The sequence below is a fragment of the Euprymna scolopes genome, chromosome 20 (genome assembly GCF_053919585.1).
Source record: "Euprymna scolopes isolate OS-2025 chromosome 20, ASM5391958v1, whole genome shotgun sequence".
Classification (NCBI taxonomy): Eukaryota; Metazoa; Mollusca; class Cephalopoda; order Sepiida; family Sepiolidae; genus Euprymna; species Euprymna scolopes.
In genome coordinates, this window is record NC_136501.1 from 84506643 (window position 1) to 84578731 (window position 72089).

General features: G+C 33.8%; 2 protein-coding genes across 2 annotated transcripts in view; one reads left to right on the plus strand and one right to left on the minus strand.

Moving 5' to 3' along the window:
* Positions 1 to 10034, minus strand: part of LOC145241506 (mitochondrial tRNA methylthiotransferase CDK5RAP1-like) — a 93562-nt gene extending 83528 nt beyond the window's left edge. The window contains exon 1 of the mRNA XM_080104536.1: positions 9925 to 10034. The gene's annotated coding sequence lies outside the window, so the exon portion shown is untranslated. The remainder of the gene's footprint in view (positions 1 to 9924) is intronic.
* Positions 10035 to 25271: 15237 nt separating this feature from the next.
* LOC145241505 (endothelial differentiation-related factor 1 homolog) lies at positions 25272 to 52709 on the plus strand. Its single transcript, XM_080104534.1, has 5 exons — positions 25272 to 25553; positions 38822 to 38873; positions 43224 to 43384; positions 49709 to 49802; positions 52529 to 52709. The coding sequence occupies exons 1-5, from the start codon at positions 25479 to 25481 to the stop codon at positions 52576 to 52578; spliced, it is 432 nt and encodes a 143-aa protein (XP_079960660.1). The 5' UTR covers positions 25272 to 25478; the 3' UTR covers positions 52579 to 52709.
* Positions 52710 to 72089: the final 19380 nt, after the last annotated feature.

Genomic DNA, 72089 nt, shown 5'->3' on the forward strand with positions numbered 1-72089 from the left:
GGGTTTTTTGTTGTCTAGTCTGGTGTTGTCATTTTGTGAGGGATTCCTAAAAAATGATTGTGAGGGTCGTTAGTTTCATTGATTCGGTTGGGAGGATGGTTGTGTCGTTTTGTGGGGATGTATGGGTTATGATGATACCTGGGGTATTCGGATTGGTTGTGTTTGTGTGGGGGGTATTTTTGGGGTCGGTTTTGTACTGTGGGGTACTGGGGGTGGGTGTTGTAAAGATTGTTTTGTGTTGGGTGGTATCTATAGGGGTGGTTTAGTTCCATTGGGTTGTTACGGTGGGGGTTGTTAAGTAGGGGGATTTTTTGGTGGTTTGTGTGGGTGGGGTGGGGTAAGAAATAGTGGGTTCTTAGCTGAGTTGGGTGACGTGGTTGGTAGTAACTATTTTCGTATTGTTGTGGGAGGTTGTATCTTTTAGTGTTGTCATGTGGCAGTGGGTTGTCGGTTGTTGATATGTTGTTTTTTGGAGCATTTTGGTAGTAGTATTTGTGTTTGTATGGTGTCTGTGTTCTTGTGTGGATGTGTGGTGTTCTATATGGGAGTTTCACTTCTGAACTGAACAGAACCTAATACCATCACACAAAAACATGAAATGCAAGGTACACTCGCATGCACACCCATACACATACACATATACACACCCACACATAAATCAGAACCAACACATTAAAACACACACACGTGCGCGCATACAACCACACACAGACATAACACCCCTATCTCTAATACAACACACTGAACAATACCAACCCTACTTAACCTCGAAACCAACAACACTAGGAGACACCTAGAACCATAGTATAATATCTGTTCCAACACGTCGCTCCCTCCTCAGTCAGTGGAGGAGAACCCCCTCATGACTGAAACGACTATCATCTCTTCTATCATCCCCCTCCCATACCTATACCCCCTCCAATGCCCCCCTCTGGGGAACAAAATCTTCCCCACACTAGGAACCGATCCTGGGTCTGGCCATACCCGCATGGGGAGACAAATAAATAGAAACATTAAAAAATTCCCTATTTTAAATACACCCCTCTTTCTAAACAAACATAATATAAGGAATACCCGAAAAGACTAAAACGAAAAATCACAATACTAAAATCCAAGAATCCAGAAAATAAATATCAAAATAGAATGAAAGCAGCCCTACCCTTATTTCAGAAGAGCTAGTCCCCCCCTCCCCACACATACACATTAGTAACGACCTCGGACCACAGCCGCCTTCCTAAGGAAGCAAATAACCCCAAAATACTATAAAACAATATACACATTCCCAAACCAATAAAAGCAAACACACACACGCACACACAAGTGCACACACACACATACATAAACACACACACCCCCACACACACACACCCTACCCCACCCTAAAGGAAAAGAAAAAAACATTAGCAGAAAGAGATAGCGACTACAGCCAGGTCAACGTCTCAACAAGCCCAATAAAAGAGCAATAAAAATTCAGCATACCAATGAATAATAAACACTTACAAGCCTCCACCCCTTGGAAAAACTTCAAATTAACTACGAAAATCGCCATTTTTACATCTCCAACACATTTGAAAATAATTTCTGACGAGGACGCATCACAGACCGTCTGAAACGCGCGTAAAAACGATTTCAATGACTTAAAAACATTATTACAATGATCCAAACATAATTCTCAATGAAAAACCAAGACACGGAATAATAAAATAATGTTAAAAAATACACATTGTTGGTGACTACTCCCTTATTTAAATATACATCTTTCTTTCGTTGGAATTTCTTAACCCATTTTATATATATATATATATATATATATATATATATATATATATATATATATATATATTTATTGTGACGATATGTCCCAGTCCCGGTTGGAAAATCCCAAAAGGGGAATTTATCCCTGAAACGTGTCGTAAAATAAAATAAAATAAATGGTGTACGTGCCAGCTGTAAAATTATCACAACCCAGTAGCACTTACCAAGGTTCTGGACAGTACTTCCGTCATGGAATTTTCTTATAAGGCTCACGGTTGAAGCAATGAATAACGAAACAACACGATTATATATATATTCTATGCATGTCATTTATTGTGCGTTAAAAATTCAATAACCAAGACAAAATATTAAAAGAAAAATGATAATGAGAAAACATGGAGACAGTGTCCAACGGGTCAAAAGGGGGGGAGGAGGGGCAACACCTAAGAAAACGGTTCAAATGAGCCTCTTTTCTTTCCTTCCCTTTTCTTTTTATCTTTTCCTTTTTTTTTGTATAGAAAATGGTTAGGTTATTTTAGGCAGTAGAAATCTTTCAAAATAAAAATAAAAACAGTTCAGTTCAACAAGTCGATATTTGTGAGATGGGGGGGGGAGATATTGAATAGTACTTAACTGCATGCACATGCATTCAACCAATTATTGGATATCCGACAAAATTCAATATTCTGGTGTTATAATGTGAGGCAGTTCCATTTTGCCGACGTGCGAATCGTCGAGTCGATATCATTCAAAGTTCGCTTATTCACTCCTCTTCTATCATATTTCTTTCTTGCTTGTTTTCTCAACCACCGACGTTCGGCTGTATCTTTCCCATGTCTCGAACCAAGGTGATTTCATAGTTCTGATGAATTCCCTTTTCGGCTCCAGGGATAAAGTTCAGTTGAGAGAAACACCATTTCACCGTGAAAGTCGCGTTGCTGCTGCTCAACGCATTTTTCCACTCGAGGATATATCTCCTTCCGATGTTTTTGAGCCAAGGTATTTTTATAGTTTTTCTGTGTTCCCTTTTCAGCTCCAGCAATGAGGATTAAATCGAGTGAATTTCCAAGTTATCAAGCGAACCATATTGGCTGGTGTCTGTCGCATTTTTATTATCGACATTCGTCCGACCAGCTCCATTTCTTTTTGAAAACTGCCTTTTTGTCTACGACGTCACTCCCAACAAAAATGGATTTTCTTTTTCTCTTCTTCTTTTGCCCGCACGCTGCTTCATTTTGGAGTCGAGGTGGGGTGCCTGGATGGATTGTCGTTGTGACCTTGGCACGTGTTTTTGACGAATGACTTGGTGAGAGGATGAGGGTGAGGTTCTAACTCACTTTCTTCTATGGTTAACGTGTAGATATTTCTTTGCTGAATCACTCGATAGCAATGGGATGGGGTGGGGGTGTTTGGCCGACAGATATTCAAAATGAATTTAAAAAGAGAGGGGAGGAATGATCACCTCTGTATTATGCTTGATTTTCCCGTGACAATATATATATATATATATATATATATATATATATATATATATATATATATATATATATATATATATATATATATATATATACTAGCATTTCAGCCCGGCATTGCCTGGGTGTTTGGGTGTTTGAACAAAATTTTTTAAAAAGTGGTAGTAGGAAGGCAGGTTCGAACCCATACCGCAAAGAAAAAAACGTGATGTCTTTGCTATTACGACCACCGGCAAACTGGAAGTGATGTAGGTTTAAATTAAGACTAGACAATCGAAAAGAGGGGATGACTTTCAAAAATATTGGCAAAAAAAGCGACCCCTCTCTGTTGAAAAGTGCCCAAGGTATTTTTATAGTTTTTCTGTGTTCCCTTTTCGGCTCCAGCAATGAGGATTAAATTGAGTGAATTTCCAAGTTATCAAGCGAATCATATTGGCTAGTGTCTGTCGCATTTTTATTATCGACATTCGTCCGACGATGTGATGATGTGAAGAAATTAATGTTTTTAGCCAATTTTTCGGTATTTGTCGTCTGAAGGGTCGAGTTTCAAAACGATACTGGTCTTGTGAAAATCCGTCGCCTCTGTCGAAAGTTTTAGGCAGACATGCAAACATACATGCATACGTTTATATATTGGTAGCTCAAATTTTCGACCCAAACCAATTCAAAAGCTTGCCCTATCTCTGAATACTCTTTATGTAAAATTTCAAATGTTTAGACCAGAAATTGTTTGAGTAATTTGGTAGAGACCGCAGAGGTCAATTTTTTTAAAACTTTGACCCCTATTATGACCCCTTAACATTTATTGTTTTGGGCTCAAATTAAGTTATTAAGTTAGATCTATGTCCAAGGAACCTATATCTAAAATTTCAATTGTTTATATCGAAAATTGCCAGAGGAGTTTGGTAGAGTTCTCAAAGGTTAAATCGTGGAACTTTGACCCCTTAACAGCCAAATTTCTTGCCGAAAACGGATTACAAAGATTTTCCGAAATCTCAGTACCCTGTATATCAAATTTTGAGTCTGTAGACTGAAAATTGACAGAGTTATTGCGTAGGGAAATGTACACAGACAAACATTTTCACTTATTCTAGATGAACCATCTAGATTTGGAGGATCTACCCAGTCATAAAATCTGCTCTCATTTTTTTATTTCACTCATAGAATCTCCAATTTGTTTGTTTTTAATGAATATCTTAACTCCCTCATTATTTTGGTTTGTTTTTCAAATTGACCTCCAACTAACGTATTTAAATATTGTATTTAAAATCCATCAGCACATTCTTTACTAAACTCCAACTTCCAACTTAACGTAGATTTTGTTTTTGTCACTATTAGTATTAGGTATTCATGTCTTGCTTGTCTTCATGGTTGTTAAGAGAGGAATATTAATATTGTATATAAGTCGGGTATATCAACTAGTCATTATTTGGTTGAATTATGTTTGTAGGGTGCATTATGTTTGGATGTAAACAGGATGCATCAGAGACAAAGGTCAGCAGTATTCAGGTGGTTTGCCTTTTGAAACAATCTGCCTAGCATGGAAACTAAGCTTAATAGACATTATGTCAGATGAGAAATTTGAGAATACCAGATTCATCAATCAGCATGACAAATACATAGGTAATTGGCTGATTTTGACTAATGTCCTAAAACCCATTTTAATGAATTTTTTAGTTTAGTGTATCCTTCTTCACTGCTTCCCACTTGTTTCTTTATTGTCCAAAGATGAACAATCTTCTTCCATGTTGATTGATTAATTAACATATAAAGGTTTTCTGTTGATTTTTGGAGGACAACAAGGATGAATGATAGTTGCCAAAAGCAGTGTGACGTCATAAAGGGTGAATGGTTGTTACTAAAAGCTGTGGATGTGTATGTTTGTTTGAAAACAGCAACAGTCTAAATTGCTGATTTCTGCTTTATCACAAAATGAGCTTCTTTTTTTTTTTTTTAAATTTGCCAATAATTACCATTCATTTTTTTTTTACATTATCCATTTTTCAGGAAATTATTTTCTTGTAAAAACATGATTATCAACCAATGACATTTTACTTGAAATAATCTAACTGAATGAAATCAGAATTAATGAAAAATAACATTAATAACATTAAATTATGACAAGTGAACAATGTGAAACCTAAAAATGAAAATAAAAATAAACTGAGCAACTCTGAGAAAATAACTCAATTCTCTAGATTTATACTTTAACTAGAAAATTATGAATTTAAGTTATCGCCTTCCTTAGCTAGCCTATTTCCCAACTTCTTAATAAAGATGTCGACTATATTTTTCCAAGTGAGTTTTCATTTTGGCATTCCATATGTGGTGTAACTTGTTGTAACTTATTGGCTTTAAAGTTGTTTTCACTAAAACATGGTTTAAGTAAAAATTTAAGAATGTAAGTGTCAAAACAAAATCATATATTTCACTTGAAATAATTTAAGTGAATTAATCCCAATTTTTATTTTTAAGTTTGATTTTAATAAGGAAAATGCTGTTAAATGTAGATATTGATTTTATTGCATCCCATTTCCACTTAATACAGAAAAGAAGAAATGAAAAGGAAAGCATAAGCTAAACTAATAGAGAAGTGAGAGAAAGAGAGAGTAGGAGTAGCTTATGGAAGATGACTTTATATGTTCATTCGTATCTCTACCTCCACACAAGGTTAGACTGGGTTATATGCATACTCTGTGGAGCTTCACCACATGCTTGATAACAAAATTCTGCCATCCATTATGGTTTTGGGACAATGTCCTGTCTATGCCTTTGCATATTAACAGATTAACCTTGTGAAAGATGTGGCTCTATGGGGAAGTTCTATTTTCACCTCACATTATGTTAGGATACACGGAAACCAGTTGAAAATAGCATGCATTTTCTACTGATCTGTATACTTTTAAAATTCTGAAGCTGTTCTCAAGTTTCTTTTCAAAATCAAACTTTGTTCAAAACTCTCTTTTAAACACAAGAAACAAGATAGTTGCTTGTCGCTTTGTTGTAAGGGAGTGTGGGGGGGGGCTTCATTCCTTAAAAAATAGCAAAACAGGAACTTACCCTATCACTAAGTCTAAGTAAAAGGAGCCCTCCTCTACATTTAGTGTTAGCGATAGGGTAAATCATTTTGTTTTGATTATCTTTTAATACTAAAGTTACCCGAAGCTAAGTGACCATGTCCAAAACATTGACTGCCATTTTTTATACTTTGATAAATTAAATTAATGATAACAAATTCAGAGATAGTAAATATTACGGTCAGTTTCCATATTTAAAATTATATGGTGTGATAAAATATTAAAATTTAATGCAATTGCTAAAAGTTATTCTTGTAATTTGTTTCTTTTTTACACTTCTGCATTTTAGGTTTTTCTGTTTTTATTGTTGAAGACTTCAACTCGGAACAAGGGTAACAATCGATTTAAAAAAACAAACATTTCTTTTAATTGAAATTTCAAAATAAACTAAAATCATTAATTGGAGACATTTTTGTTAGATTTGGAAATAAATTAAAATATTTGTTGCTGTGCCAGGTTACCACTCCAAATTCGAATATGCTGTCAGCAGAGATCGTCATGCTTCAAAATACGTCACAACCATGTGTGCTAAAAATAGCAATGACTTTTTTCAACAATAAAGAAAACAAATTTATTTTAAGTAAACTAAAACAACCAAATCTAATTTCAAACCAAGATAAATGTATACACAGCTAAGAAACACTTAAGACAATTTTGATTGTAAAAAATCTGAAAATTAATTATAAGCATTCATTCTGTCTTTTAAGTCAGAGAAAGGCCATCCCTGTAACATGAAGGCCTTTTCATAAAATGAGCAACTTCTTCAGCAAAATTTGGGAGCAAGGAGTCTCTCAAGTCCTGACTTTGATGTGCTCAAGTCAAGTCGTCGAGCTCAGCAGCTGTGGGACTTAGCAGTAGTTTAAACTAATAATGTGATTACAAACTACTTGAATGCAATACACACTTCATTCTTCGCTACAGCCTAGCTTCTGAGATTTTCCTCTACAGCCAGTGACTCCTGTAACTCCACTTCACTCCGGCAGCTTTCAGCAACTTCGGCAGCCTCCTGCTCATTTCTACAGCTTATAGTTCACTCCTGCAGCCTCCAACGCTTTCAGTCACTAGCTCCAGTACCCGAAGATGAGCAGCTGCCCATTTCGGTGCCCACTAACGTCCATCTACCAGCTTCAATGTCCGTCTGCAACCAGCTACCAATTCTAATGTCCACTAATGTTCTGCTACCTGTTCTAGTGCCCACTGAAACCAGCTACCAGTTCCAGCACCCGTCAACGTCCAACACCCTATCAACGTCTAGCTCTACTCTTTCCAGTATTAGATCCCATCTACAAAACTCAGATTAACCTGAGGTACATCATTCTACCTCAAGGACACACAAATTTTAACCCTGTGACATGCCTGTTTTCGCGCCAAACGATCTTGGTTCAAAATCCCCATTGTCATACAATTTACCATTTTTTCTTGGTAAATAAAACACAATTCATATTGTCTTGTACGAGCCTTTTTCAAGTTTCACACAAAACACACATTCATATTTCAAGCTGTCATATACATACGCGCACACAAACATACGCGCCCACGTCCACACATGTACACATATTCACGTTCGCGTACATACACTCACATTCACATATATATACACACACGCTTACGTATACACATGTACTCACACACGCGAACACGAACACACACATGGACGACGTCACTTCCGCTTTCTAGGGAAATACACATGCGCAAAAGACACTCCAGAAGCGAGTATAAAACATGGAGACAAGCTGTTTCTAATCCTCTTTTTAGGACCAACTCTCAACTAGAGAGGTGGGGCGAACAAGCCGCCGCCGTTTCGGCGCGCGCGCACGTGCACCTCACACCCACTTCCTACTATGTATGGGGCACGAGCTAATGACTGTATGTACACATTCTCCCTCTTTCTCTCTCCATCTACTACTGGCCACTAAGAACACCTTCGCGTAGCTGACTACTAACTGATGACAACTCTAATATCCTCTTCCTTGCCTACACGCTGGATTCTTATTTCCACTACAACACTCACTTCAATTCCCACGCACGAACAAACAATAGTGACCCGAACTTGAGATGAAAACACATTTCCTATTCTTGCTACAACACCAGTCCTGCAACGGACATTGGTTACATACGCGCGGACATGTTATAACTAAAATGTTCATTTCTTTCAACAGCAAATAAACGACGTTTATCTTATCCATTACTTGAGTCTTTGTTTCCTTCAATTCCTATTCGTTTCATTATTCCTTTGTAACGGGATTGGGGTATTTATATATCCTAGTCTCCTACAGTCTTTAACTGTGGCTACCAAGAGTAAAGAAGGCCGATGAGCATGACAGCATGACGTCATTATCAGATCCACTTATAAGTATATGGTCTAGGCTAAAGGTCCCTGTCAGCAGCAGTTTCATCTAGTTTTCAGTTTGCTGTCCAACATGGTTTATTCTTGCATTGTTCCAAATTGCTGAGGAAATTATCCAAAAGACCCAAAAGTACATATATTTTCTTTTCCTAAAGAGGAGCAAGTCTTAATTTGGATACATGCCATTAGAAGGGAAAATTTTATTAGAACCAAATAATGTTATTTGTTAATAATTAAACGTGTATTTAATTAGAACTGTATTCAAGTACTTCCATAACGCTTGATGACATTAATATGAATTAAAGAAACAATACTATTTATTGCTAATACAGCAAATATTATGTTGATATTTTAACTGTTTATTTTTAGCCTTATAAGAAAATAAACCGTTAAAAATATCAACATAATATCTTTCTATCAGGAAAGTTGAAAATTTAATTTTGTTTTAGTTTTTAAAATTATAAACAAATAATTTTTACATGAGAATATTTGTCAAAATGTCTTTAATGATAAATAAAACATTTCATTGAGTATTTCCAAATATTTTAAAGTTCTATATTTTTTCTAAAGTCAGTTTGAAAATTATTCACCATGTGGCTATTAATAAAATTAGTGGTGACTGAATGTTATATATTAAAATTGTTTCTTTTTAGAATTATAAACAAATAATTTTTACATGAGAATATTTGTCAAAAATATTTTTTTAAATTTATTTACTTGCCTCCCCACGAGAGCACAGTTAGACACAAGGTCGGTTTTTAATGTGGGAAAATCTAGCTCCCCAAAAAGGGGTACTCTGAATAGGAACAAAAATAAAATAAAAATTGTCTGTCATGAAGGATTTCTCCTTCATTAACCGACGACAGAACAAATGAAGTGTAGCATCAGAACAGATACTACACTGTGATCCTGTACTGAAGATAAATGTTACCAAAGACAAGATAAGTTACTAATATTCCAACTGTGTTTTAACTTCCGTTTTTCTTTACTTCCAAACAAAAGTGATGTCAAGTATATTAGAATGAAAAATATTGTCTGTTTTCATTCTTAAAATTATTTATCGTTTGTTTTCACTTTTAAAATTATTCATTGTTGGTGTTCAATGGTTTTTAATTCTTTTTTTCCTAAATTCATAATTCAGTTTTATCAGTATTATATTGTATATTGCTTTAAAATTACTTAATTTTACATAGATAATATTTATATTTCATATTGAATAAAGTGTTGAAAATGAGTGGAAGTCATTTAATAAAAATGTGGGGACACATACCTCATCACCGGAGCCTGCAACATCCAGAAAGGTTTTAAAAATTACTATGAACACATTTTGTTTGACGAAATACTAAGACGCACACAATGTGTGTGTATTTTATTTACAACATGGAGAACCGAAGAGTTACAATAAAAGGGGAGAGAATCCTCACAGTAAAAGGGTTTTGGAAAGGGGCAGATAACCCTATAGCAATTGAATATATATCAACACTCCTCCTCAATTGCTGACAGTTTGCATTATAGTTTATAGAGTCCCAAAAGTTCCCTGAGCCTTACAAACTGTGTGCTTCCAAGTCCTTTAGTTAGCAGGTCGGCTACCATCTCTTTACTTGGACAGTATTCGAGCTTAACAGTTTCCCGCTCGACCAGTTCTCGAACATAGTGGAACTTTATGTCCACATGTTTGGCCCTTCCATGATACTGTTGACTCCTTGCCATACATATGGTTGACTGGTTGTCCTCATATATAAGGGTTGGTGTTACTGGAGATCCTAGCAAGGCACTTTGAAGATTCTGCATCCAAACAGCCTCCTGTGCTGTACTTGCCAATGCCATGTACTCAGCTTCGGCTGTTGATAGAGCAACACAGGTTTGCCTTTTGCTTCTCCAGCTGACTGCCGCACCACTCAGCTTAAAAACATATCCAGATGTTGATCTGCGATCATCCAAATTACCAGCCCAGTCAGCATCGGAGTACCCCAGGCTTTCTTCTTGTCATAAAGTAAACCATATCCTTGTGTACCGTTTAAGAACGGGAGGATATGTTTCACAGCCTTCCAGTGTTCCATTATAGGTTGAGAGCAGAATCTCGAAACATTTCCAACGGCATGAGCAATATCCGGTCGTGTCCTTGTCGACAGGTACAATAGGCTCCCAACTGCAGACTGATACAACTCTTTGTTGACCAGTTTACTTGTTTCCGTTGCCTTCATCAATTTTGTTCCGGGATCAATTGGAGTAGACACAGGTTTGGAATTCTCCATCTGGAACTTTCTCAAGACATCTGCTGTGTATGTAGGCTGTCCAATCCATATTTTTCCTGCTTCGGGATAAATAATCTTCACACCCAAAAAATGGTGTAGTTTTCCCAAATCTTTTATTTTGAAAATCTTTGATATCGCTTTCATGAAATCTTCAATAAGACTTGTGGATTTACATGCCACAATGATGTTATCAACATAAACAGCTGTTATGAAAATGTCTCCTCCTGAAGAGTTTATGTAGATGCAAGGATCATTTTCCAACTGTATGAAGTCCATCTTCTTCAGCTGACCATGCAGTGCATCATTCCAACATCTTGGGGACTGCTTCAAGCCATAAATACTTCGCTTCAATTTAAAGACAAGATGTTCCTTGCCTTTAACTTTGAAACCCTCTGGCTGCCTCATGTAGATTTCCTCCTTCAGCTCTCCATTCAGGAAAGCAGTGGCTATGTCCAATTGATGCAGCTTCAGATCATGCTGTGCTGCTAGTGCAATAACTGTTCGCACCGATTCAAATCTCACAACTGGGCAGAAAGTCTCGTCATAATCGATTCCTTGCTTCTGAAGAAAACCTTGAGCTACAAGTCGAGCTTTATAGTGTTCCATATTACCATCAGCATCGTATTTTCGCTTGAACACCCACTTGCTACCAATAGTTTTTTGTCCACTGGGCAATTCCGTCAGGTCCCATACTGTATTAGAATGTAAGGAAGAAATTTTGTTATTCATTGCCTTCAACCATTCATTCTTTTCAGGACCAGAAAGTGCTTCCTTCATGGTCAATGGGTCATTTAAGTTATGAGCCATGTAAACCCATTCACCATACGGATCTGGGGTTTTCTTTAGCCTTGATGATCTTCGGGGTCCTGTTAGCTCTTGTGGGTTGTCTTCATCATCGGAGCTATCTTGGTGTCCAATTTCTACCAGAGATGGATTTACAATTTCTTCTTTCTCCTCTTCAGCTATTGAACCTGATTCATTGAAGATGACATCTCTGCTATGGAACACTCTGGATTTTCTGGTATCAAAGAGTCGATACCCTTTTATACCAATCCCGTAACCAAGGAATTTGCACTTCTTTGCTTTTGAGTCCATTTTGAATCTTTCATCCTTCGGTACATGGACAAAAGCATCACATCCAAAAATGCGTAGGTGTTTCACATTAGGCTTACGTCCCTTCAGCACTTCATATGGTGTCATACCTTCTACTGCATTTGTTGGGCTCCGATTTCTAATATACGAAGCCGTTGATAATGCCTCAGCCCAAAATTTCTTAGGCCGCTTAGAATCCGATAGCATTGATCGAACCATCTCCACCAATGTTCGGTTCATCCTCTCTGCAACACCATTTTGTTCTGGCGTTTTTGGAACAGTATACTCGTGCTTAATCCTCTCCTTCTTCAGGTAGTTTTCAAATTCTTTTGAAGTATACTCTCCTCCATTGTCGGTTCGTAAAACCTTTATATTTTTACCAGTGAACTTTTCCACCATAGTTTTCCATTCACTGAATTTTTGGGGGACATCTCGTTTGTTTTTGAGCACATATATTCACACAAATCTGGATTTGTCATCAATGAACGTGACAAAATATTCGGCACCACCAAGCGATTTTGCCTCTATCCTTCCACAAACATCGCTATGCACAATTTCAAGAAGCTGAGTTGCTCGCTTTCCTCCAGATTTTGGAAACGATGAACGATGATGTTTTCCATCCAAGCAAGGCTCACAAAACTTAATTTCCTTGTTTATATTATAGTCAAGGCCAGTAACTAGTTGGTCTTTTACTAGTTTTTGCAAGTTCTTTTCTCCAAGGTGGCCAAAGCGTCTATGCCAAATCTCCTCCTTTGTGTTACCATCTAAACAGGAGTTTGCTGCATGGGTTGATTCATTTATATCAGAACAGTTTAAATAATAAAGGTTCCCAATTTTGAAACCTGTAGCCACCACCTTTTGCTTGTTGTCTAAAAATTGACAATTTAAGTCACTGAAGATACAGGTTTTTCCAGATTTAGTGGCTCTGGACACACTCAAAAGATTGTAGGACAATTTAGGAACATATAAGGTCTCATACAACTTGCATTTCTGGTGTTTCCCATCCGGTACACCCACTTTTAGCTCTATTGTTCCTGTTCCTATTGCCTCAACTGAGAATCCATCACCAAGGGTTATTTCCTCAGCTACATCCAATTTTCGAAAGTTAGAAAATTTTTCAATATCACTACACATATGACATGTGGATCCAGAGTCCACAATCCAGTCACTCCTTTTTCCATTAGACAATAATGCATGATGTGTAAAAAGTCCAATACACTCACCCTCACCAGAGTCGCTGGAGTTGTCCTGTATTTTCTTAGTAAAGAAAACTTTCTTTCTTGGAGGGTTCGACTTAACATTCTTTGTTTCAAGTAAACGGCAGTCACATTTAATATGTCCATTTTTTCCACAGTGAAAACATTTAGGTCCCCGTTTGTTGACATGATGTTTTAATGTCATGGCTTTCAATTCCGTACTGTTAATTTCCCTCTCTTTAATTTTGCTTTCTTCATGCAACAATCGTTCAGTCACTAACACCCATTTAGGAACGTCTTGACTTGCTTCAAGTGCTGTTACCAACATATTATAATCGTCTGGGAGAGTAGCCAGAAGGTGAACAACTCTATCCTCCTCGTCAATGTAATCGCCAATGAAGCCAATTCGTCAAATAATTCCATCATAGTCTTTATGTGTTCATGGACAGAGTCGCCGTCTTTTAATCTAAGGGAGTATAATTTTCTTCTCAGCGCTAGTTTATTTGCCCATGTTTTCTTTTGAAATTGGTCTGCCAATTTCTTCCACACAACTGCAGGGTCGTCAGGGTCTCCAATTAAATACAGTAGTGAGGTTTCTACTGAGAGCACAATAGTCGCTAAAGCCCGGTCTCTTCTCGATAAATATTTCACGTGGGATGCTGGCTCATTTCGTTTGTCCGGAACAATTTCTGTTTCATTAACTATATTCCATAGTCCATCCTTAATTAATGCCATTTTGCATTGGACCTTCCAGGTATTATAGTTTGAACCATTTAGTGAAACCAAGTTGCTTGGTTTTGTTTCCATTGTTATTTAACTTAAAAGAAAAAAAACAATACAAAACTTTGACGACAAGAAAAAAAAATCCAAGATGGCGAAAAATTACCACACGTGTTTGCTTCACTATTATTTTCAAGACGTTATCACGTAGACTGGGCCCATAACCAATGTTGAAAATGAGTGGAAGTCATTTAATAAAAATGTGGGGACACATACCTCATCACCGGAGCCTGCAACATCCAGAAAGGTTTTAAAAATTACTATGAACACATTTTGTTTGACGAAATACTAAGACGCACACAATGTGTGTGTATTTTATTTACAACATGGAGAACCGAAGAGTTACAATAAAAGGGGAGAGAATCCTCACAGTAAAAGGGTTTTGGAAAGGGGCAGATAACCCTATAGCAATTGAATATATATCAACATAAAGTTCAGTTTTAGTATTAATCGACTGGGTTCCTTTTTCTTTTTAAAAATGTGTCATTGCTCTTTTTCAAATTGCCTTCATAGTACTGACAGTCTGACAAATCATACCTACATTGCCTGTAGGAATTTTTCAGTTAACAAGCCTTCTTACTCTCGGTGGCCGTGTCTAACCAATCATCTATGTTTATCATCTTTTTTCTATTGTTGTTACCTTTTTGTCTTTTTTTTTTTTTGCATGAGCATCACCACTTATCAAGGCCTAAAGACCACTCGAGGGTAAGGTTAAGAGTGTACAGTAGTCAATTGAACAATATAGTAATTGTTAGTAATGGAAATTCGGTAAATTTGTTAACTTAAGTGGAACGGCTCATCATGAACTTGTTTACATTGGACTTGAAGACAATCAGATTGTAGTCAGCTGGAAAGCAGGAAAACGGAAGACAGTTTCACAGGTGTGCTGTTCTAAGAAAGAAGCTTTGTTCATGGAATCTACGTTTAGATTTAGGCACAGATAAAGAGTGGGGGGAATTATTGATAGTGTTTTCAGCTAGACGAGTGTTTCTTGTAAAAGTTTGGCGAGGGGGGAACCATAGATTGAAGCTCAGTCGAGCACTTGCCATGAAAATAATCATAAAGCAGAGACAAACTCGCAACATCTCTTCTGTGAGATAAAGGTTGCAGAGAAGAGAACAGGACATCTTCTACGAGGCTACAAAGTCTATTTTGAACTCTATCAAGGTAGGACAAGTCCTTTCTAGCAGCTCCTGCCAAAATGTGGCAACAGTACTCCATCCTTGGATGTACCTGGCTCTTATATAGATAGAGAATTGCATCAGCAGTGAGATATCTACTGGATTGGTAGAAGGATCCTACCATTTTTCCAGCGGCCTTGGCAATAGATTTAATGTACGTGTCTCATTTCAGATCAGGAGTAAAGGTCAAGCCCAGAAGCCTGTCAAAACATGAAGCCTTCCCAAGACGAGAGCGATTCATTTCAATTGATGCCAGATGGAGATCAGAGCATTGATGATGTAAAGATAGAAGCTTGGTTTTAGATGCATTAAAAGTAACCAGCTACTCTTTTCACCATTGTACCACTTGCTCAAGATCAGAGAAGATAGAATGGGAGAGAACTTGGTCGTTTACGGTCTTAGATGTGCTACCATAGATGGTAGTGTCATCAGCATAAATGTCTACGAATGATGTAAGGAAGTGATTTGGAAGATCATTAATGTAAATCAGGAAAAGAGTTGGGCCCAGGATGGACCCCTGAGGGACTCCAGCATTAATACTGTGAACTTCTGATTTCTGCCCATCAACTACTATTCTTATGAACCTATCAGAGAGAAATGATTTAATAATTGAGAAGACATTTCCAGCTATACCATAGCTGGAGATCTTGTGAAGTAAACCTTTAATCCATACCCTATCAAAGGCCTTTGATATGTTAAGAGCAATTGCTCTAGAAAGACTGCCTCCGTCGAGAGATTCGCTAATCCTATCAGATATAACTGTAAGCACATCTGTTGTAGATCTAGCAGAACGGAAACTATATTGTGTGTCACTAAGAAGGTTATTTTTGCTGAGATGGTTGATTACTTCTCTATTTAACACAGATTCCAGCAACTTATTCATAACACACAAGAGACTTATTGGCTTGTACTGAAAGGGAGATGAGCGATCACCTGAATTCTTAAATACAGGGCATACTGATGAGATTTTCCAGGGTGATGGGAAGCAATTCTCCTTAAGACAACGTTTAAACAGTTTTGTAAGTATGGGCGCTAGTTCTGGTTGAAGTTTTTTGAGTACTATAATTGGAATACCGTCAGGAACGGCTGCTTTACTGGAATCAAGGTTTTTGATTAGCTTGGCAACATCACGAACAGATATTTGTATATCACATAGCGTGTTTTCTGATACAGAAGGAAATATTGGGGGTTGGCAGCCTTGGTCGCAAAGGGTAGAATTAACTGCAAAGTTCTTGCCAAAGAGTTTGGCTTTGTGTGATGCTGATGAGATTACCTCAGGTCCATTGATGATAGTTGGGATTTGCCAAAACTGGTGGGAACCAAGCCACTGTTCAGCTACTTTGGACTTGACGGACTGAGCATACAACTCTCTTGCATTCTTTATTATGTTCTTACAATGGTTGCTGGCAGTCCTGAAAGCGGCTTTAGCCTCAATACATCTATTCCGTTGGAAGCAATGGAAAAAGTGATTTCTGTGTGCAATGGCAGCAGCACATTCTGGGGAGAACCCTGGCTGGCTGTTAGGTTTTTGCTGGAACTTTTTCGAGGGCATGAAATGGTCTATACCTATAATTAACCATTCCGTCAGGTCTGATACTATAGAGAACACATCCTTTTTAAACATGGAATGCAGAGGTAGATCTGATATAAATGTATGGAAGCTATCCCAGTCAGCCATAGTGTATCGATATACAGTACGATGGAGAGGTACGTCTGAGGACTTATTACATTTCGTTTTTATCTTAATTGATACAACAGAGTGGTCGGAAGATCCAAGAGGAGACAGAACGGAAACTGAACAAGGGCAAGTTGTGAGAAAAAGGTCTAGTAGACTCGCATACTGGCCGTCATTGTCGGGCACACGGGTGGGTTTGTGAACAATCTGAGTGAGGTCATAAGCAATGGAGAAATCATGACAGATCCTCCCCTCACCATCGGTCTTGTTTGAGTGGGTTAACCATTCCACATTGTGAACATTGAAGTCTCCACATACATGAATGTTAATGTGTCTTCTTTCTTAGTTGTACGGTCGATTGATATCTTTATCTTTTGACCCTCAGCAACACAGTCAACTTGGAATATTCTGAAATGTATGAAAATTGTTATTATTTGAAACAAAAAAAAATTATGATTTTTTTGTTGTTGTTTTGAAAACGAATAGTTTCTTTAAGAAATTCTGGAATGAATGCAGGTATTAATTAACTGAAAATGTGTTTTTATTTATTTATTCTTTTAGGAAACGAACAGTTTGTTTCAGCACATAAATAAATGAAAGTCATTATTTAAACATGTTTTTTTTTAACAAACATTTGTTTAAGAAGCTAAAATTTTCGAATGAAGGAAATTAATGATTATTTGATTTTTGTGGTCACTCTCTGATAAAAAATTAAAAAAAACAGTTTTAGTAATAAATCAAAATCTCGAAATATATTGAAACAACGAACAGTTTACAAAAATTTCCAGAGAAAATTTCGTGATTGTTTAGAGTTTAGAATTCTTTTAGGGCACAACCTAATAAAATAAATAATTCAATACAAGCTTCTGAAATGACGAATGCAACAACTTCTTAAAAGGTAACACAGAAAAGGTTTATTAAAGAGAATGTGATATGTTCCTTGTCAAAAGCTGGACTCCGGCTACCTGATGCTATTGCGGTAGTTATTCCCCGTGGAATCGTCGATACCGTTAGAAATCACTGAGGTGGAGAGAGAGAAGAAAAGGGAGGTCCATTCTGTTTGGTGTCTCTCTCAGTAAAGACGAGTTCTTATTCCTCAAACCGGATGCTGGCCGGTTTCCTTAGGGGATAGGAAGGATCAATGCGCCGTACCCTTGATTGGTCAGTATGTGGCCAAATAGCACAGGGGAGAGGCATTGATTCGGGGAAGAAAAAAGTTCGATTTGTTTCTGCTATAAAAGAATGACAGAGATGAAAAGAAATACTCCATGATTAACATAATCCCTTGCTTAGGCTGAAATTACGCTAACGGAAACAATTTACTGCACGAGCGTCGCCCTTTTAAAATTCATCATTCAATAAAATAAAAAGCTATAGCAAACATCTAAATGACTACTTTAAATACAGTTCTTGATTTCAAAAAAAGAAAAACTAAAAGGTAACTATATCTATATATTTTTAAATCAAATTTATTATGTAAATTCAAAAAAATATATATTTTTTCTACTCATTTCTATCTCTAACCTATACTAATTTTCTTATAAAATTTAAATCCAAACCTTTTACTTCAATTTTTCAGATTCATCTGCCTTACTTTTAATGCTAGGTTTATTTTTGGTGTCTTTTCAATTCAATAGAAATCCTCCTAAATTTGCTGATGAGGAGACCGTGCTTACCAAAAAAACTATGTATAATTGTTCTACGGGACTTCATGTATACCACAAATAAAAAGCACGGATTTCCGAAACGATCGTACAGATAATTGACTTTGTTGTTGTTCCTTCTTATGAAACTGATTTTTAATTTAATTAAAATTTGATTTTTAAATTTAAAAAATTTTTTTTTAATTTTTAAATTATAAATCACATTACTTAATATTGAATTAGCTCTAGGACATTTAACTATCGAGCTTATTATATATCTAAATTACAACGAGCATTTCCTGTATTTTAATTAAACTAGTAATTTCACTATTACATTAAAATACACTTAGCTCTTTAGACTATTATTCTAATCTCCTTTAAATTATATATATATATATATATATATATTTTTTAAAGTTCTCTTTTCTGTATCAGTTGTCTCTTGCTTGAGTGTGTATGTGTATGCACGTGTGTGTGTGTGTGTGTGTTTGCGTCCTTCTTAGTCAAAACAAAAAAAAAATGTTTAGTCACTTTTTTTTTTTTTTTGGAACGCTCTCACAGTCTGTCGCTTATAGACTGCTATGTGATGTGGCAGCACGCATTTTCTTCCGAGAGAATATATCGACCACGTGTGTCAAAAGATGTTGCGCTGACCCCTTAAAATATTTTTATGTATATATTCTCGGGTTAAGAAAACGGTAACGGTCCAGTGCATAACAAGGAAATAGCGCCTTTTTCTTTCTTTTTTTTTGTTTGTCGAACTCGAATTTTTTAAATTTGATATGAAGTCGATAGCTCCGTGTTTATTTTTCTTTGCCGAGTCTGACAAGGGTTTTTGTCATTGTTGTTCGTCCGCTGCCAGCGAAATTCTCTTTTTCCTCGCCGTCTGTATACCCAACGTTGCTTGTCTTCAGTTAAATAATGGGGTGATGTGCCGGTTGTCTGTAAAGGAAAAAAGAGGAAAAAAGGAGGTCCAATGCCATTGTTGCTTGTTGAGTTACTTGTCAGTAGTTCACTTGTTTTTCTCTGTTGAAAAGTTCGCTTTTTGGGCCGAATTTTAGCTCGCTGTTTTTTCTGTGCTGTGTCGGGATTTACAAAAAAATGAAGAAAAAGGCCATTCAGAATTGCTTGTATATCACGAGGGGGGGGTCACCATTTTAGGGTTTTGAATGCTTTTCGGGCAAAACCTAATAAAATAAATAATTCAATACAAACTTCTGAAATGGCGAACGCAACAACTTCATAAAAGGTAACACAGAAAAGGTTTATTAAGGAGAATGTGATATGTTCCTTGTCAAAAGCTGGACTCCAGCCACCTGATGCTATCGCGGTAGTTATTCCCAGTGGAATCGTCGATACCATTAGAAATCACCGAGGTGGAGAGAGAGAAGAAAAGGGAGGTCCATTCTGTTTGGTGTCTCTCTCAGTAAGGACGAGTTGTTCTTCTTCAAACTGGATGCTGGCCGATTTCCTTAGGGGATTGTAACGTGCATCCAGGAGATAAGCGCCCGCGTGTTTGCGTGTTGTGTGGGTACGTGGGAGAGACGGATGAGGGGAAAAGACTTACCTTGAGACTAGCTCAGCGTTACCGACCAAAAATAGAAAAGAAAGACCAAGATGGCGGCCGCCGTCTTTTGTAAAGTATGATGTCTCGCAAAGTCACATGAATTCTCGCAATATGCAAATTTAGCTGGCCTAGAACGACGATAAAAGCGGGTGAGGAGAAAGACGGGGGGAGAGCGACAATTGAGTTGGCCGGGGAATCGTGTGGCTGTTGCTTCTCGTGCCGTGTGAGGATATTTTACCGTTGTTGGATTCCGTGCAGAACCGGTGTATAACGGTTATTGAATTGCTGCAACATTTATAACATCTTTTCCTGAACTTGCCGTGTTAAAGAGAGAGTCGGGCGCCATCTTGAATTTTTCCTTACACATATTTGTTACAAGCTATCTCGGCCATTTGGCCTCTAGGACTATGACCGAGTCGAAATTCGCCTTAAAGCTCATACCCGAGTTTGACGGGTCCACGCCCATCGTCGACTGGGTTGAAAGGGTCGAGCTGACATGCGACCTTTGTGAGGTGAAAAGGGTACACACTGTGATTCCCCTGAGATTGGCTGGGGGTGCCTTGAGTGTATATCAGCAACTCAGTGCTGCCGAAAAGGGAGATGTCACCGCAATTAAAGCTGCGCTGTACAAGGCATTTGCCATGGATACTTGTACGGCCTATGAAAAATTTGCTTCCAGAAAACTTCTACCGGAGGAAAGCGTGGACGTTTTCTTCGCTGAGTTAAAGAAACTCGCAGTTCTGTTTGGTGGAGGGGTGTCGGAGCGGACGCTCGCGGACGCGTTTGTGGCGGGCCTTCCCACTCGGGTGAAGCAGCTACTGAGAGCCTGGGGGAACCAGTTGTGATGGCGACACAGACAGGCCAGATTGGCGCTCGGGAGATTCCGAATCAGAACCCTGCAAGCAATGGGAAATGTTTTCGCTGACGCGGACATTTTGCAAGGAATTGTACCAACAGGGGGCGTGTGCGCTGTTTTAATTGTGGCGGTTTGGGGTATCTAGCCCAAAACTGTGCGGGAAACGTATCAGGGGAGAGGACGTCAGCGCCGCCCTGCTCCCCGAGCAAAATTTGAACAAGGCGCAACCAGTGATGACCGTCTACGTAAACAGGATACCCTGCTCAGCACTTCTCGACTCAGGCTGTTCGCATACTATAGTGAGCGCTAGGCTGTGTCCAAGTTGGACTAAGAGAAAGATCAAAGTCACCACGATAGGAGGCGAGACCCAGACATGCTGTGGAGCTGGACTGTCAAGATCTACACGGACACCGGTGCAGCCACTAAGATCAATGTGCTTGTGACCCAAGGAAATCTCCTGGGATTTGACCTGTTGCTCGGATACGATGCCATCAAGGCGCTGGGGGGAGTCGCAATTCATCGGGATGGAAAGGTGCGATTCTTGGAGGCCCCAGTGTGTGCAGCGTTCTATATCGATCGGCCGGATTTTACAGTGGACTACGACTCGTGCAAGAGGGCCTGGATTGCATCTTGGAAGTGGACCGAGGGAATGGCACCGACTAAACTCAAGAATGGGGTTGCAGAGTAGCCTATACCCAGTGAGGCCCGAGCAGAATACAAAAGGGAACTAAAGGCGTGGATCCAAGATGGCTGGTTAATCCCCTACCCTGAGGACAAGCTTGGGCCTCCCAAGGGTCTAATACCCCTGATGGCAGTAGTCCAGCATAACAAGTCGAAAGTACGGCCCGTGCTGGACTGTAGGGAGCTTAACAAGCATATTGAAGCCTACACTGCCGATGCTGACGTATGCGCCAGCAAGTTGAGGGAATGGCGTCAGAAAGGCACTAATGTCTCGATATTGGATTTGCGAAAAGCCTATTTACAGGTGCGAGTTGATGAGACGTTGTGGCCGTTCCAGACAGTTTGGTTCCAGGGGCAGAGGTACTGCCTTACACGCCTCGGCTTTGGCCTAAATGTGGCACCACAGATCATGAAGACTATTGTCAACACAGTATTGTCCCAAGAAAAGCCCATGAGGGACTCAACGTCAGCTTACATTGATGACGTATACATCAATGAAGATGTACAGTCTGCGTCGTGTGTCAAAGAAAAGTTGGCTCAGTTTGGTCTGGAATGCAAGAATCCCGAACGTTTAAGGGAAGGAGCACGTGTATTGGGATTGAATGTTTATGAAGAAGATGGCACCCTACAATGGAGACGTGGCAGTGAAATTCCAAGCATCCCCAACCTCGTTACAAGGCGGACCGTTTTTTCTTGGTGTGGAAAACTTGTTGGTCACTTACCGGTCTGTGGCTGGCTCCGCGCAACTGTTGGTGTAATTAAACACAGAGCAAATTTAACAACCACGGGTTGAGATGACATATCCGATGATGTCCTACTAACTCTGATGATTAAAGAGACACTGGAGAGAGTGAATAAGAAGGACCCTGCCTGTGGGCGGTGGTGTGTTAACGGAGACTACGTAGGTGTGTGGGTTGATGCCAGTTCTTTGGCGTTGGGAGTATCGTTGGAGCAAGGAGGAAACGTGTTCGAGGATGCGTGTTGGCTGCGGCCTGTAACAGATTCTCAGCATATCAACCTGGCAGAGCTGGACGCTGTTGTAAAGGGGGTAAATCTGGCCCTGCAGTGGCAGTCTAAGAAGTTGACCTTGTACACAGATTCTCTCTGTGTCTACCACTGGGTGTCTGACACACTTTCAGGACGGACACGAATCCGTACCAAGGCAGCAAGCGAAATGTTAATACGGAGAAGGCTAGACACGCTAAAAAAGTATGGGCTATCACTGAGCGTCACTCTGGTGCCATCACATTGTAATCGTGCTGACCAACTGACCCGAGTACCTCACAAATGGTATGAAGCCGCGAAGATGGGAATGGAGATTACTGCTCGATCTTGTGCAGTTGCAATCGACCCATGTCAAATACAAAAAATTCATGCACAGAGCGGACATCCGGGTATCAAGAGGACCCTTTATTTTGTGAGGCGCGTATACCCAGCAGTGATCAAGATGGATGTCAGACAGATCGTCAGAAATTGTGAGGTTTGCCAGTCTATTGATCCTGCACCAGAGCAATGGCAGAAGGGTCGCTTGGAAGTTGAGAGTGTGTGGCAGCGGCTGGCCATGGATATTACCCATTACAGTGGCAAGCCCTTTCTAACTCTCATTGATTGCGGGCCTACAAGATTTGCGGTGTGGCGGCAGATGACCAGACAGGATTCAGCAAATGTTGTTCGCCACCTATCATCCATTTTTTTTGAGCGAGGTGCGCCGGAAGAGCTCCTGACTGACAATGATGCAGCGTTTTGTAGCCAGCAAGTCCGGCAGTTGTTAGATGAGTGGGGCGTCCGACTACGGTTGCGATGTGCGCATGTGCCGTCAGGAAATGGCATTGCTGAAAGAAGCCATCGCAGCATCAAGAGAATTGCTGCCAGGAAGCGATGTACTATTAATGAAGCCACATATTGGTACAACATTACGCCAAAGGACGGGACGTCCCCTTCAACCGCACATGCGAATGCTATTTACACGTACCGAGTCGGAGTAAAGGGAATCAACACTACGCAGCCAGCCGACAAGGGAACATATAACAGATATGAAGTGGGAGATCCAGTGTGGGTGCGGTTCCCAGGAAATTGGTGCACCGACAAGTTTAAGCGAGGACAAATATCTGGAGTGATTAGCTAGCAGTCTGTTTTGGTCGATGGAACCCCACGACATGTGCGAGATCTTCGCCCAGCTACCGAGGTGCGTCACACAACTACAGAAGAAAGCAGTGAAGCGTCTAGCGATGAGCTGCCGATGCACGGATTCAGTGAGCCCCCTCCAGAGACTGATAGCGATACTTCATCTGATGAGGCGGAAACAGATCCAGAGCCCGAATCTGAAACAGTGAATGTACCTCTTCGCAGAAGCACACGAACTAAAAGCCCCCCCCCCGCCCCCAGTGCTCTCTATGTGATCATCAGATCAGGGGGGAGTGTAACGTGCATCCAGGAGATAAGCGCCCGCGTGTTTGCGTGTTGTGTGGGTACGTGGGAGAGACGGATGAGGGGAAAAGACTTACCTCAAGACCAGCTCAGCATTACCGACCAAAAATAGAAAAGAAAGACCAAGATGGCGGCCGCCGTCTTTTGTAAAGTATGATGTCTCGCAAAGTCACATGAATTCTCGCAATATGAAAATTTAGCCGGCCTAGAACGACGATAAAAGCGGGTGAGGAGAAAGACGGGGGGGAGAGCGACGATTGAGTTGGCCGGGGAATCGTGTGGCTGTTGCTTCTCGTGCCGTGTGAGGATATTTTACCGTTGTTGGATTCCATGCAGAACCGGTATATAACGGTTATTGAATTGCTGCAACATTTATAACATCTTTTCCTGAACTTGCCGTGTTAAAGAGAGAGTCGGGTGCCATCTTGAATTTTTCCTTACACATATTTGTTACAGGGATAGGAAGGATCAATACGCCGTACCCCTGATTGGTCAGTAGTTGGCCAAATAGCACAAGGGAGAGGCATTGATTCGAGGAATAAAAAAGTTCCATTTGTTTCTGCTACAATTGTCTCCACTTGTTCCCAGTAAAACTCTTCAAAAAAAAAAAATCACATTCGAAAGTTGATGATTTTTCGGGAAATTCAAAAATCTTGTTGGTTTTAAATTTAACACGTAAAACAACTGCAAAAAAGTGAATAAATAAATAAATAAATAAATAAATAATAATAATAATAATAATAATAATAATAATAAATTATAATTTTAAAAGTTGGTACTTATGCAGAATACGGATCGTACTGAAATAATAACGTTATAAACCCATTGTTAACTAAAAACTATTTTGTACTTTCACTTAACAATTTAATAAACAAAAATACTGCAAAAATTGAATTTAATTTGAAAATCTTATCTAAAAATTAGCTCGATCTGTGTTTTCTGCATAAGTAACCAGTTTTTTTTTTGTTTTTTTTAATGTAATAATTAACATTACAGTTTCTTTGACTTTTATATTTTTACCGGCCGATAAAGCTTAAATGCAAGCAAAATTAAATTAAAAATTTTTTTTAAAGTAATATTAGCAAAGCCATATATTTTTCTATAAATTAAAAAGAAAATAAGAAAAGTTTTGTTTTGATTTAAATTCCAGGTTAAGTATGAAAAGGTTGGTTTTCACACGAAACAGTTGAAATGATATTTTATTTGATTATCGAGAAACAAAAATTATTTGTCATCTGAAATAATTGCAAGACGCATGCGTTTCGTTTCGGCTGAATGTTTCTCGGTTTTCATACAACCGCGCTTAAGTCGTCGTTGTTGAACTTTATTAACTCTCTCCGTTTTTCTTTTTTCTTCTTGGAAAGAATTCCTCGATTGACTCAAAAAAAATCTTTGATTGAGTCTAAATCTGTTAGAGAAACTTTCCATTATAAACTATCGTAATTATAAAAAGAAAATCTGAACAAAAACCATGGCTGAAGCTGATTGGAGTGAAGTCACATATATTGGAAAGCGTGCCAAAGCTGGACAACTTAGGTCGAAACAGGTAACCCTTTGATTCTCGTCTAAAATTATTCCTTGTTCATTAGTTATTAAAAATAATTATTAAATGGATTCTCTTCTAACACATCCCTCTTCAAAAATCGCTTCTCGTTTCGAAAGAAAACGGGCAAAAGTTTGTTCGTTTTTCTCCCATTTGTGTTGACTAATTCCCAACAACACGTGTTAAATTTGCACACAATAAAAAATGGTTATTCTTTTATTTGCTGCATAAAATAGTATTAACATCATTTTAAAAAAATGTTTGGTAATGTATTTAAAATTCGTAGAAAAAATCCAAATTATTTATTCCGTGTTTACTGTTTTATCTTTTTAAAGCGTATATTTTTTTCCTATGCTTTTTATTTCGTCATTCTGAATAAATATTATTTATTTATTTAGTAATTATTTTTCTTTGGTAATTATTGTTGCGTATTAAAAATAATTTCCGATTTTGAGTAATCGGAAGTTAAACAATACTGATTTTTTTTTTTCGGTAAAAGTCTATTATGTCACCGTGAAACTGGACGCGCAATAATACAATAGCATGCAAACGGATTCATGCTAAAGTAAATTTATTTTTAAAAGCTTGTTATTAATTTTATTTAGGGAAGCAAAACAAACAAGTTCTGCGTGTTGACATTTTAGACTTAAGACTTAGGTTTTCTGTTGATGAAAGGTACCAATTGTACCGATTTCAAGGCGCCAGTATTCGTCAGATATTAGGGGAGAAATTTTTTTTTTTTTTTTTTTTTTTTTTTGGCTTTGTAGTGTCAAATGTTTATAACTTTGTACCGCATCGCATGATGAGTACTTTAATAAAATTCTAGACAGTTTCAAATGTTTTATCCCCCCTCCCTATTTTCTTTTACACTGACGTTAAAGTAATATTTCAATTAGGTTGAGCATGGCATTCTTATAGGCATTAAATTACTGGATAAATATTTTTGTTTAGCATAGTTATATCTTTTTGTAAATTAAATTTCGGGAATGAGGTAAAAAAATTTTTTAAATATATAAAAAAAAAAAAATCTATTTCCCAGCAGTTATCTCCCTTCATCAAAATAATCCAACAAGAGTTGTGGTTATTTTTTAGTACCCAACAATTACCTTAATTTTTTTTTATATAATTATATAGTATTAATTATATATATATAATATATATATATATTTCTCCTATCACTAACGCTACTTAGGATTAGTATGTGTGTTAATGAAGCTGTTTTCTTCTGAAAACAAAATGTTTTCTTTTATCCTCGATGGCATTGTTGATGAAATGTCTGAAAGTTTCAACGAAAATACCAGAAGCTTCTCGTTTCGTATTTATGTTCCTATTTACAATGCCTCCCCACGGGACAGAGTTAGACACCAGGGTCGTTTTTTAACGTGGAGAAAAGGAACAAAAATTAAAATTGTCTCAGTCGTGAAGGATTCCTCCTCCACCGACAGAGAACAAGAAATTGAAGTGCACTGCACTGCACTGCAGCAGTGCAGCTGCAGCATTGCAGCAATACTACACTTTGATCTTGTCCCAAAGGCCAAGTGACTCGAACAGAAATTACGGTAATCGTACAAAATTTGAATCAAATTATTTAGAATTATATTTATTTAGAAGAAAAATACAGAATGAAGATGTTGGGTTTGTACACATAGATTCGAAAAAGTTGTCAAAAAACAAATATATAATAAATAAATGTTATCAAAGGCAAGATAAGTTACTTTTCTACCTAACTGGATATATTTTTTGTGTTTTTATTCAATGTAACATGTTTATTCAGCTCGAAAAACATGCAGTGTTTACCGATGTATTGGAAAATTCAAAATGGCGCCCGACTGTGTCTTTAACACGGTAAGTTTGGGAAAAGATGTTATAAATAATAAACTAGACAAAATACTATTAAAAAAACAACCGAATATATGTCAACTTATGTCACGGTAACATATATTGAGCGAATTTCTAAGAGTATTTGGTCTAGTTTATTATTTATAATACCTTTTCCCAAACTTACCCTCTCCGAGAGAGAGAGTCGGCCGCCATTTTGAATTTTCCAATACATCGGTAAACACTGCATGTTTTTCGAGCTGAATAAACATTGTTACACTGAATAAAAACACAAAAAATATATCCAGTTAGGTAGAAAAGTAATCTTGCCTTTGATAACATTTATTTGTTATATATTTGTTTTTTAACAACTTTTTCGAATCTATGTGTACAGTAATACAAATCCAAGATGTTATATTCCAAAAATGAAGTCAATTAATCAAGTATTTTTTAAATCCAATTTTACGATTTTTAACTTTTTTTTTTTTTTTTTTTTTTTTTTTTTTTTTTGATAACCATTGATGATTTCGTAGGGAGAAAGATAAATCTCTTTAGTTGAATCGAGTTGTCCACCCTTGAAGTGTTATGCATTCTAAAAAAAATATTGCGCGTACTGTTTGTCTCATCCGGTTCATAAAATTTGCTTTTCTTAAATACAAAAAAGAAAAAAAAGAAAAACTACCATTTTATATAATTCTTGGAATATGACATCTTCATTCCGTGACGAGTACGTTACATCATAAAAATTTATCGTATTTTTTCTTTAAATAAAGTGTAATTCTAAGTAAGCAGGGTTTTTTTTGGGGGGGGGGTATTTTATGTTTAATTCGCTTCAAATTCTGTAGAAACATCGAAATCAGCTTTTAAATGTGGCAATAATAAAAAACAAATTTCATTCGTTTTAATCATTCAATGTTTGTATTTTGATGGTTGAGGGGAATATATTGAAACGGTTAGCTTCCAAAATGGCTGCCAAATTTAATCGACCGGTTTTATATATACATAAAGCATACTGATAATAACAATGATAATGTCAACACTAATTAATCGTTAATATATCTCACCGGTTAGCAGTATTACCAATACTATTATTATTGATACTAAGAAGAAAAAGAAGCAGCATCCGACAGTAAAATAATACAAATACTGCTGCTGTTAATAATAAAACTAACACCAATGTAATTAATATATGGTGAGAGGTTCCGACTTGAAACCAGTAAACAAAGAAATCATTTATTAGTGTTTGAACTCTTATGTTATTTTAAAGTATAATTAATTTAATTAAAAAAACGAATGTTACAAATGTAAGCACGCATATATTTGGTTCTTGTTCAGAATTCTCTCTTCCGAAAATCATATAAATTGATCAAATAGTTTTATTTTTAAATAAGAAAATCAAATTTTATGAGTAGCCTAGGAGTGACTATTTTGCTTGCAATTTTGCAAAAACAATTCAAGAAAAAGGGGTCAATATTGTTGTAGGAAGTTACAATAAAAGGAATGGTATGAACAGGAAATTATCTTTATCTAACAGTGTAGAATTTTTTTATGAGAATATAACTTAGAATAACAATATTTTTGATGCAACCTAATTATTCATGCAGAATGTTTACATATATTTTTGGTGTGATGCTTCATCTTAATTCTGATATGTCACTTCATCGGAATTATAATGTAAATATGAAATGGCATTTATAGAATGTGATATTTAGCCGCTGTGTAAGTGTGTGAAAAATATAATTTGGTCTTCAAAAAAATCTTTGAACATAAAATTGCCTGAAATTAATGAACCAAAGCGAACAAGAATGGTGATTAATTTACCTTGAAGTTGTAATTAGTAAAAGATATTACGGAATGAGTAAATGAAACAATGACAGTTTTTTTGGGGTACTAGATCTGCTGAAGTAAAATTCCCAGTGAATTATGGGGGAGTGCTAGTAGATTTTATTGGCTGAGTGAAATATACTCTCTCCTGACTTTTTTGAAAGAGTCAGTTTGTTAGAAATTAATGTAGGAAATTACAAAAACTGAATGAAATGTACTGATAATTTTCAGAAACATTCATCATCATCATATTGGAATTATATGTGTGTTTATTAGGGTTGGATCAAATACTAACTTTTAACAATTGAAATACAAATACAAATACTTTCGTTTAGGTTACCAGAAATGCAAATACAAATACTTTTATTCCTAAGTCTAAAAATACAAATACTTTTATTCCTCAATCTCAAAATACAAATAAAAATACAATAACCGATTTAAACAAAAACAAATATAAGTATTTTTTTTTTCAAAGTAATAAAGAAATCTGAAAATATGCAAAAAAAAGAAGAAAAAGAAAAGAAATATTTCCTTCCAAATTTGACATCTACATTACATTCTATATCATGTCCTCATTGCATTTTATTATCATTAGAGTTCTGAAAGTTTCTCTCTCTCTCTCTCTCTCTCTCTCTCTCTCTCTCTCTCTCTCTCTCTCTCTCAAATATAAATACAAATACAAAATACTATTTTCCTGGATGCCATAATACAAATTACTTTTTCTTGTGATGTTAAAATACAATTACATTAAAATTGTATTTAAATACAATTGAAATACAAATACAATTGTATTTGATCCAACCCTAGTGTTTATAGTCCTAGTATCATGTAAGAGGGGAAAACAACTTTGCTTTATTAACATCGCCAGTTTACGTTCCAACCTTCCAGAGGTTGAAATCCAATTACAGGAGCCCAAACCAGACCTATTCTTCCTAAGCGAAACTGGCATTGGACCAACTATTTCCCTAGATGAGTTTGTAATTAAAGGATATTTTAATTTAACATCCAAATCTGCTCCCCCCCCCTCCCGCAAGATTGCCATGGGTATGAAATATGTGCCTACATTAGATGGCTTTCCATGTGGTAGGGATATCTCCAGAGAAGGCCCTAAATTGCCCTATATATGCTTTCAGGTTGCACATGCTCACACCAATCACACCATTGCATATATACTTGCCCTCTCTTTAAGAGCATATCTGAGAAAATTGACTACATCTTTCGGCTAATAATCACATCTGTGGAGACTTCAACAAGGAGAGGTTCCATCATGATTTTTCCATCGCTTATGACCTAACTCAGATTATTCATAAACCCACCCATGTACCTGACACTGATGGTCAGTATACAAGTTTCCTAAACCTTTAGAAGTGTGTGCTTTATCCCAACCATCATCAATGAACCTGAGGTAATCTCGTCAGCATCCGACAAAACCAAACTTTTTGTCAAGAACTTTGCAGCTAATTCTACTCTATGCGATCAAGGCTGCCCCCCCCCCCGTATTTCTTGTGTCTGAAAACACACAATGCGACATTTGTGTGTGATATTGCCAAGCTAATCAAAAACCTTGATTCCAGTAAAGCAACTGACAACACATTGCTGATTAATTTTAATGCATCTAAAACCAAGCTTTTCTCTTTACATCATCAATGCTCTGATCCCATCTGGCATCAATTGAAATGAATGGCTCTCTTCTTGGGGATGCTCCATGTTTTGACAAGCTTCTGGGTCTGACCTTTACTCCTGATCCGAGATGGAACATGTACATCAAATCTGTTGCCAAGGCTGCTGGGAAAATATCAGTAGATATCTCACTGCTGATGCAATTCTTTACCTGTATAAGAGCCAAGTACATCTAAGGATGGAGTACTGTTGTCACATCTGGGTAGGAGCTGCTAGAAAGACATTGACGGTTCAAAATTGATTTTGTAGCCTAGTGGGGGATTCTCTTTTCTCTTCCTTGCAATCTCTTTCCCACAGAGACGTTGCAAGCCTGTCTCTGCATTATCGTTATTTTCATGGCAAGTGCTTGCCTGAGCTCCAATCTATGGTCCCCACTGGCCTGACTTTTATGAAAAATACTTGTCTAGTTGAAACCACTATCAATAATTTCCCCCACTCTTTATCTGTGCCTAAACCTAAATGTAGATTCCATGAACAAAGTTTCTTTCTTAGAACTGCACACCTGTGGAACTCTTCCATTTTCCTGCGTTCTAACTGACTACAATATGGCCGTCTTCAAGTCCAACGTGAACAAGTTCTTGCTGAGCTATCCCTTTAAGTAATCCAATTGACCAAATTTCCACGACTAACGATTACTATATTTTCCCATTGACTACTGTACACTCATTTAACCCTTATCCTCAAGTGGCTTTCGGCCCTTGATAAGAGATGACTTCTTTGTAAAAAAAAAAAGAAGAAAAATTGTAAAAGCGCATCATTGACCACAAGTTAATCTCTATATAAATAAAATGAACTCATTTCTCCCCTCTGAGTTTGACCTTGATATGATTCAAAATCAAGACATTTCATTCGAATGTAATATGCACGGACTACAGCACAATATCTCTGGTGTGTTATAGGCCTATTACCTATCCACTTCCTCGTTAATCTTAGATCCCTATATTTTTTCTGCTGAGAGTTCACACCCAAAATCGGTTACAATCAATGGACGTGGTAAAATCTTTTCTCTCTATTACATAGGCCACTTAACACCGTTGCAGATACATCCACAGGGGAATTTACAAGGAAACACTGGTTTGAGTTCTTAGTTGTTTAAAAAAAAATGGAATGGCATTTTACTGTCGCGTGAAATGCAACTTTCGATTTCATCTATTCTATTGGTTACTTATGCCATTTCTTTAAATTCTTTTTTTTTTTTTTTTTCACCCTTTTTTGAGGGCGGGGGGTGCGAGTCGAAGGGTTACTTAAACGAAACGAACTAACCTTGGATTCCAGGTTTTAAAACAAACTATAAGTCAGCAGCGAGCGTTCTTCAAATGTTGAAACGATTACTCGATTTATATATTTTATTTACTGTATTTTTCCTTCTATTATGTTTGCAGTGACTTTTTTTACGTGATACTAGGGGGGAGAGCTGACTTCTTATTTTCGGACTAGTTACTTAGTTATTTATTTCTATACATTGAATTGCTGGGAGATTCCTAAGCCCAATTACTATTACGCTATCGATATGGAATCAGACAACATTCCAATTGGTAAAAAGCGACAACAAAAAAATAAAAAATTAAAAAAAACACATAACAAACCGTTGTACTTACACCTAATAATTATACTTTCTTGCAGAAAACAAACCAACAATAACAAAAAATTTTATAAATATAAAAGGGAAAATGTGTGTGAGTGTTCACTTCTTCTTGCATATGTCCGTGAATGATTTGGCTTGCAGCGCAAAAATAGGTCAGACTTCCTCGCATCTGTTCATTTCGCTTCATAAACCTTCATATAACTCCCTTATCTGTTCCTCTCCCTCGTGGCACAGATGGTTAGGTGACTGGCTTTTTTTCCCTTTCGTTTCCATCTTCGCGTCAAGGCTTCGGGTTTCAATTCGACCTTCCAACCAAAACTTTTTTTCTTTTACACCTCTTTTTAACACCCCCCCCAAACACCCGGGCAACGCCGCATACCCCCCGCTAGTAATTTAATATTGCTATTTATAACTATTGAAATCATTTTGACATTGACGAATGTAAGACCATAATTTCCTGTTTACACTATTCACCTCTTTGGCCAATTATCAAACTGTTTCCCTGTGTTTATATAGTCCAAATTTGAAGGGTTTTATTCATTTACCATTAAAATAGATCATATTTTCAGGTTTAATGTGAAATTTTATGCTCTTTCCAATAAACCAAATATATTCTAGGCAAACGTTTTTTTTTGTTGTTTTTTTTTTAATTCACCCCCCCCCCCCCTTTTGAAATGTCTGTTAAAATGAAAATAATATTCTCACCTAAGCTTTATATATCACAAATTGAAGATAAAAGATCAATAAATAAAATAATCTAATTTAAAACAAAAACAAAAGAATAGTTATTTGCAAATTTACCTGTAAAATCAAAAGTTTAAAACATTTTTAAAAAAAAAACATGTTGATTTTTTTTTTCTTTTTAAATGAAACCTCATATTTTGAAAATATTGTCCTGTAAAAATTGGACAGCTACATCAATTTTTTCTATTTCATTCAATGTTTGTTTTTTTTTTGTTTTTTTTAGATTAAAAAAAACAAAAAAAACATTGCATAAAGAAGAAATAAAATATTCTAAATCAAAAACTCATGTAATTCTTTAGGAAAAAAATAAATAAATAAATGGAAAATTTGTCAGTGGGTTTGTGTTTAAAAGTAAACGTAACTTATTCAACTGATGAGTGAAATGTGATCATTTTTCAAATACGGTGACCCATAACTGACAAACTTGCAATGTTTGTTGACAGCAAACACGTCATAAATTCAAAGAGGACAACTAAAAATAAATTAACTTTTTTCACGCGCCAGTGCACCTTTAGGCCTTCATATTTTTCAACTGAAAGAAAGACAACTCCGTGTGAACATCTATTCAAGTTAAAATCGCAGTCTTTTTGAATACTCGCTTACAAAATTATTTTATTTAAAAAGGACATGGAATATAAAATATAAATATGGACAAATTCTTAAAAATGAAGAATGGAAGCACCATTGATTATTATTTTTTATAGGTAAGTGATTTTTTGGAATTTATATATTTTTATATTCGGAGTAAGTTTAAATTCATTGAATTTCTTGAAATCTTTTTTAAAGAAAACCGATTTAAAAAAATTATTACATATGTTTCTATTAAACCTTTTATTATTTTAAAATTTTGTCTTTGCTCCTTTTATTGAAAAAAAAAATTGGGGTTTAACTTACATTTTTCTAGTAGTTATAAGCTTTGAAATAGTGAGTCTAATTCAAATTTTTATCACTCATTTTTAATGACATCTGACACTGCTAATGAGTGACTGTTTTTCTGTAAGATGAGACTATCTATTCATAGATACACAATATCTAGCACACTGTGCTGCTTTCCATTTGACTACAACATGATCTTAAAGTCCAATGTAAACAAATTCATGGTGAGCCGTTTTTTTAAATAATCAAATTCTACCCAGTTTCCACCACTAACGATCATTATGCTGTTGTCCCAGTGACCACTGTACTAGGTGTATCAGAATTTTTGTGAGATTTTATGACACCCCTAACACAGAACTGTGAATAAAATATATAAAACTCGTAATTTCTCTTTTTCTATTTTCAAAGTGGGTTGTTTATTTTCTTTATGGAATATACTTCCAAAATAAACTATTAAAGTTGTTTAACAAATAATAGAAATATTATTTTTTATTTAAAAATAAAAAGCGTTTACAAAATGCCTGTACGCGTTCATGCAGCCATGTTTTTTACATAATGAAATCAATTGAATTTTACGAGTTAATTTTTTTTTTTTTTTTTTTTCAATTTTTAAACTTTAAAAATCTATCAAAATTTTTCTATTGGTTCAACTTTTATGATATTTTCTGGGTCAGTGTGAAATTATATGCTCTTTTCAATAAATTGAATATAATATTTTAGACAAACGTTTTTTTTTTTTTGTTTTTTTTTTAAATTCACCCCCCTCATTTTGAAATGTCTGTTAAAATTTAAATAATTAATTTGTGCACCAAAGTTTTATATATCACAAATTGAAGATAAAAAATCAATAAATAAAATATTTTAATTTAAAACAAAAAAAAATGAAGTGTTTTTTGGAAATTTACCTGTAAAGTCCAAAGTGTAAAACGTAAAACTTTTCTTTTTCTTTTTTTTTTTTAAACCACGTTGATTTTAAGTGAAAGCTCATGTGATGCTTACATAGTCAAATAAATATCGGATACTGACGACAATTTTTTCTATTTCATTCAATGTTTTTTTTTTTGTTTTTTTTTAGATAAATTCACTCGATAAAGTAGAAATAAAGTATATTATTTAAAAACTCATGGATTTCATTAAGAGAATAAAAAAATAAAAAATCTGTAGAATGGGTTTGTATTTAAACGGCAAAAACTGTTAAGTGAATTTGTTCAGTTTTTTACTATGGTGGCCCAAAAATACTAATTTTAGTTTACAGCACGCAATAGAAAGAGACATCAATTGTGACGCTTAGAGCCACCGAAGATTCAACCTGGAAAAAAAAAGCAGATATTTGTCTCCCTTTATTTCAACTGTGAAAAACATCTGATCGCACGTTTTTTTGAATACTTGCTTAAAAAAGTATTTTATTTAAAAAGGACATGAATATAAAATATAAATATGGATAAATTCTTAATAATGGAGAATGGAAGTACTCATTGAATAGTATTTTTTTATAGGTAAGTGATTTTTTGGAATTTATATATTTTATAATCGAAGTAAGTAAAATTTTGTTGATTTTCTTCAAATCTTTTTTAAACAAAACCGATTCTAAAAACAAATATTGCATAATTTGCTATTAAACCTGTTATTTTTTTTTAAAATTTGGTCTTTGCTCCTTTAATTGAAAAAAAAATTAGGGTTTGAATTACATTTTTCAAGTAGTTATAAGCTTTGAAAAATAGTAAGTTGAATTATTAAAGTTCTTATCACGCATTTTCAATGGCCACTTCGGATACACCTACCACTGTACACTCATTAATCCTTATCCTTGAGTCGCCTTTCAGACCTTGATAAATGGTGACTACCTTAAAAAAAAAAAAATGAAGCCCACTAAAACAAAAATAAATAAATCGTCTGTCACCGAAAATAACTTGTCTTTAAGTAACCTGGAAAAAACTATTCATGCCACAGGAGAAACAATTGTGCATTTGTAAGGAGAAAGAATTTTGTTTACATCCAAATTTCATCAAAATAATTCCCAAAATAAATGAGATATTGCAAGTTTAATTAGTTTACTATGTTCACCCATTTTCACAATATCAAAGTTTTTTGTTTTTTTTTAACTTGCTTGCTCCACTTCCAAAGCATGTAAAAAATTATATCTAAAGTTATCACCTCCCCCCATAGAACGAACTTCACAAACTATTAAGCAGAAAATGTTAAGATCCAGTTCAAAATAATTAAGTTCAAAGTCCAGCAATTAACGTTTGCATAATGAAAAGTGAAATAATGATAAGTTGTCTTTTTGTAGTAAACACATTTGGTTAGTCATGTTTTGTCTTTTGTGTGTTGCCATTGTTAAAACTTTGAAATGGACGAAATATTAGTGATTTTAAAAGAAAGAAAAAAAACTTATGTAATCAGCAAGACTACCTAACATCAACCAGGTTTGAATGAATAATCATAACACCGTATTATGTTTTTATTCTTTTTACATTTTATTGCCCTGTTGGCAGAATTTTGCAACTCTCTTCCCCTAAAAAAACGGGTCTGTCTGTAGCCTGTGGGTGGTGACTCATGTCTTAGAACAGGATCCTGGTGGCTAAGCCATTCTTCCACATTGACCCCTATTTCAGCTAGATGGGAGGTTGGAGGGGCTTAATTTGATGAATTGGCTGGTTCTATTATGCCATAATGCATATCATTCTTTAAAAAAAACTAAAAAAACTTTTTTTAATTTTCTTTTTCTTTTTTATTATCCTTCCCAAATAGAAGACGGTGGCTGAGGGTTGATCATATTAAGAAGAACATTACTAATGCTCAGGATTTTTTTTTTTTTTTAATTTTTTTTTAAGTAATAATATACCATCCTTAGAGTAATGCAATGTATTCTAGGAATCTATATATTAATAGGATAGTGCGTGTGTGTTATTTATTTTGTGTGTCACGCTTACATCTGAGTGACTGTCATTTAATTGTTATGGACTTCCATTTCTTGTAATAAATAATTTTACCAAGAATTCTTTTTCGGTTCTGGTTTCAGTTTCGATTATATCTGATAGCACTCCAGTAATCTATTTTTTATATAAATAATTTCATCAAGAATTCTTCATAAGTTTTGGCTATGGTGTTGGTTTTGATTATAGCTGAAGGAACTCAAGTTATATATATATATATATATATATATATATATATATATATATATATATATATTTTTTCATAAGTTTTTGTTTCGGTTTTGATTCAAGCTGATGCACCCAAGTGATATGGATGTATTTTTTTTTTTAATTGCAACTTTATATTATATAAAAATTGATTGAACATTAACTCTATTATTATTATAATAATAATAATATATACGAAATCTGCAAGAATTAAAATATCATATTTAAGCGTACTTTACAACCGGGCTATGCCAGGCTGCACTGCTAGTAAAAAATAATTTTCTGACCTTAGAATTATATTTGACAAATTTATTTGTGTTAAATAACCCATAGTTGGTATGATGTAAACCAAACTTTTTATATTTTATACTATTCAATTTGAAGTTTGGAACCAAAACGGTATAATCAGCTTTGATTGGGGATGGTGGCGGCTGATGTAAGTAATGTGATAATATGTTGGGACGATTAATTGGAATTGGGAATCAGAAAAATCAGAATTTTTGGGGTTATTAGAATTGGGAAAATTTGTGCATATTTTCCAATGTCGAAAGCAATTCCTTTAATTGTTGTTTTCATTTGATTTTGTTTAAAAGCAAAACTTCCACTGCTGATTGTAATGATAAAAATATTTATTGATTTTGAACTACCAGTAAAGCTAAAATCTATAGATCACCCCCCCTACACACACACGTTTTTCCGTTTTAGAAAATCACATTTAATGTGTGTTTTTATGGTAATCAGGGAAAAATAACAACTTTGTAGTTAAATATTTAGAGATTTATAAAGAAGCTTAATCTGAAATTTATTAGAAAATCAGTAATTGTGTCAGAATCAGAGAAAAATATTGGAATAGTCTCATTACGAGTTAATATAAATATATTAATTCGTGATGAGACGATTCCAATACCTTTTTTGTTTTGTGTCGCACTATTAGTAATGCATACAGAAGTAGGAAAAATAACATTGTAGTATCCTTTTTCTTTTTTTCTTCAAGATTTATTCAGCAAACTTGTCTGTCTTCATGACTTGTTCTGTCAGTTTCATTTTATTACACTGCATTTGGCTTTGTTGACAGTCACAGGGTAGCCTTGGAACCAGTCAAAATTCCTCATCTCTCTTTTTCTCACCTTTGGCTTCAAAGGTTCTGATGACCTGGGCCTTTATTTAACTCATCCTTCATATTGTGATTTCTTGTTCCACTACAAACCACATGAAGTTAATAAGAGTACTGCAGTCAGAAAAGTTGAAGCCAGATGTCAGGTGAAGCGTAGTTGATAAAGTTCTCGTTGACAATCAAGCCTGAGTCTTCCTGCTATTCATGGTGTGTGTGTGTGTGTGTGTGTGTGTGTGTGTGTGTGTGTGTGTGTGTGTGTGTGTGTGTGTGTGTGTGTGTGTGTGTGTTATAGGCAAAAAAAAAAAAAAAAATTGACCTCACAGTCGTCTAGAGAAAGGGTAAATAACTCGCTCTCAATTGCAATAATATCGTGAAACTATGGTCTTCTCTGTATTTGTTATTTTTCATGAAATTTTTTATCTTTCAACTGCATCAAGTATATTGTGCTTCTCCTACTTTTTTAATGATTTTGATTTCCTTTTTCCAGGCTGTTACAACAGCACAACGATCGGGGGCTTCTATCGAGACAACAAAGAGATGTAAGTGATTTTGAAAGCATTTATCGTTTCTTTTAAATGCTGGTAACACAATGAGATGGAAAATTTCTCCTAAACTTTGCTAAACCATGAAAAAATAAATTGAAAATTTATCAAACTGCCATTTAGTGAGGTATGTGAAAATGTACGATTTTGTTTATGACCCAATAGCCAATTAAAATCTGAACATATGATTTGTTTATGACCAATAGCCAATTAAAATCTGAACATATGATTTGTTTATGACCAATAGCCAATTAAAATCTGAACATATGATTTGTTTATGACCAATAGCCAATTAAAATCTGAACATATGATTTGTTTATGACCAATAGCCAATTAAAATCTGAACATATGATTTGTTTGTTTTTACTATAGTCAGAGCTTATTAAGGTTCGGAAATCACTGAAGGATAACGATTATTGATTATTATGTTCTTATTGGAGGGTAACAATTAATGTGGTAGAAAGTGAGTAAAAATTAAAAAGACCAATCAACAAGAACTTGTTTACGTTGGACTTGAAAACAAATATTATAATTAGCTAGAAAGCTGTTCCATGATATTGTGTTCTACAGACAAGCAGTTCTTGGGGAAAAAGCTTTGCTGATAGAATTTTTGTTTAGATTTAGACACAGGTAGAGAGTAAGGGAAATTGCTGGTAATGGTTGTATATAAGTGAGTGCTTGCTCTGAATGTTTTACAAGGAGAAGGATCATAGTGAAGCACCCACCATGAAAATATCAGCAGAGATAAACTTGCATCTTTTTTGTGAGAAAGAGGTAGCAGGGAGGAGAAGAGGACATCACCCACTAGTTTTCGAATTATTTTGTATCATATTCAGGCAGGAAAGGATGCTCTAAACAGCTCCTACCCAGAGATGGCATCAGTACTCTATTATAGAAAGTATTTGGTTCTTATACAGGTAGAGGATTGCATCTGAAGTGTTAGAATGATCCAACCATTTTCAGGCAACCTTAGCAACGAATTTGATGCAACTCTTCCGTTTCAGATCAGGCGTTAAGGTCAATCCCAGAAACTTGTCAAAGCGGGATGTTTCCTCAAAACGAGCCATTCATTTCATTTAGGGCCAGGTGGGGATCAGAGCGTTGGTGAAAAGATAGAAACTTGGTTTACATGCATTAAAATTAATTAGCCACCTTTTTCCCCATTGTACCATATACTCAAGGTCATTGCCAACTTTTGAAGTGTTGTCAGATCATATGTGCATAAATGACTATAGTAGAAATCTGGCATACGGTGGCCTTAGGATATGTTTATTTCAAATTACCATGTGGAATACAATGTTTTCTCAGCCTCTGGTTATGGTATTTGCCTCGCCTTACAGTATTATTTATGTTATTTGATTATATTCATGTGTATTATGTACTGTACTCTATTTTGCTACTAATTTTTAATGTGTTCTGTATAATATTTTGCTTAAGTCCCACCATATGGCGATTTCACATTACAATCCCAACCGCAGAACAGGGTTCTATTGTACAATAATCGAAGAATGTGATTTAGATTCTTGATGACCAGGAAGACACCAGTGTTGATCTATAAGCTTTGGGCTTCTGCCTATTGAATGTGATCTGAAATTCTGAGGATAACTAGATGGACAATTGGGATAATTACTAGATAAAAATGGGCCAGGCAAAAAGACATAAACAAGTTTTATATAAACGGAGAGAAATTAGGTTTGAAAGAGCCAAAATCTGACTGACTCAACAGAGTTAACAGTTCTTGGGAAAAGAGACTATTTAGTTGTACGTGAAATGTTGGTATCTTGATGAATTGTTTTAAATCATTGACCTTTTACTTCTGACAACTTTTTCCTTTTTTATATGAATCACTTTCTAACACTTTGGCTGACCCACTTTAACCCAGATAGTAATAACCAGAAAATGTATTGAGCTATAGAAATTAGGAACTCTTTTTAATTTCTGAAAAATTTATAATAGTGTAGTGAATGATAAGCAATCAACTATTTCCTGCTATCCAAGAACCATGAGGTTGTTTGTACAACAATTGATGAGGCTGAACTATTTGGTCAGCTATTTGCCTTGAACTCTACCTTGGATTTTATAAATCACCCTCTCTTAAATTTCCCATTGTGACAAACCTCATCTGATTATCATTCCTTCCTATGTTTAGGATATCATAAAAGAAACTCCAAAGCATGTGAAAGAGATCTTATCTCTGCTATAGTACTAAAAAAATACACTGCTGAGCTGACCTATGTCCTCTAAACTTTACAACAAATGCATCGCCAAATCTCAATTTCTTGATAGCTGGAAAATTGTCTGTGGTATCAATGTTAAAAAAAATTCTGGTGAAAGAACTGACCTACAAAATTATGGCTCCATTCCATCAGTCTCCTCCTATTTTTCACAAAAATCTTTGAGTCACTAATCAATCTAGCACTAGTTCTCTACCATATAAATGCTAAATTTCTTTCTAACCGTCAGTATGGGTTAAGCAAGCCTATTCTACTGCATATATTCTAATTGTCATCTCTGAACGCATATAGCATACACTGGACAATACAGATGATACTAGGTTGGTAGCACTTGATATATCAAAATGCTTTTGATATGAAAACCATATAAAAATTAATTTGTATGTTATTACTAAGGGCGTATCGATTAATCGGCAGGTAATTGGTAATCGGACATTTTGCCAATTAATCGGATGATTAATTACTTTTCTCTTTCCCATTAAATTTAAATCATTTCATCACTTCCAAGTAACTCATCAGATAGCTTAGGCACATTAACATAGTAACTGCTAATTTAACTTATTTAATTGTCTGGCCACTATTATGGCTTTTTGTCTTTAACAAAAATTACAGAATATAAAGTACAATTTCTAATTATTAAATGAATATGATTAAACAATTAGATAAGAAAAAAGAAATTAAAAACCAACTACAAAGTACAAATTGTAATTCTTTAAGTGAATAACTATAAAGTTGAAGTTCTGCACCTGCTGCTGCTCTACTTTCTCTTCTGTTCTTGCTGCCTGCCTCCTCTGCTCTCATAGTTTCCTCACTACTTAGTTGAATACTCGTAAGTTGTAATGTGAAAACATTTGAGTTTTTCTATTCTCAAAACAGAGCTTGTTTCACATGTGTTCATACACATTACCACGTGTACTAAAAAGCCTCTCACTCTCCACAGAAGAAGGTGGTGTGCTTAAATATTTGGAATCCAGTTTATTCAGCAGTGGTAAGGTCTCCCGTGTCTTCTTCCACCATTGAAATGGATCATCACCTCTTACAAGTAGTTGTAAAGCTACGTAATGATCAAGTTGTTTTGTGCACTTAACCATAAGGGATTTACTTTTTTGAGTTTAGATTGTGATTATTGTATTTCTGTTGTAGTTGCAGTCTCCAGGTTTAACTCAGCTTCTATCTGCTCTAAGTTTTGATTTGTTACTGTAGGCTTATTCAAAGCTAATTCATCAAACAGGCTTAAGAGATACAGTATTACTTTCACTTTGATCTTCTTGACCCTCAACAGAACTTAAAGTGTATTCTGCTGATTCTAAAAAAAACAAGAAATGCATAAGAATATAAATATTTTGGAACGTTTCCACAAGAAACTTTTTTTTTTTTTTTTGTTTACTTCTTGCAAAATTATTATCTACCACATTGCAATCACTTAATGTCCAAAACTAGAGTCATTGATATGATGGCTTCAAGAATTGAACAAATGGTTGGTGTATGAATTGAAAGAAAGAATTGTAATTATGTAAATTCACCCAGAAAAATCTATCCCTAAGTCAATTTCCTATAAATGATGATTTTTGCACACTGCATATGGTAACATCAGTAAACAGGGACATACAAGTCACTATTTCTTTCATATTTGTTACATTAAATCGATATAATAAAGTAAAGCTAATCAGTTTGTTGACTTTTTTCATTGATAGGTTTCATTCTAACAAATCAATATTTGATTCTAACTAGCCATCTTCTCTTATTGAACATTGATAAGAAACTAGAGCTGTTTAAAATGTTTTTACTTCCTGCAATTCATAACCAACACATGGCAACTACATGATGTCTAAAACTAGAAACATTGGCTTCAGGAATTGAACAAATGGTGATGGTAATATTTGGTAAAGTAAAAGTTGTAATTATCCAAATTTACACAGAAATATCTGTCTCAATGCCGTAGTCTTCCCTTTTTTTAATTATAAGTCTTTATGCATCTAAGTAAGCTGATTACTGTTGCCTTACAAAGTGTGCAGTGACACAAAACTCGCCAGTTGATATTCAGGCCAACTCAACTGCCAGATTTATTTATCTTGTTTTTAAACATAAGTTCTACTTTCTTTTGTATCTACAGACAGTGCCGGTCAAAACAAGCAACATGCAGCAAATATAAACGCCAACAAATTGGATTTGGAAACTGAAGAACTGCACATTAATAAAGTCAGCCTCGACGTTTCACGGTTAATATCACAAATTCGACAGCAACGAAACATGACGCAAAAAGAATTAGCAACAGTATGTATACATTGGTTTCTTTTTTCGGCACAATTTTCTCTTAAAGAAATTAATAACATGAAACAAACCCTGATTATTATATTCCAAGATGTTATAGTTGATTAATGTAAGAATTGAAATTTTTCTGAGACAAAACACGTTATTCGTTTTAACAATAAAACTTGTGTACTGTAATCAAAAGCATCATAATTCGAAACTTGATAAATCAGTTTTTATGTAGAACAAAGTGATATTTTATGAAGGGTAAGACACAAATATGAAGAAATAATTAGTTGAAAACGATTCTGTGTAGATCAACAATAGCTTAATACTGGGCAACAATTCTTTACTTTCTGAATGTTTAGATTTTTACAACTGATTTTGGGTATTTTTGAAATGCCGAATCAGGAAATTGCATCTGTTTCTCTCCATCAGGTCAGGTTTTTTGTGTTGATTTGCAAAAATCAGATCGTGTGACAAAATTGATTACATTTTTGTGGCATTATCAGCTGATTTTTATTAACACCTATCATCTTAAATATGTTTTTAAGAGAAAAATACGTTTTGTCAACAACATATATTGATTACCTGATAGAAATATCGATTGCTGTAAACTGAATGGTGGATATTGATAAAGGTAAGTCTGCAAAAATTGTTACTTCACCATTATTCAAACTTCAAGCTTGAACTTTGTTTCTTAAAACTTCTGTGTGTCCCAGCGGCCCTGATACCTGGTCTCCATCTTTTTCAAGTTCTGATGGAATCTCTACCCCTGCTAGTAACTCATTGAGCCCAGGTTCTTCGGAAACTGTTTCATATGCGAAAATAGGTAGTGCATCTTGATACTCATGTTGCAACCCGGGTTTCTGAAAACGTTGGCATGTTGTTGACAAGTTTTGCATAGTTTCTTGTCTTATCGTTGCCAAGAAAGTTCTTTACTGCAAGAACAAATGGCATGCTTCCAGTTCCACTTCCACTTTGTTCATTGAGTTTTCAAACTCTGGATCTCTGAACTGCCAGATCTGAGGACTGTCAAAGATGACAACTTTAAACTTTTCTGGGGTCAGTCCTGGTAAAGCTTGACAAAAGTAAGTGAAGCAGTCACCATCGTTTCCAGAGACTTTACGAATGGCTTAAGCCAAACTTGATGTGCATCGATGGGAAGATAATTCTCTCCAAGGCACCAATTCCTCCTGTACAGGTCAGTCCTACGTGTATGCTGAGCACCAATTTTTGAAAGATTTTGATGTTTTATGACTTCAGTTTGATCCTTTTTCAGCATAATCTCCTAGAACTATCGGACCTGAATACTTATTGTCATTAAGAACATTATTTTCAATCAAAACAATTATACAACATGGCATTTTACCCCTGCCAACTTATAAAATGCTCTACATATGCATACATGTGAACAAAAAGGTAGAAAAAACATGTGGCCATAACTCAAAAACTTGACCTGATTGAGAAAAACCAATGTGATTTCTTTTTAGATTACGTGCATCAGATTCATCCTTAATCAGCTAAAAAGACATAAACAAATTTGTTGTTGACCAGTTTAATTTATTTAAATCAATGATGGTTTAAGCTGTTCAACCAGACACAGGAATATATAAAAGGGGTAGAGAGAGAGAGATTATTCGGTAACCAAAACATGTGTAACTAAACAGATAAAACGGTAATAAAAAAAAATAAAACACATATTTGCTCTGCAATAGTATTGAGCACTTTCTTCAGGTTTTTACTAATTACTATTTTTGCTATATATATATATATGCTGATTTTCTGCTTTGACTTGATTTTATTTTTCTCTTTTCCCATTTTTTCTTTTCTCTACTTTTTCTTCTTTCAATCTCTTCTCTTTCATTTCTCTTTGGAAATGTTAATTTTGCCATACTTCAGAAAATTCATGATGCAGTGTATGAATAGAGGGGTTAGAACACTTGTTTCATCAAGAATTACCCCTCCCCATGCACACTTATGGTCTTTTCCTGATGAAATTGAAGTATCTCAATAGATACTTTCAGTATGCAAACAAAAAAGATGTTGTAAATTGATACTATTTGTTAAATTACTTTTCCAAAAACTTGGTATAAGCACTCTAAAACAAAAAACTGGCTTATAATTTCAGAAAATTATTACCTTCCTTGTTAAAAGTTGAACTCCAATTTTTTTTTTTTTTTTTTTTTTTTTTTAAGCAAAATTCAGTGTTCGCTAATTGTCTTCAAAAACTATTTTCATTAATAATTTTCTACTTTATCATTTTTTGTAATTTTTGAATATGTTCATTATGGTGACATGACAATTCAGGAGATACCATTGGTTATAACTGAAATTTAATATTTTGATTTTCAAATTTCGCTCTAATAATGAAGAAGCACCATTTTTTTTATTTTACGTTTGGTTTTATAAGTTTTTCAGTTCAGTACTTATTAAAAATTTATATTAAAAGTAAATTAAAAAAATGTGTAAGTAACAAATGTATACTCCTATAATTTTTTTTTTTTTTTTTCTGTATTGATATTCGTATTAAAAGCTCTTTTTTTCTATTTATTTAAAAAGAAAATACAACTTTGTTATATATGGGTCATGGAATTCCATTAATTTGCAAAAGATCTAGCTAATTTGCATATTCTTTTAAACACTCATTTTAATTCCCTATTAGTTTTTTCGGTTTTCTTATGGGATGATCATCTTTAGTTAACTATTATGTGTAATTATATTCCTGCAGATATTCTACATGATTTATACCTGCATAGTATTTGCGTAAAAAGGTTATAGTAAGCACAAACCTCTTTCTATACAAGATATCATTTTTCCAAATCATAGTAACCATTTCTGTAAAGTCTGCGTATATATATTTGCTTAAAAAATTTTGTCTACCGCACTCCTGGTCCTGGATATGACCTTAAACTATATCCGATGGTGAGGCCCCAGCTTGCGGGTTTTAGGGAGTGTGGAGCCACCCTTTAATTGCCATTGCTCCCAGGTCCACTCTGACTCTGAATGGTAGTACCTGTTAGGGTCCCAATTATGGGTTGAATAGAAACCGACTTGAAAACAACAAATATATTCTATTAAAAAATTTTTCTTCAAAATCTTTGTATTCTGCATTAAATAACCTGAAAAGGGTTGATATGCCGTAAAACAAAAATAACCAACGAACCACACTCCTGTCAGTTTTTGATTTACATACATGAAACTTAATATATAGGGTATTCAAGCCGATGCAAAACTTTATATTTGAGTTTTAGCCGGGCCAAATCAGGGTAAATATTAAAAAAAAAAAAAAAATGAAATTTGCCAGGTGAAGGTTGAACGACAGCATTATGAATATGCATGCGTAACATAATAGCTATTGGTTCATGTTTTAATTTTTAACCTTGCAGCAAACCTGTTTTCATAGCTCAGGCATTAATGTCAAAAGAATAAAAAAGTAAATCCTAAGCTAAATGTTTTGGTTTCAATTTTTGGTAGTGGCACAAGAGTCTGTTTTAACTTTTTAAATTGCTACTATATATTGGGTCCAATATAATAATAAATTCGAAATTTGCATTAATAAAAATATTATATTTAAGCGTATTTTATGACCAGGCAATGCTGGGCGGCTTGCTAGTATGCAAGAAACACACAATGTGGTCATAAAATATTATTGAAGACTATGAAGGATATGAATGAAAGAAATTGGTGGCGCAAGGGAAGGTTTTTTAGTTCTCTCCTACTTGCAAGAACTCCGACACAAGGGTTGGAAAGTAGGATTGACAAGTCAGCACCGCCAAGGAGGGACACTCTGTTCTGTAAAAAGTGCCTGGACAGCCCCGTCAACATTCTCTGGTAAGGGTGTCTCAGGCTATTAGCAATAAACTAACCCTTTCTCAAAGAGAGAAAGCAAAGCCTAAGATAATAAACCTAGAACTTCACAGAACTAACATCCGACTGCAATCAACTGGGACTAAATTATTAAAGAAATGCTCTAATCCCTGTTGATTTTGGGGTCGAGGATAAAATCCTTAATGCCAGGGAAATAAATTGCAGCTGAAAATATGAGTCATTTCCCATATATCGTTTGAACCATTAATTAAAATTGTTGCCATTATAATTCTTCTTGCTGGAATACTTTTTCAAACTAAAGCGAATGACATTTTTACTTTTGTAACAGACATGCTTGAAAAGGAAAAAGACAAAGTGACCTAACGGAATCAAATATTAATGTTTTAGACGTGATTTAGGTCTAAGTTATACAATCGGTCTAACATAATTTTATATTATATTAGCAGAGATACCCAACGTTGCCTGGGATTGAATGATGATCAACGACTGTTTCACAATTCTATATTTTTATTGTCATCGAAATCAGTGAAATTGCCCATTTTTTAATAAAATCGATTGGGTACACATCGTGGTGCACTGGAAGGAAGCTTCACATGCCTCCTTGCATTGACTTAGTACACTATACATTGTAATCTACATTGCACTGTAGAGAACCTACTACTGATTTTATGAAATTAATTTTTATGTATAATGGCCTGAATTAAATCTTAAATTAAATTAAATCTGAATTAAATCTTAAAATGCAAAAGTCAACTATCATGCTTTAATTGTGCTCTAAACAGAAACATACATTTTGAATGCGCCTCTGTCATCTCAAAGAACCTACTACTACTACTACTACTGTTGATTTTATGTGTCTGTCCCTACTACATGTGCGGTCATAATAGCTTGAATTTAAGTTCAAAATAAAAAAAAAAGTTAAGTGTAACCCCTACAGGGCAGCTCAGGTACACAGGCTTGGAGGTTGAGATGCAGCTGAAGACGATACCTGTGGCGTCACCCGTGTTTTCGTCCAGTGGTCGAATTTGTCTCTGTCGCCGTCGTTCACTCTCCGGTTCTGCTTTTGAATCAGCTTCCCAAACGGTCACCTGAGCTATCTGAGAAATATATTGCATTCAACAAGTGTGTTTTCAAATAAAGAAAAAAGTCAAAGCTTAATTAGCTTTTCTTAACATAAAATTGATTATTGCCTTCGACCTTACAAATGATAGTTACACGCTGGCCTAATCATGCAAGCACTGGGGCTGACAGTTTTCTTTCCTTTTTATTTAAAGCACTTAGTTTTCTCTATCGTCAGTATGCGGGGAAGGATCAGACACACGCCAGACGTGTCGGCCAAGCGCATGGCAACAAAAGTCTCTCATCCCTCCTCACCTCCCTTTATCAATATCGCTAGCTATAACCCCCCCCTCCCCACCTCTCCAAATATGCCCACAAGTGCCAGCCAATCAAACAGCGGCCGCGCCTTTGTTCGGAGGGGGGGGGACAGTAAGGGCCTGCTGAGCCCTGACCGCTTGGTCACAGAAGAGAAAGAAAAGAAAATGATAAAAAGCGACCTTTACATTTATTGAAGCAAAAGAAAAAAGGAAGGAAGAGATTTTCCTCTCTCGTCTTCTCTCTACCCTCTTTCAACACGTCATTAAGGAGATAACGTCCCCTCACCAGGAATACGAGCTGTCATGTCTAATTAACACAAGGTCTTTGCCACACATGCCAGCCCGGGTGGTCCCTCAACACACGAATCCATCTGTTAATTTTCGGAATTATTTTTATGACTTATTCTGGCATAGGCACGCGCTGTAGTATCCATTCCCGGGGAGGGGAGATCATTTTGATTATCCACTAAGAAACAAGACCTATTCTGTTTAAAACAACATCAAACCCTCATCATCTTTAGAGTCCAGCCGTGCGAATTCTCCTGAATTCATGTCAATGGGCCACCCAGACTACAAGCTGTTCTTTAATCAACTAGCAAGGTATCCCGGCATCGCCCGGTCCCCATCGGGTCACACAGGTATCATGGTGAAATTGTTCTTTAAACAGAAACATTCATTTTGCATGTGCCTCCGTCATATCAAAGAACCTACTACTGATTTTATATATCGAGACTTTCAGTTTGTATGGTAATAAAAATTCTCAAATGCACTTGTGATGTTAGACTGTGTAAGGTGTTAACTTTGGTCGAAATCGCCTGTTCCTGCTTTCGTTGGATTATTTTGATTATCAATACTTATCAAACGCATTCCAATACAAAACCTATCTGAGAACACTGCCAGGCACAAGAAGTCTCTCAGTGTGAAATTTCATAAATATTGGCCTCGCTATTTCGTGTCCATAAGGAATGAACTTCCATAGACATGTTTCTTGTATCTAAAAGTAGAGATAGGATTAGACCAAATAAAACGATTTTGTTTGAATACATTTTTGTGTTTTCTTTTTTTGTGTTCCATTTGCTATTGTGAACATTTTACTTTGATCATCTTTCAAAGCTGACTTGTTTTCACTTGTTGTTTGTAGAAAATCAATGAAAAGCAACAAGTAATCAATGAATATGAATCTGGAAAAGCCGTTCCCAATCAACAGATTTTAGGCAAACTGGAAAGAGCTTTGGGTAAGTTGCCTCCTTGGTATTGTTTAATTCCAGTGAAAATAGCATGGAGGGGGTGATATTAAAAACTAAAATATACTGTTTCTACCTAGCATTGCCGGGGAACTTTTTCTACTTTCATTAATAATTTATGTAAGTGAAATAGGAAAATGTTATTTGGGTTATGAATAAATGTGAAAAATGATTTTCTTTTCAGACCAATGAAACTTTTAATCACATCTTGGCAGGCTAGCATTTTATCAATTTGCTCAATGCACCAGTATTATTAATAAACAAATTGTAAAACATGCCATCGAAATGTTATTGTGTAAACGAAATAACATTCAATTGATGGAAATCTCTTTAAAAAAGCAGGAGAAAACAGTAAAATTTGAAAAATTGGCTCGAATTAGATTTCTTCCAAATGTCATTGATTGCAAGAAAGAAAACTTTGGACTGTGACAGGATTAACTCTCCCATTCCTGCTGATATTAATGTCAATCAGATTAAATATGAAATTTGATGGGTATTTATTATTTTAAAAAATATGGACCAATATTTACCAAAACTGACTGAACACTTTTATGTATGTACTTTTTTCGAAGTGGGTATTCCAAACCAAAATTTTATTTTTATATATATCCATGGGCATATAATTTTTGCAAAACTTAAACAATGGTATCATATTTTCGTAGCCACCCAGGGCTCTACGGACTAAATTTCCTTAGTTAACCTTTGACAACGAAATATTTTTACTAGCCAAATCCACATGGTTTTTGGAATATGACATCTTCGTTCCATAAGTCTGTACATCATAAAGTTTTTTCTGTTTGATTTTATTTATTTATTTATTTTTTTTTTTGATAAGTGTAATTCTAAATATGTTCTGAATTTTATTTGCCATCTTGTGTTGGTCCAGAAATCAATCTTCATGGTGTATAACTAAAAATATAACCTTTGAACAAGTGAAAAATCCTTACAAATGTATTATGTCATCTTTCGATAAATAAAAAAAATTAATCCTATTCTTCTTTATCTGGTGATAGTATTTAGGGTTAGGGTTTCAGACTCCAAGGTGGGCAACATCTCATACCTGTTCCATATAGTCCGCTCGAAAAAGTTAACATCAGTTAGATTGTGTGCAATCATATTGCTTCTTGGAGCCAAGTTTTCCTCTTTTTTTTTTTTATTAATCCCATCAATACCATAATAGAAGGAATAATTATTACATTAGTTACCAGACTAAAATTGGGGAAAATCCTGTGAAAATACAAACCTGCAGAAATGACAGTCACAACTTTGTTCATCTAAAATTTATTTCAACAGGTTTGAATATTAATGGGATTCAAAATGCAAGTTACCATTTAAAAAAAAAAAAAAAAATTTTTTAATAATAATTTTTAAATAAATAAAAGCCTTCAGATTTGGACCATGTAAAACCAGGCAGAAATATGTTCTTAAAGATTTAAACTTGGATTTTTTTTATACCAATGTGTGACTATATTCATATATACAGTTTCTTAATCATTTCTTTATTCCTACACAATCCATATTGATTCTGGTTGATCAGTTTGCTTGTGAATCATTGCAGCATATTGTTGAGAATAAAATTTAGTTCCTTTTAGGAAATACTTCGTCTGAGTTAGAATTATGTTCAAATGGTTGCGATCATTTAAAAAGGGGGAGATAGGTATTTGTTCATCTATAAAGAGTTACTTTTCTATGTTTGAAAACCCCAAATATTATTTTTGAGGGAAACCCACTACTGGATAATGCAAGGTAGGCGCGACTAATATTACATATTCTAAAGATCGTGGAAGAGGAGGGGTGTTCCGAAAAATGTGTAATCTTTACGGACACAAGGCAAGAGAAAGATGATATCTGCTTATTTTGCCATGTTGTTTGTGATGTCATTTCCTTAATGGGTCGACTTTAATTTCTTACTTTAAAGATTTGTTGAAATTTCTTATTTTTACATGATGTATTTTCCCATGGAAATATCCTTTTCCACATCATCTCCCACAACCCATGTTGAATATTGCTAAAACTTTTACAAGTTAAATTTAGTAATGTCCCTCACTCATGAAAAATAACATCACTTAAATAGCAGACATTTTCAGTTTAGTATGGTTATGCTGTTTCAAAGCATGCACCACTTGTCCCTTGCATTTTACACTGCATTTTTGGTTTCACTATTGAAATTTATATATGTATTTTTTAGAGTGAGGGCTTGCATATACATTTAACATAAAAGGCTCACCCACTTTAGGCCCACCAAGAATATATAACAAAATTTACATGACCACCTGCTGATGAACAAGAATTGATTTTATATAAAACAAAAAGGAGTGATGGGACAATCTCGCTCTGCAGTTGTCCACAGATATACAGATGGTTCAACCCATTTAATTAGACCTGAATGGGCAGTAATTCTGTCCATTATTACTGCTTAAAAAATTTTGTTCAAAAGTGCATGATCATTACTGCCTGGTCATCCACTGGTGTATGAACATTTTATATTAAATTTGTATTAAAATGATTCAACTTTTATATTTATAATAGATCTAATAAGTTCTAATTTAATTTTTTTTTTCCCCTCGGTGTTTCTAGTCAAATTCCATTTTTATATTTTTGGCAGAATTAACACAGAATGTGGAGCTCCAATATTTGTATTTCTTAAAAATTGAACCCGATCAGTGACTTTTACAATATACTATAAATTGGTTTCAAATTTTATTTTATTTTTCCAGGCGTCAAACTGAGAGGTAAAGAGAGAGGACAGCCACTCGCAAAGAAGTAACCCCCCCTCCCCGCGCACCCCACCTATTATTGGGGCTGTTTGATATAAAAAAAAAACAATATTCCTCCGCTAATTGCTGTATTTTCTGTTGGATTCATTTTGAATAAGAAATAAAACATTTTTAAAAATAATTTTGATGTCCATGTGTTTGTTTTTGTTTATTTTACTTAAGATATTCATGAATAAAAAGATATATATATACATTTGTAATGAATAAAAAGATGTATATATATATATATATATATATATGTATACATTTGTAATGAATCTCCACTTGTCAAGACTAAAAGGCACTTGAGGATAGATTGTCAGTTGAATGATGAATAATATGAGAGGATTAAAAATAATGGATAAAATTTGATGACTTATGAGGGTGGTATATGACCATTATTTAGTGACATTAGATTTGGAGATGACCCATAGGGAACAATCTTGTAATGTTTTATTAATTGAAAGTTCTTGAAGAGAAACTCTGTTCATGGAAATTGTTTGATGCTACAAAGATTTGCTTTTCCCCGGCACACTTGATTTTTGCCAGATTAACTAGTTTGCCTTAATGAACTGCAGCAACTGCTCCCTCAACCCTCGAACCCACTAAGTATGCAACTACCATGTCTAAATCATCCAAAACTTTTTGCTACTGACTTTGAATTCAACAAAATTCAAGTTGGTGATGGCTTACAAAAACAGTTTGGTTTTTATCTTGTTCAATACAAGTTCAGTAAAAACCTAATTTTTTTTCTTCGGATTTTCTTTTACCATTAGCACAGATATGGAAAGGAGGATACTGTCATCTGTATGGTGAAAACAAAATGAAACAAGCACTGATAATTTCATAAAAAATGCAATATTTACAAAGTATCAGAAAAATGTTTAGAAATGAACATTTTTGTCAATAAAAACATAGCAATAAACAATAATTGTGAAAAAATGAAATATAAGACAATTTAGTTTAGAATTTAGAGTGAGGTAAAATGAGCTTATATTTCCGAGACTTCTCAGCATTTTAGAGCAGTCAACCGAAGAAAATTTATTTTTTGATGGGAGATAGATATTTTTTTGTCGGGGTTGATAACTTTTTAAAGTGATCATGCATGGTTTTACACACTTAATAGAACAAGTTTATTGAATATCTCTAAAAAGATTAGAATAGCCCAGAAATTATTTTACATTAAATTCATATACGAAACTGATCTCCCACTAAATTCTAAAAATAATTTTCTTTCCAATTTACAATGTGTTCACATGTAATCACCTCATAGAATAAAAACAACATGGGCATCACCGCTTATTAAGGCCCAGGGGCCACTCGAGGATAAGAGTTAAAGAGTGTACAGTAATCAATGGGACAACATAGTAATTGTCAGTAATGGAAATTCGGTAAATTTGTTAACTTAAGGGGAACGACTTATCAAGAACTTGTTTACATTAGACTTGGCTAAGTGTGTTAATCTACAAATTTATTACATCTTTTTTCAGTAAAACAAATCAACCTAATAATCAACCAAGATTTTATAATTACGAAGCTAAAAATATGAACATTCTTTGATAGCTGGATGGCACAGAATAGTTAACAAATCCACTGCCCTCATGTTAAAAATGATTTTGTAAGTATTACATTATTGTATAGAAACTCATTCTAAACATGGAGATGGGACTTTTAAATATTCTCTTTCTACACCGTTTTTTTATCTTGTATACTAATCGTCGGTTATTTTCAATTGCTTGAAATAAAAAAAAAATCTTTAGTTGTCTCACAATTTTCATTCAATTACAAGGAAAACATTTCAGAAAATAATTAGAAAGATCTAGTTTTGTAATATATGCCTCCCCTCCCTCAATGTATCTTTTACATTTGTAAAAATCTATACGGACGTTACATGGAGACTATACAGTTCCTAAAAGCAACAAATCTCTAAATCTTCACAAGTTTTCAAAGAATCTGAATTAGTAATTGTATCAGAATCTGGAATTCTGAAAAGTATTGGAATTGTCCCATAACTTACATATATATATATATATATATATATGTTTCCTGTTAATTACTTGAGCTGATATTCCCTATAGGTCATACTAATCTGTTTTATACTTTTCTTACATTTACTTGTTAATAAAGAATGATGGACTATAAAATAAGAATTTTTGTTAGTCAAACAACATAGTGAGGGTGAGAATAATAGACGGAAAATTTAGTATGAGATGCATGACTTGGTGAGTAAATTTCAAATTATGATTAATTAGAACAATTAAAATAGGCTTTTTAAAAAACCTAACTCAATCCCTAAACTGGAATATTTCAGCATGTGATTAAAATATATAGGAAGTAAGTGTTAGGAAAACAAACGTTAGTGTAACAAATTTATTTTTTCATTTTGTCACCATTAGTTTCTTTGGGTTTTTAATATGCTTTACTACTCTTCTGTTCGTTCTCTCTTTTATGTCATTCGTCTCCTATTTGTTTGCTTATTCATTCTTTCTTCATCTCATTTGTCCTTCCTCCCACTATGAATAAACTGTGTGTGTGTGTCCATTGCACAGGCCCTGATCATTCACTTATGCTGGTTCAACGTTGTTGCTCAATTTTGACGCTAGTCACATTATCAACTATGAAGTCTCGGTGCAGTGTTGCAATTGAGACATTTCAGCTTGACCAAATCAAAACACAAGTCCAAAAGTCCTCAAACCCATCTATGTGGCACATCAACCCAACTGACACAAAAAAATGAAACTAACTGCCAGAGTCCTAAAAGGCCAACTGTGACTGAACTCCTCTACCTATCTGTTGGGGTATATATCTACTTTCAATCAGAAATCCTAGATGTTCAGTCTTTTTCTCAATCACTCTCAACTAATCACCAATCTCTCCTCAGTCCGCCCTTATTGGACCACCCAGAAATTGACCACTCGAGATAATGACAAGCTAGCAACCACCTGGAACAGTCAGTAGATCATAATCAGAGCAGGGAACCTCATATCATTACCTCTCAGCATTAACCCCCTGTTTAATGAGCCCTTTTTTTTTTTTTTTCAAAGAAAAATCAAATTCTGGGTAGCCGAATCCTAAATCAGAGATATTTTCAAGTTCTTAAGCAACTTTTTTCTATTGATTGGACATTTCTTACCTGCAGTATCGCAAGTATGCAGTCTATTAAACATGAAACTGCTTAATGCATATTTACACGACCATATGTAAAGATGAGATGTGCACATTGATAAGCAAATAAGATCCACAGAGTTTTAGTATTTACTAAATGTACCTGTGACAACTACTATTTGCTTTTGATTTCATTCAAAAATTCATAAACTGTGACATCTGTTATGACTTTCTTTTTGTCAAAAAAAAGCAAAAAAAAAAACAATTCTTTTATCATCATCAAGGTCATTACATTTGGTTTAACATCCGTTGTACATGATGGCTTTTAGGAATTAGCTTCCAAAATAACCAAGTCTTTCTCCCATTTTTCTTGGCCTTTCTCTTCCAACTGACTGCATTACCTCAACTGTTCATATATACTAACCGAAGAATTCTCATCCATTCTTTCAATGTGAGCAAAGTTTTATGTTTTTTACATATCTCTTTATAGTATCCAGATTTAATCTGGGGTCGTCAAATCTAAGCCCACATTATCCATTCATCATATCGTTCTGATATAATTTCTCTTCATACAATTGCAACAAATAATCTTAAGTCTCACTGGCCAAGTTTCACTTCCATACATCATCACATTACACACACATACTCAATAGACTCTTCTCTTGGTCAACAGTCGTAATACATTGCTGGTTCGTAATAACAGAATTTCCTCTAATCCGACTTCATCCATTCTTAATTCTTGCAACCACACTAGCACAAGTTCCTCTTTGTTCTCCAATAGAAGCACCAAGGTAACAAAACTTTCAGACAATTTCTGAATCAAGAATAAAAGTTAATAAGATGGATAGATTGACAACTGAATGACGATGAATACAATGAGAAGATTGGAAATTTTAACATATCATTCACTCCAAACAACAACTCTTCTTCTTCGTCTTGGAATGTAAGATCTAAAAGACAAAATGGGAAAGGGTAGGAGCGTGACCCACCCCCTCCCCCCAACTTCATTTGGTTCTTTAGAATGCTGTTATGAGTGATGCTATGCTTAATCCTTGTTTGGAATCAGAAAACAAAATAATTCCACATTATTTGTCCTTCATTAGTCATTTAGTAGGTTTCCCTCTGTGATAACACGGGTGCTCCCCATTTCATAACATTGCCGATTCCAACAATTGTTTCTATGGCCTTCTCCTTTCTCTCTCTTTTTTTTTTTTTTTTTTGACCGTGTTGTTGCTTTTCACATTTGTGGCTGCACGAGTTCACAAATAAAAAAAAAATATATAAACAAAACACAAACTCTGACACATTCGGCAAATATCCGTTACATTCTGGGTGTATGTGTTTGACACCAATGACCCTCTATATGTTAAAGTTCACATCTACATTCTATCACGGCCATGTTTGTCAGTTGATGTCAGCTCATCTCAATCTGGTCAAATCCTTTAACCACTGCAAACACAAGAATGCCCGTAAATTGTTCATAACTGTTGTCAACTATCGCAAAACTCACAGCAACACTGTAAACTGGCCATAAACTAACTCTAAATTTGTCCATTACGCATTAATTAACACTTCTATTCAGTTTCCTTTGTGTATCTTGGTGAACAACTTCCACTCCAATGTTCTGCTATTAAACTTGTTTGCTCTCTTTTTTTTGTTATATTTTTTCCTCTTTTTTTTTCTTTTTTACTTCCTAAAACTTGGGAGGAGGACGTCGATAATGTCACACCTTTAAAGGAAAGTCATGTTATTCTAGACGAGAACACTTTCATGGTGTTTTGAAAGTTAAGTCAAACTTTGTAACATCATTCAAATGTGTATCCTCGTTGTTTTCTTTTCAAATATTGAGAATAATTTCATAGAAATACAACACAGATTTTCCCGTCACCTCTTTTAATCCGGACAGAGAACTTAATAATCTCCCTGCTGCTAAATGGCTCTGTACATATTATGAGATCAATTCCTTTGTTTACACTGCGCCTGCTTGTGGTAGTCTTTTGAAATAAAGTCAATTTGTATGAATCAAACTTTTTTATCCATTCTGTTGTTGCCATCCAGTAAGACGGTACCAGTCATAGATAAGGACTTATTTTTTTTCTCGAAGAAATGTCCCTTTTATGCAATTTGGTCACACAGAGTGCATTGATTTTATCTGTCCCCTGAAGAACTGCTTCAGCTCCTTTTACAACCACAATCGGTCAGTAGAGAGAGATTCCTGGAAGCAACGAAGACTCCCTCCCCTTTTTTCTCTCCTGTCCATTGGGAGCACAAACATTAGGCACTACCAAAAGTCACTACAGAATTACCCCCCCTTATATGCAAAACGATGTAACTTTATTATAAATTAATATTATCAATATAACTTTATTATAAATTAATATTATCAATATAACTTTATTATAAATTAATATCATCAATATCTTTATTATAAATTAATATCATCAATATAACTTTATTATAAATTAATATTATCAATATAACTTTATTATAAATTAATATTATCAATATAACTTTATTATAAATTAATATCATCAATATCTTTATTATAAATTAATATCATCAATTACTTTATTATAAATTAATATTATCAATATAACTTTATTATAAATTAATATTATCAATATAACTTTATTATAAATTAATATCATCAATATAACTTTATTATAAATTAATATCATCAATATAACTTTATTATAAATTAATATCATCAATATAACTTTATTATAAATTAATATCATCAATATCTTTATTATAAATTAATATCATCAATATAACTTTATTATAAATTAATATCATCAATATAACTTTATTATAAATTAATATCATCAATATCTTTATTATAAATTAATATCATCAATATAACTTTATTATAAATTAATATCATCAATATAACTTTATTATAAATTAATATTATCAATATAACTTTATTATAAATTAATATTATCAATATCTTTATTATAAATTAATATCATCAATATAACTTTATTATAAATTAATATTATCAATATAACTTTATTATAAATTAATATTATCAATATAACTTTATTATAAATTAATATCATCAATATAACTTTATTATAAATTAATATCATCAATATCTTTATTATAAATTAATATCATCAATATAACTTTATTATAAATTAATATTATCAATATAACTTTATTATAAATTAATATCATCAATATCTTTATTATAAATTAATATCATCAATATCTTTATTATAAATTAATATCATCAATATAACTTTATTATAAATTAATATCATCAATATAACTTTATTATAAATAAATATTATCAATATAACTTTATTATAAATTAATATTATCAATATCTTTATTATAAATTAATATCATCAATATAACTTTATTATAAATTAATATTATCAATATAACTTTATTATAAATTAATATTATCAATATAACTTTATTATAAATTAATATTATCAATATAACTTTATTATAAATTAATATCATCAATATCTTTATCATAAATTAATATCATCAATATCTTTATTATAAATTAATATCATCAATATCTTTATTATAAATTAATATCATCAATATAACTTTATTATAAATTAATATCATCAATATCTTTATTATAAATTAATATCATCAATATCTTTATTATAAATTAATATCATCAATATAACTTTATTATAAATTAATATCATCAATATAACTTTATTATAAATTAATATCATCAATATAACTTTATTATAAATTAATATTATCAGTATAACTTTATTATAAATTAATATTATCAATATCTTTATTATAAATTAATATTATCATTATCTTTATTATAAATTAATATTATCAATATAACTTTATTATAAATTAATATTATCAATATAACTTTATTATAAATTAATATTATCAATATCTTTATTATAAATTAATATTATCAATATCTTTATTATAAATTAATATTATCAATATAACTTTATTATAAATTAATATTATCAATATCTTTATTATAAATTAATATTATCAATATCTTTATTATAAATTAATATTATCAATATCTTTATTATAAATTAATATTATCAATATAACTTTATTATAAATTAATATTATCAATATAACTTTATTATAAATTAATATTATCAATATAACTTTATTATAAATTAATATTATCAATATCTTTATTATAAATTAATATTATCAATATCTTTATTATAAATTAATATCATCAATAACTTTATTATAAATTAATATTATCAATATAACTTTATTATAAATTAATATTATCAATATCTTTATTATAAATTAATATTATCAATGTAACTTTATTATAAATTAATATTATCAATATCTTTATTATAAATTAATATTATCAATATAACTTTATTATAAATTAATATTATCAATATAACTTTATTATAAATTAATATTATCAATATAACTTTATTATAAATTAATATTATCAATATCTTTATTATAAATTAATATTATCAATATAACTTTATTATAAATTAATATCATCAATATAACTTTATTATAAATTAATATCATCAATATAACTTTATTATAAATTAATATTATCAATATAACTTTATTATAAATTAATATCATCAATATAACTTTATTATAAATTAATATCATCAATATAACTTTATTATAAATTAATATTATCAATATCTTTATTATAAATTAATATTATCAATATCTTTATTATAAATTAATATCATCAATATAACTTTATTATAAATTAATATTATCAATATCTTTATTATAAATTAATATTATCAATATCTTTATTATAAATTAATATCATCAATATAACTTTATTATAAATTAATATTATCAATATAACTTTATTATAAATTAATATTATCAATATCTTTATTATAAATTAATATTATCAATATCTTTATTATAAATTAATATCATCAATATAACTTTATTATAAATTAATATTATCAATATAACTTTATTATAAATTAATATTATCAATATCTTTATTATAAATTAATATTATCAATATCTTTATTATAAATTAATATTATCAATATCTTTATTATAAATTAATATCATCAATATAACTTTATTATAAATTAATATTATCAATATAACTTTATTATAAATTAATATTATCAATATAACTTTATTATAAATTAATATTATCAATATCTTTATTATAAATTAATATTATACATTTCTTTATTATAAATTAATATTATCAATATCTTTATTATAAATTAATATTATCAATATCTTTATTATAAATTAATATTATCAATATCTTTATTATAAATTAATATCATCAATATCTTTATTATAAATTAATATTATCAATATAACTTTATTATAAATTAATATTATCAATATCTTTATTATAAATTAATATTATCAATATCTTTATTATAAATTAATATCATCAATATCTTTATTATAAATTAATATTATCAATATAACTTTATTATAAATTAATATTATCAATATAACTTTATTATAAATTAATATTATCAATATAACTTTATTATAAATTAATATTATCAATATAACTTTATTATAAATTAATATTATCAATATCTTTATTATAAATTAATATTATCAATATAACTTTTGTATCATTTAAAAGAAGGGCAAAATAAGCTAGTAATAATTTAAAAAAAAATTTCATCGAACGAAAATAATGAAATTGCGAGACGAAAATCGTGTTTACATAATTGGCGCTTTAAAATAACGTTCCCATGTAGTAAGCATTTCGAACGTGAAAACATACCCGTGTTTAATAAATCTAGCAAAAATCAACTGATGGTCAGATTTTCGTGAAATGTTCGAGACTTATCCATTTTAGAATTAAATTACATATAAAATGCAGTTTCCGTAAAATATACAAGGGAAAATATATTTTTTAGTGCGTGTCTCTTCCACCATATTTATTTTTTCGAAAGTTGAACAAAATATATTTAAATCTATCGACATTTCCATTTATTATGAAACATAAGAATTCAAATAAGTAAAACATATTTATTTTAAAAGATTTAAATGCACATATTGAACAAAAAATTACCTTGAAGTTGTAATTAAAAAAATGATATAAATTTAATATTATGTTTTTTAAATAGCGTTTTTTCGAACTAATATATACTATAATCAGTTGAATTGCCAAGAAAAAGAAACTTCCTAAAAATTAATTCATTTTTAAAAGATTAAAACGATTAAAATTCCATTATTTCAAAATGTTCCGTTACAACATAGATTTTTAATTAATTGTTTAAATTTTTTTTTAATATTAAGTTTTAATATAAACATGGCTCTTGTCAGCTATTTTATCGCCAGATTAAAACCGATTTGAAAATATTATTGCACAAATACTAAGCATTTTGTAGCCCCCCCCACTCATATTTTGTATGTTTCTTTTTACCGAACAAAATATGGAACCCCGTAGGTAATCAAATGAACATTCAGTAAAACCGTGTTTCATATTTAATATACAAATGTTTATAATATTATTAATCGTTAAACTATGTAAATCTTAAAACCTAACAAAATTATAACAAAGATTAATTATTAATTGCAGTTTGAAGAAGATAAACAAAAGGTTTTAAAAAATCATTAAGTCGCTTCTGCTTTTCCATAGTTCGTATAGTTAACACAAATCTGATGTCACGGAAACATGCGGTCCATTTTTCCCAATCGTTTGGCAGACCCTAACAAACATTGACTATCTTTAGCTGAAGATAACTGCTGACAGATTTTTGACAGCTCAAAGATCTTTTTACTTTTTATTTCCTCATTCAGAGTCAGGATTACAGAACAACAAAAAAAGGTGAGAATAAACCCAATGTCCACTTCCTCCTCTTATTCAATTATTGGGTGAGGGGGTTGATAAATTGTTTTTATTGTGAAATCGCTTAATGTGGCTCTGAAAGCAACGGTTGCCGGAAAATCGGTGTTACATCATCAGTATTTAGAAATGAACAGATAAGTCAGGGGAGATAACTCTTAATGATATATTTAGAAAATCAATCTTATTTCTCTCCCTTGTAACGACCATACACCGAGTGTATTATTTTAATTTCTTCACCGCTTCCATTAAATAGTAAGGCAGCGAAAGGATTTATTTTATTTAGAGTATACCTCTATCTACATCATGGTGAAACACTACCAACGAAAAGAAAATTTAGCGCTTATGTAAACGGATCATTAAATCTAAGGGAGATAACCAGCATAAACATAGCAAAAATAAGCATATTTTGCATCATATATAATTTGGGATGCTGAAATAATCAGTAGAACAATGAAAGAACGTGTGGGAGCCTTTCCAAGTCTCACACAAAAACACGCGTTCACATCTCAAGACATATTTCTTGTCATATACATACGCGCACACAAACATACGCGCACATGTACACACAAGTAGATATATTCACGTTCGCGTATATACACTCACATTCACGTGTATACACACACACACACGCTAACATACACACATATACGCACATATACGTGCACATGTACGCACACATGGACAACGTCACTTCATTTTCAAAGGAAATCCACACATGTGCAAAAGACCACCGGAAACGATTATAAAAGCAAGAGCAATAAGCAGCATCTTCCTTTTCGAACCAGCTCTCGAGCTGGAGGTTCAGCGAACCAGCCGCCTCCCTTTCGGGAGGTGCGCGCTCGCACACGTCATGTCCCCTGCTACTATGTATGGGGCACGAGCTAACAGACAGTATGTACACCTTACACGTTTTCTATCTCCATGGCCTGGATTGACTTTTTCTCATTCTCTCTCTCCCTCTCTTTCTATACTACAATAGACTTTCTTCCTCACCAGCTAACAGCGAGAGACGCACACCAAACTGGATTGACTTTCTCTCTTTCTCTCTCTACGACAATAGACTTTCCTTCTCACCAGTAAACAGTGAGAGACGCACACCAAACTAAACACGTGTAGTACCCTTTTCTTTCACTTGTTTCTTCACGAAATAAATCCTAGTTTGTTTAATTCAAGTAAACGCGTTGTTCATTCCTTCCTCAAAGCAATTCATTTTTCCTTTCTCAATGCAATTCATTTCTCATATTTTGTACGACTGGGGGATATATATAATATATCCACCAGTCCACTACAAATTGGCGACATCCGAACGTGAGATGAACACGCATTTCCTTCTATACACTAGACCGCTACAAATGTTAAACGAAAAAAAAAAAAAATGATCACACACACAAAAAAGAAATTTGTTTTTCTTTATTTTAGGTAATCAGTCAGCGTCAGGATGATTAAAACGTTTTTGAAGGAAATTTTGAAGTATTTAAACCGTCAATGTAATTTTATTTTTAAACGAAAATAAAAAAATAAAAAAATAAGAAATTTGTTTTTCGTTATTTTAGTCATTTCTGTCTATGATTAAAGTAGGAAAAAATAACACCGTTCAAAGATTCTGCACAAGATAAAGTGTTCGGTTTGGGGGGGGGGTCTCTTAAATAAGGGAAGCATTTTTCTTTGGCTAATTGGACAACAACTTCTTGATTAATTAACAACTTTATTTAATTTTTGGTGTTGATTAATTAACAACTTTATTTAATTTTTGTTGTTGATTAATTAAAATAGTTTCATTGTAACAGGTTGTTTACTTTTGTTTTGTGTACGTTAATAATAAGTTTATTTTGCTACTTAACATGGTTATATTTTTAAGTTCGTCATTAACTTCGCTAACTTATTTCCTTTTCGTAAAAATTGCTACAGTAATCGTGTGATCTTTTTTATTTTTTTTTCATTTAACATTCATTGTTCTACTGATTATTTCAGCGTCCCAAATTATGTCTTGAAAAATGTTTATTTTTGCTATGATTATGCTGGTTATCTTCCTTAGATTTGATAATCCATTGACATAAGCGCCAAAAATTTGGACATTAATAATAATAAAAAAAAAAGAATAGAAAATGTGTACAAATTTTTAAAATTGGAAAAAAAAAAAAATAAAATAAAATAAAAAAAGAAATGATTTTTTTTTTTTCTTTTTATTTCTACTATAGAATATTCGTTTAACCAGGCTTTGGAGAAAATTTAAAATCCGAGTGTTTGCGTCAAAACAAACAAATAAACACACACACACACACACACACACACACACACACACACACACGATCATGGCTACATTTTTTTGGATATTACTTTAAGTGTTTTGTAATGGAGGAAGCATTTTTGGGATGAGCTGGATTCAGAGAAATATTTTTAGTGAAACAGATTTGCTGGTTTTCTAATCAAATGTGAGAAAAACAAGAGACATTGTTATGCGTAAACAAAGCAAAATAATGAGTTCAAAAGGTATTCACAAAAGAGATATTTTATATATGGAAGTTTACAGCAATAGGAAAAACATTCGTGTGCGTAAATATTTTTAGAGTTCTGGTAAAAATAAGTTATTATTAGTTGAGATATCGAAAAAGTCTAAATCGATAATCGATAAGAGCCATGTGTTACAGGGGTCTGGAAATCGTAATCAAAACTTCTCTGTTCACTTATAAAAATTATATTTCATTAAAAGTTATTAATAAGAGTCAATGTCATTTTTTTTCATATTAGAATAAAGTTCAGTGATAAATGTTGGAAATATTTCATTGATTAAGTTTATGCACATTGGCAGATGATATTGAGTCAATTAGTTTGTATATCTGTGTGTTCGCTAATGTTTGTGTGCAAATTATGTGAGTGGAGAGATGTTGCAGAGAGAAGTGTCAAGTAGACTCGGGTCAACTGGGCTCCACTTGTTTATTGAAGAAAAACCTGGCCTTTAAAAGATTTTAGGTGGCTCCCAGAATGACTATTTTGAATAAATTTTAAAAGTTCTCTGATTGGTCCAAAATATTATTACTTATTTTTATTCAGGATAGTGTATGCGTAGATGATGTACATTTTGATTTTGGATGCTGATGTGTAAACATTGGCATCTACAACATCACTAATAAAACTGTAAACAAAATTGGTAAAGTTTACAAGTTCCAGCATACAAACAAAATGGTCGGCTGAAACAGAGTTTTATGTAAAAAACAGAAACTGAATGGAACTGAAACAAAATACGAAACCAGCACACTAATCAATAAAGTGAATGAAACTGAAACGAAATTAAAACATGAATGTGTTGTGTATTACTAATTATTTACTAATTTGTGGTACCAATTTGAAAAATGAATTTGGGATGCTAAAACCTACACAATCGAAAAATGGTTTGAAATCCACCGTCTGCTTTTTTTTTTCATCATACATTAATTAGAATATTTTCTTAAAACTAATTATAATTAATAATTAATGTGCACAAAGAAAGCAAAGGCAGAGAATGGATTTGAGACCATTTGAGACCATTTGAGACTGATACTTGTAAACTTTACCTAAGAATTATCACAATGCTTGGGGGAGGAATGAGATATTTAAGTACTTGTACAAATCAGATTTCTCTAACTTTCCGTTAGACAAGCAGTCAAACAGAATACTCGCATTTAACGGTTCCTCATTCGTATAATGTACGAATCATTTTTTGGTTTATGTTTTTCTTTGTCTAATAATGATGAGAGAAAAGTGCACCATCTGGCTACAATAGAAATTCCATCTTTAACAACACTATTACATGCGACAACATGATTTTGAATCTGTATTTAATTTCTAAGCTCAGCACTGATTGGTGTAAACATTCAACTTCCTTTCTGATTTGTCCAATCAAAGGTCGTCTCTAAAGCGATCTGAGCACATGATCAAAGTTGATAAAAAGGATTGCACACTTGACTCTCTCTTTTTCGGCCAGGAGATCAGTGAGCTGACTTATTCAGTGTTTCTACTAACCCCCAAACTTCTCTCTTAGAACGCCACCAAAATAACTCCGGCTCCTGGCTCTTGGTTCAACTTTGAAAAAAGACACAGGAATCCATCATGGCTACCGCTGGACACGTGGACTTGATATAACACACATACTTACATGGACATGGCCCTAATATCACCACCAGTGTACTGTATGCAAGCATTCTTATATATGAATTGCTTTCTCTACAACAATTCTTTTATTTATATATTAACAAAGATGACTTAGTAAAATTGTTTAATTAGTAAAATGAATGTTCAGCGTCATTTTTCAACACATTTGACTCCACAAATGATTAAAGTTGATGTCAACAGCCAATATTGAAGATGAATAGAAATGCCTTTTTCTTCCATCTGTGATGAAATTAAATTAAAAACACTTAATAGTTCATTTTTACAAAAAGGCACCACACATCTTGACAGATTTTATCATGTAACTTGCGTGTTTGAGAAACCAATGACATACATCCTACTAGTGCAATCTCAAAAGAAGTATGTTAAACATATTTGTGTTTAGTCAAGTTTGCCTTAACAAATGATAGCACAATATAAAATAAAGAAACAAAAAATTAATATATGTCCCAAAACAATATGAATGCACAAAATTATTACTCAAGTAAAAGAGTAGTGTGGAATACAGAAAAGGTTTTCTTACACATTGTGGTTTCTTATTAGAACCAAGACCTGAAAAAGAGTCAGTAACAGCCAACAAAAAAGAAGGAAAATTAGTGAGATTTCCCGAATCTCGTGAGGATTAGGACAAGTTCTCTGAGATCCTATGACTTGACCCATTTTCTAAAGGGGCCAGCTCTAAATATTAAAATATTGAAGGGAAAGTAACTCTATCGTCCCTATAATAGTTTGGGGTGCATTATCATCATTTGGTATAGGAAATTTAATTCAGTTTGATAAGAATATCAACAAAGAATACATCTGTATTTTAGAAAACGTCTTAATTCCAACTGTTCAGAAGTTGTTTTTTACCTGTTCCAGGGAAAATATCTAGTTTCAATACGATAATTACTCAACTCACATTACAAAATTAACCAAAAAATAGTAAATTTATAATTCTTTGTTTTTTAAAACAACGTTTTGGTCAGGCTGTCCTTAATCTTGATCTTAATCCAATTGAGAACTTGAGGAACATAGTTAAAAGAAAATTGTCTGGTAGAAAATTTGCTAATAAAAAGTCACTCTGAGAGACATTAAAATAAGAATGTGAAAATACCATTAATCCATAACAGCCAAAGAAGCTGATAAACAACTTGCCTGAACTAATTTCTTATGAAAGGTGGAGCTACCCAGTATTAGTTAAATGCCATTTTGCAAATTTTTGTTTGTGTAAATTATTTTCAAAATGAATATTCAAAATTAGATAAGCTGATTGGGGGGGGGGGGGGGTAGGAGTTTAAATTATCTTAAACCAACATGTAAATATCTTAAATTATCTTAAACCTTCAGAATTGAATATTACTTTTACCATTGATTTTTCAACCTTCAGGAGAATATCACTTTTACCATTGATTTTTATTCCAAGTATTCTACCCACTGTGCCATGGGTCCTTGTGCAAGGACCCGTGGTGCAGTGGTTAGAGTACTTGATTAGAAGAATCTAAATAATACAAATGGAAATATCTATTCGCTACATTATATATATATCTCATAAATGCCAATGAGCTTACCTATGTTAGCAGTAAAGTTGCAGAGGAGAATTATCAAGTGAACTAAATGTAAAAAAGCAGCAAAGGCGAAAAACAATCTGGAAGTGAAATCAAGTCAAGATGAAATGTGTCTCATTTGAACCTATTGTTCAGGCATATAGAAGTAACACTTGAACTTTTACCAAACGATTAAAAAACAAACTTGACAGCGTGTAGACAAGAATTTTAAGAGCTTCTCTCAACATTTCCTGGGGGGCAGAATCTTACAAACGAACAAGTTTATGGACACTTTCCTCAGATCTCAGTATTAATCAGAGAAGGAACAAGAGCAAGATAGAGCGAGCGCGCACGAGAGAGAGAGAGAGAGAGAGAGAGAGAGAGAGAGAGAGAGAGAGAGAGGGGACCAGATTAAATTGTCACTATTGTAGGACTAAAGATGAGATTATATACAATGTTCTTTTGTGGATGCTAAAATAACGATATAATTCAATCGGGGAGATTGCACACAATGTATATTCAGCAATTAACATAAGACCAACATTGCACCTACGAAGACCTACTTGGTAAGATCAAGAATAGAGACGGTGTGAGACAGTCAAAAAAGATCTGTGATATGAGTACCACTGGAGGAGAAGGAAGTGCAGGAGGAGGACTACTACTACTACTACTACTACTACTACTACTAATAATAATAATAATAATAATAATAATAATAATACATGGTTACATAAGACACTAAAATCTGAAAATCGCACCTCCCTGATCCTTATCATAAAACAAATGAAGTTCCTCTCTCTTTCCATTTGACGCTATCATCTACCCGTATAAGAGTGTCACATATGTCTTAAGAAGGAGTACTGCTTCAACAGCTGGAGTGCTGCTACTCACAGCACTCGATGACAGGTTGTAAAACCAACTTTTCAACTTAAATGAAAATGTTCTCTTCTCATCCCTTTAGCTCCTTTCTTACGCAAGAGATTTTACTAGTCTTTCTCTACTCTATTATTATTTTCGTGGTAGGTGCTCGACTGAGCTCTAATATATTGTTAACCTTACCCCTGTAAACCTTTCACAGCAAGAACTCGTCTATTACCACTGCAAAGAAAATTCCTTTCTTCCTTTGTATACGTAGGACCAAACAGAACTTCCATGAATCGAGTTTATTTTTTATGAACTTTCCATATGTGCAACAAAAATCACAGGAGTACTTCCCTGCTGACTACAGCATAAGTATTTACAAGTTCAATGCAAATAAATATTTGTTGAACTGTCCTCTTAAGTAACCAAATCTTGCATTATTCGAATTATTTGGCCCACTGTTCTCATCTTGAGCGTTATTTGTACAATGATTTGGTTGATGTCAGATCTTCTTCAAGTGTATCTTGACGAAATCTGCAATCTCTGTGTTGAACATGGGAATCTTTACAGAATTTAGAACAGAACCCTTTATTTAATCCATGAGAGTTTCATTAGCCATGACTAAGTAAGTCTATTGGTTCTGAGGAAGAAACTATTAGAGTAGAAGGCTTTCTTACATCTAGGGATCTCTACTGTGTAGGGGTGTCATTTTGCTGCTTGTCAGGTTTGTCAGGAGTATTTACATCGAAGGGGTACAAGGGCTTGTAGTTCGTCAGAGCATTCGTCATTAAAATACTTGTAAAACAAGCAGAGGAATGCAACATTTCATCGATGGGACAGAGGTTGAAGCTTAGCTGATAGTTTAGGACTTATCAGGTTTTGAACCCTGTCCAGGAGCGTGAGACTAGTGACAGATGCGCCAGCCCAAATGTAACAACAGTACTTCATACATGGGCGAATGGTGGCCTTGTAGAGATACAGGATACTCTCAGGCATAAGTAGCTTTCTAGAACGGTAGAGAGAGCCCACCTTCTTTGCAGCGGCCTAGGCAATGCTCTCAATGTATCTGTTCCAGCTCATGTTCCCTGCAAACATTGAGCCAAGGAGTTTGAAAGAAGTAATTTCAGGTAATGTATTTTTAGTCATAGCTATTGGTGATTGAAAAAGTTTCTTGTAATTATTGAATGTAACCATCCATTTTTTTGTCCCCATTCCACTACAGATTGGAGGTCATCCTCTAGTGTCTTTGCCATTTCCTTAGATATGTGTTCATTTGTGTTTCCCTCATGTCTGTTATTGCGAGTGGTGTCATCAGCAAATATATCTATCTCAGAAACAATTTTATCAGGGAAGTCATTTATGAATATCAGGAATAATAAAGGTCCAAGGATAACCCCTGAGGTACACCCACATTTATATCATATTGTTTTGATGTACGACCGTCGTTATTTAAGAATGATTTAATTATGTTAGGTATTCGTCCAGTGATACCATAAGATCTGATTTTTCTGAGAAGACCATTGTGCCATACCCCGTCAAAAGCCTTAGATATATCTAGGGCTACTGATCTACACTCACCTGCTTTGTCCACTGTATGGTATATATGTTCAGAGATTACAGTTAGGATATCTGCTGTAGAACAGGCTTGTGTAAATCCATATTGTTAGTCAGTCAGAGGTTTAGCAACTCTAAGACTAGAACTTGATTAATTATGGACCCAAATATTTTTGCGAAAAGCTGGAAGAAGCTAATGGGGTGAGAATTTAATGGGTCATTTCTTTCCCCAGAATTCTTGTAAACTGGTACCACAGAAGCAGTTTTCGAGCAATCAGGAAAGCAAGATTTGTTAAGGCATTTGTTGTATAGTTTGGAGAGGACTGGAGTAATTTCAGCAGAGAATTTTGTTAATAGCACAGCCTAGACAAAAGCATGTCAAAAGCATGTGGACATGCTTTTGACATGTCTAGGTTCTTTATGATATCATGCACTCGAGAGGGGGTGATTTTCAGATCATCTAGTGTGGTGTCTGTCCGTAAAGGAAAGTCAGGGAGGGAGTGGTTTGCTAGGTCCAATGTGGAGTTTGAGGCAAACCGACTGGCAAGTATGTTAGCCTTCTTGGTTACCTTGCAAAAAACTTATGCTTGTTAGATAGTGTGGGAATTTTTGATTGCTCATTGTTTACTGCATTGTTGAAGCTTCTCCAGAAATCATGGGTTCCTAATTTCTGTGCTTCGATGCATTTTCTGGTGGTTTCAGTATATTCTCTCTTAGCTGTCGCTATTTCTTTCTTACAATTGTTTCTAGTTTCTATAAACTTTTGTCTGTTTGTATGGTTAAATCTGCAGTATGCATGTTGCCTTTGAGCAATGGCAGCTGCACAAGTAGAATTAAACCATAGGGGAGAGTGGGGTTTGCTATAGAATTTCCACATGAGAACATGTACTTCAATTGCTGTTTTGAACCATTGAGTGGTCTCATTTGCATACTGTTCAGCAGGAAGAGAAAAGATGTTTCCCCATGGGGCATCTCTGATGAGATCCCTGATGGCTTCCCCGTCAGCCTTCTTATAATACCTTGTGTTTTGAGCAAAGGGTGATTTCTGCCATTATCACAGCGTGATCAGCATTCCTGAGTAAGCTATGGGCATTTGTTACACAATCATCAGGAACTGTGGTCAGAAATAGATCTAGAAGTGAGGCATGTTGATCTTGCTGATCCGGGAAACATGTTGGAAATATAACCGTCTGTGATAGGGAATGAGATATAGAGAAGCTATACATTATGCTACCAGCTGTGTCTGTGTAAGTAGAGAATCCAAGCCAATTGCTGTGGTGGATATTGAACTCACCAAATACTTGTACATTAGTATCGAGGGAAAGTGCTGTATCTATGCTGTCAGAGACTTTGTTTATCAGGGTACAGTCCTGAGTTGAGGGAGAGCTAGAGAAAATATAAGTAGCTAATATTATTTTGCATCTTAAGTCTAAAGCACATAAAGGCCTGGTCATCTGATTCTAGTTTTGATTCTCTAGTCAAGAGGGGAGGGTGTTTCGAATATAAACTCCAAGTCTGTGCATATGTC

Bases quoted from the DNA above. Each gene is read 5' to 3' on its own strand.
- LOC145241505 (XM_080104534.1), top strand. From the start codon at position 25,479: ATGGCTGAAGCTGATTGGAGTGAAGTCACATATATTGGAAAGCGTGCC. The intron at 25,554-38,821 runs GTAACCCTTTGA...TCCTTTTTCCAG, and splicing joins GACAACTTAGGTCGAAACAG to GCTGTTACAACAGCACAACG. The intron at 49,803-52,528 runs GTAAGTTGCCTC...TTATTTTTCCAG, and splicing joins CAAACTGGAAAGAGCTTTGG to GCGTCAAACTGAGAGGTAAA.